The sequence below is a fragment of the Nuphar pumila genome, chromosome 13 (genome assembly GCF_984573655.1).
Source record: "Nuphar pumila chromosome 13, dmNupPumi1.hap1.1, whole genome shotgun sequence".
NCBI classification, from domain to species: domain Eukaryota; kingdom Viridiplantae; phylum Streptophyta; class Magnoliopsida; order Nymphaeales; family Nymphaeaceae; genus Nuphar; species Nuphar pumila.
This window is the reverse complement of record NC_143261.1, coordinates 91,584,446-91,656,534: the sequence shown is the minus strand read 5'-3', so window position 1 is coordinate 91,656,534 and position 72,089 is coordinate 91,584,446. Positions and strand designations below refer to the sequence as shown.

General features: G+C 37.4%; 4 protein-coding genes across 4 annotated transcripts in view; 1 reads left to right on the top strand and 3 right to left on the bottom strand.

Moving 5' to 3' along the window:
• The window catches only part of LOC149819157 (heat stress transcription factor A-1-like), a 2,854-nt gene extending 2,067 nt beyond the window's left edge, over window positions 1–787 (bottom strand). The window contains exon 1 of the mRNA XM_089985085.1: window positions 537–787. Within this exon, the coding sequence (XP_089841211.1) occupies window positions 537–761 (225 nt within the window). The 5' untranslated portion in view covers window positions 762–787. The remainder of the gene's footprint in view (window positions 1–536) is intronic.
• Window positions 788–35,966: 35,179 nt separating this feature from the next.
• Window positions 35,967–49,937, bottom strand: LOC149819155 (histone acetyltransferase MCC1-like). Its single transcript, XM_089984100.1, has 6 exons — window positions 49,659–49,937; window positions 49,329–49,484; window positions 49,227–49,288; window positions 48,913–49,141; window positions 36,297–36,377; window positions 35,967–36,056 (listed from the first exon to the last, which is right to left on the bottom strand). Exons 1-5 carry the CDS (start codon window positions 49,763–49,765, stop codon window positions 36,344–36,346), a joined length of 588 nt encoding a protein of 195 aa, XP_089840226.1. The 5' UTR covers window positions 49,766–49,937; the 3' UTR covers window positions 35,967–36,056; window positions 36,297–36,343.
• On the top strand, window positions 39,850–47,190 carry LOC149819156 (THO complex subunit 7A-like). The gene is made up of 3 exons (XM_089984099.1): window positions 39,850–40,474; window positions 44,565–45,213; window positions 46,708–47,190. Exons 2-3 carry the CDS (start codon window positions 44,620–44,622, stop codon window positions 46,840–46,842), a joined length of 729 nt encoding a protein of 242 aa, XP_089840225.1. The 5' UTR covers window positions 39,850–40,474; window positions 44,565–44,619; the 3' UTR covers window positions 46,843–47,190.
• A 16,215-nt stretch (window positions 49,938–66,152) lies between the features above and the next one.
• On the bottom strand, window positions 66,153–71,129 carry LOC149819154 (alpha,alpha-trehalose-phosphate synthase [UDP-forming] 5-like). Its single transcript, XM_089984241.1, has 4 exons — window positions 71,004–71,129; window positions 68,464–70,770; window positions 66,787–67,060; window positions 66,153–66,689 (listed from the first exon to the last, which is right to left on the bottom strand). Exons 2-4 carry the CDS (start codon window positions 70,449–70,451, stop codon window positions 66,372–66,374), a joined length of 2,580 nt encoding a protein of 859 aa, XP_089840367.1. The 5' UTR covers window positions 70,452–70,770; window positions 71,004–71,129; the 3' UTR covers window positions 66,153–66,371.
• Between the last annotated feature and the right edge of the window lie 960 nt (window positions 71,130–72,089).

The following is a 72,089-nucleotide window of genomic DNA, read 5'->3' as shown; positions in this document are numbered from 1 at the left end:
ATTTACTAAACCCTTCTTCTTCATACGGACCAAACAGCAAAAGCAGATATGAGCAAACACAAAACATTCGTATATTTCTTTCTCTGATCTCGCGAATAACGGAATAAGCCTATGGTCTCCTGATCATAAGACGAAGAAATCCACAAGATTCAGCTACGAAACCAATGAACAAAAATCAAATCAAAAGGAGAAAATCAAGAAGCCTTCACAAATTAATGCAAAATAATTAGCTCCACAGGTGGAATTCAACCGTGAAGGAATGAAACTTCCGTCGTAATGTCATGTAACAATTTCCCCATCAGATACGAAGAACCAGCAAACACAAACCCGCAATCAGCGTCAACAAAATCTTCCAACACAAATGCGAAACACCCGAAAACCGAAGGAAGCAAAAACAATTCCAAACGAACGAACGGAAATTGAAACAATTCAAGCACAAAAAACACCGACAAATCAAACCTTTCAACTCCACCCACAACCAGAAACACCGCAATAGCTGCGAAACGAAAGTGGGGTGGGGGGGGGAGGGGTCTCACGTAGGTGTTCAATTGGCGGACGAAGCTGGAGAAGTTGCTGTGCTTGAAGCACTTGGGAAGGAGGCAGCGGGCGAACTCCGGCGGGTTCCACACGACAAAGCTGTTGCCCCCCTGGCTCCACGACACCACCGAGTCCGTCGACGGGTCGTCCACCATGTCGTACGTCTTGCTCAGGAACGGTGGCGGGCAACCCAAGCCCAGGCCCGCGCTACTTCCTCCGTCCATCTCTAGGGGGTTTCAGAGAGAGAGAGTTTGGGGTTTTTCAGTTTTTGAGTTTCGGGGAAAGAAGAAGACGAAGACGACGACAACGACAAAGAACGGAGGCGGTGAGGGGAGAGATCGGGCATTTAGAGGAAGATGCAGGGACAGAAATGGGTTCGCAGAGGATTTCCAAGGGGTGCTTTTTGGGGGGATCTCAGGAGTAAAGTCGTAATTTCGTGAGGTGGATTCGGTGGATTAGAAAGGCCGGATCAGGTGCAATCGCATCGCATAAATGCAATGTGCCCTTGCGTTAATCGACTTTCATCTGCTATTGGCCCCACTTTGCCAAACAACAGATGAAATTTCAGCCGCACATTCTATTTGTGCAATGTGATTGTCCCTAATCCCAATTCGCACAGCGAAAAGTGGACCCCGCATATGTAGGGGCCCTTTTCACGTTGTTTTTCTTTTCTTTGTGAAGTACGATTTGCACCTGATCCCGTCTGACGGATGAAGTCGGCGGTACCTCCTTGGGATCCCTTAGATGCCGTTCATTCAGTTGTGGGGCCCATCTGGAGCATCGGCAATTCCTCGTGTTCTGTTTGATGCCGTTCATCGCTACGGATGAACGACAGCAACGGAAGGGTACATCAGACCTGATCCCTTTCCCGCCTGGGTGTGTTGAGCGGCCTGCCGCTCGTTTTATTACTATCTGAATGCCATTTTTGCCCTTTCCATTAGTAGAAATACCGAAGACGTCCTCTCAGCTCTCTGTGGAGCAGTGCGATTGCCACGAGTCAGGTTAACGTTGGCTATTTTTTTTTTGGCGAGGGAAATTCTCCCCGCAAATTAGAAAAATATGTAAATATGGGCTCCTGAAAAAATCTGAAAAACACTAGCAAAAAAAAAAAAAAAAAAGCACAACAATACACACGAAATAATGATTAATTGCAAAAAATACAACCATAAAATCACATATGAAGCATGTCTCTACCGGTTGCGTAAGACATCATCAAACATCAACTATCTTCCAAAAACAATAAAAAACATTAAATATCTTGTAACTAAGAACATGCCACAAGACTAGTACATTCATATTATATAAACATAAATATGATGACAATAGTTATACTCTATTTTCAATCGATTTTCACTCATTACTTGAGTGCCTTATTGTCACGGCGATGATGGCATCTTTGTTTGAGGAGTGTGGAGCTTGATTTTAACCTTGATATAAAGATTTTTTACTTTAACCCACTTTCTTAGGTGAAAAACAATGAAAAATGCACTTTTGCTTTATCAAACCACAAAATCACTCTCTTTTGCGTGCAGATTGACCCCCAAATCTCTCTAACGAGTTATAGGATATGTGGATACCTCTCTAATGTTTTCTATACAAATGAGAGAGTCGGCCCTCAAGAGGTCTTTAAAACCCAAAACTGAAAAATTACGATTCGACTCAAATATTTAAAATGAAAGATTTAAGAAAATTAAAATATTTTTTGGGTCATGAGGTTGCATACCCCAAACGAAGATTTTTGTTGACTCAGTACATATATATATTAGAATTAATTAGAAAGGCAAGGTTTGCAAATGACACAAAGCAAGTGAATACTCCTATGAAAGCTAATTGCAAATTAAAGCATACAGATGGTGAACTTCTCAGTGACTGTACAATTTATAGGAAGCTAGTTGAGAACTTGATTTACTTGACTATTTTGCGGCCAGACATTTTGTTTGCAGTTCATATGGTGAGTCAGTTCATGAGTGCCCTTAGGTTATCTCATTTAGAAGCAATTATAAGGATTATCAGATATGTTAGGGGTACCATGTATTATGGATTATTCTTTTCTGCTACATCAACATTGGAGTTAAAAGCATACTGTGATGCAGATTTTAGGAGAGTTTTTCAGGATAGGCATTCTACCTCAGGGTTGTATTTTTTTAGGAGAATCATTAAAACCATAAAAAAGCAAGAAGCATCAAATGATTGTTTTGTCCACTATTGAGGCAGAATGTCGTACAATAGCTCAAGTAACTGCAAAAATTATTTGGTTGAGGTGGTTATTGCAAGTCATGGGAGTAATCATAGACACAACAACTACTTTTCATTGTGACAATCAAAGTGCTATTCATATTGCCAAAAATCCAGAATTTCATGAGTCGACTAAGAACATTGAGATAGATTGTCATTTTACTCATCAAGCATATCTAGATGGGGTTATATCTTTGGCATACATTGGGACTTAGAACCAAATAGCTGACTGTTTCACAAAAAATTTACTATTGAAGGTTTTCCAATCATTCTTGTTCAAGCTTGGGTTGATTATGTTCTCATCACCTCAAGCTTGAGGGGGAGTGTTGAGGAAATGCCATATTACCTTTATGTGTAATACCCTCAAATGTATCTAGTTGTATATATATTAAAGATTAGAGGTATTTTTGTAATTCTGTTTGCTCTTGACCACTACTCCACATTTGTCTTGTAGTGGGCTTATTGGGGTCGATCCTCTTTTCTCTCTATTTATAGTGTTGTAACTCTTATTTTTTACTCAATTAAGTTTTCCCACTTTGAGGTTTCTTCTCGATTGCTCTCTCTTCTTTCTCTCTTTCTTTATTAAATCTAATATAATTCACTCTCTCCGAGTCCTCTGAGAAAGTCACTAGAAAGGAAAAGATAGACTCTAGACTCTTATCTTGATCATTATCATTCTTATAGTATGGCATGTGTTCTACAAATTCTACATGTCGAGAAGTCTAAACCTTCTTACCCACATGATCAAAGCATTTATAACCTTTTGCCTCTTAGGGTAACCAATGAAACAACATTTAACAGTCTTTGAGGACAACTTATCTCTTTGATGAGAAGGGATAAGAACAAATCAAGTACTACCAAGGACTCTCAACAAATCATAATCAGATCCCAGTCAAACAACCTCTTATATGGGAAAATCCTTCCAACTACCTTAGATAGAATCCTATTTATCAAGTATATTGCAGCTCCCACAACTTCTATCCAGAAATGCTTAGGCATGACACTATTAAACAAGGCCTTAATGGTCTCTAGAAGTGTCTATTCTTCCTCTTTGCCACCCCATTTTGTTATCGGGTATAAGGATATGATCTCTGATGTATCCTACTTTTCTGAAATAAAAATTCTCGTAGATTATACCTCACACACTCCCCTCCTGAATTCGAATGCAAAGTCTCCACCTTGGCTAAAAATTGAGTCTCAACATATACACAAAATGTCTTAAAAATATCAAAAAAATCACTTTTATGTTTCAAAAAATATATCCATGTATATCGAGTAAAATCATCAATAAATGTCACAAAGTACATGACCCTCCTTTTGACATCACAGGGGATAGACCCCAAACATTAGAATGAACAATCTCAAAAAGGCTAACAAACTCAACTTCTTTAAGACTAAAAGGGAGAGCATGGCCTTTGTACAACCTACAACTCTCACACCTAATATCATTAGTGACAATATATGTACAACTACTACCCAAAACTCTTGAAGACATCATATATTGTAACCTAGAGCTAGACACAAGACCAAGACGTTGGTGCTACAAGACTGATGACTCAAAAACTATTGTGCTGACACTTCGTATGTTTATTCCACCACAATTCATATTCAACTAGTCAAGTAAATATGGATGGCCTCACCTATGCCTAGTCTCAATCTTCTTCTCTGACGATTGATCCTGCACAAAACAATATTCATGAGTGAAGATTACATCACAATTGTATTGAGTAATTTGACCAACAAAAAGCAAATTCATGGAAAGAGAAGGAACCAAGGAAACTTCAAGTATACTAAGTTTTTTACAAAGATTGAAATCAAAAGTAATTGAACCAACTTTAGAGATATCCATGAGGGAACTATCTGCAATGCAAAAAGGACCACGACATGGCCTACAATTGGTTAGTATAGACTCATTAGACGTTATATGACATAAAGCTCCTAAATCTATCAACCAGCCAAAACCAATACTAGGGATCCCTACATAAGTATAACCAGAGGTACTAGAAGGCGTAGTTGAACTGGATGGGGCTGCTAGAGAGAGGAGATGTTAAACTTGTGGCATCAGCTGGTCAATCCTAGAGGCCATAGAAGCCTGCACATCATAAGTGGAGGTGGAGACAACTGCAGGTATGTTCTCATCCTTTTTTCCTATGGTCTTTTCTCAACCAGTCGTATTAGATATCAGATCACTCTCGCTTATCTTCACATTCTTCCTCCTTAATGTTGGATACAACTTTTTCATGTGCCCTATTTCCTTGCAATAGTTATATCTCACACCACTCATATCAAATTTGGGTGTCCCACCCTTTGGCCCAGCATAACTACTCAACTGCTCAGATGCATCAATAATTGACATATGCATATAAAAATAATTCACATATGCATATAATCGAATGCTTGCAACATGCATTTTCATAATTCATTTATGATCAAATCCATGCATACAATAAAATTCATAATTTTCCATGCGTATAACATAAGCATTTGTAAACATGATAATACAATGCATAATATATCCAATTAATGCTCTGTCATTCATACAAAATAAGTCTGAAAATAACTACATTGTTTGAAAAACGTAATATAACCACCGGGTCATCACTAGGCTGCAACACATGCACATGAAAGCATACTGTCCCTAGGCATTAATATGATGTTGGCAATATGTTTATCGTGCATAAACATGCAGTAGACAGCAAGTAGTGTTGCACAAAATGTGCAACACTATCTTTCCCTACAACAACCCACGTAGGCTAAAAAAGCCACACACTTTACAAGTCAGTTGGCAGCATTGAAGACATATTAAATTTCAGCATAATCATGGCAGCATAACAAAAATATTCTAATATAATGCTAACATAATTTGGAAATCATGATATCAAAGCTGGTTTGATGCCAAACCATGTGGCAGCATCAACCCACATAATGACAACCATATAACATAAACAACCTGCTCATGACTCTCATCGAAGTCGATGTAATGTATTCATGCCATAAAACAGAAGTTTTAATGAAATCAACACTAATCGGGCATAACCAGATATTTTTTTATCATGTTTCTATTGTCAACTGATTTCTTGTGTAAGAATTCTGGACAGACCTTACACAGATAAGTGAAATGGTAAATTCACATATGATTTCACAAACTCGGTTTTGAGTACCGATATACAAAAGCAGTTTGCAAACATAGTTTTTTTCAGAAAGTCATATATTTCTACACATATATAAACATTGTTTGATGACAGTTTGCAAAACATAGTTATTTTCAGAAACAATCATATATTTCTACACATATATAAACATTGTTTGATGACAGTTTGCAAACATAGTTATTTTAAAAAACCATCATATATTTATGCACATGTATAAACATTGTTTGATGACAGTTTGCAAGCATAGTTAATTTAAGAAACAATCATATATTTCTGCATATATATAAACACTTTTAATGACAGTTTATAAACATAGTTATTTTCAGAAACAGTCGTAAACTTCTGCACATATATAAATATTGTTTGATGATAGTTTGCAAACATAGTTAGTTTCAGAAACAATCATATATTTCTACACATATATAAACACTTTTAATGACAGTTTGCAAACATATTTATTTTCAGAAATCATTTTGTCAATAGTCATAGATTTCTGCACATATAAACACTATGATAGTTTGCAAACGTAGTTATTTGAAGGAACAATCATATATTTCTGCATATATATAAACACTGTTTGATGATGGTTTACAAACATAACCAATGCTGGAAACTAACTCTATATTGCTGCCCATTATGATCGAAAATCAACACCACTTTGTGGAACAACCAACCGATTTTCAGTGTTATTAAAAATGTAAAATAAATCAATTTTAAAAGCATATTCTGAAAGTGCACTAGAATCTAGGCAACGAGCACTAGAGGGGGGGGGTGAATAGTGCTTTTAAAAAATTGTCTGCAGAATATTTAATGATTTTGCAAATCTCAAAGCAAACACACAAAGAATACAAGATTTTATCCTGGTTCGGTCTAACCCGACCTACATCCAGTCTCCAAGCAAAACCCGCTTGAGATATTCACTATCAACCTTGTAAACTACAAGATCACACAGACCATAACTGGTCCCACTTTCAGTAACAACCCTACTGAAAGTAAACAACTCCTTTACACCAAGGAGTCCTTTTTTTTACAGAAAATAAGTAACAACTTACAAAACAACCTATGAGCCTTCCTTTTGAATGCAAATGAGATGCAATTGGCTTTTGAGGTTGTTGAAATACTCTTACTCACGAATTCACTATCTCTCAAAGTGATTTGAGTGAAAAACTGAAGTGAAAATATCACGTGAGTGAGAAAACAAATACTTGAATGAATAGGAGTGAAAAACAATAAGTAAATGATTCAAATCGATTGAATTCTTCTTGTTTTTGAGTGTACAATGCACTCATATTTATAGTTAAATTTTTCCATATGTTGAGGGTATGAAAGGGTATCAAAACTGTCAATTTCGAACGATCAAAATGTTTGAAAAATGAAAAGACATGCCTTTTTGAAGTTTCAGGAAAACATCAAAATTAGTCGACTGAAACATCAGTTAGTCGACTAATAGTTAGTTATTAGTAGACTGACAGTTATCGTCGGTCGACTGATCTGTTAATCGAGCCGTTTGAAAATCTGAAATTTTGAAACTTAGTCGACTTGAGAAAACTTAGTCGACTGATAATATCATCAGTAGACTGAAAAACTTTTTAGTCGACTGCTGCTAAAATCTTCTGAAAAACAAACATTCTGTTCGGTCGACTGATAAAAAGCATTAGTCGACTGCTGCTAAATTTTCAGAAAACACATGTTCTGTTCAGTCGACTGATAAACCATTAGTCGACTGCTGCTAATTTTCCAGAAAACAGACATTCTGTCCAGTCGACTGATAAAACCTTCGGTCGACTAATTTGACAAAAATAACTTTTTAGAAAATATGGCGCGAAAGGATTAGTCGACTGGTAAGTCTATTGGTCGACTAATAAACATAAAAATTTAAGAAAAGAGTTTTCTAAAAAGATTTTCATGAGGGTTCTTTTTAGAAAAGTTTTTCTAAAGACTTTTAAGGTGAAATGCAACCTAAATATGCACTCTAAGTAAGGCTCTTACAAGAATCTAAGACTTTTAATGAATTAAACATTTGCACACTAGTCTTCAAAGATTCTTCATCGAATTCTTCAATTTCTTCATAGCCTTAGCTGAAATGCAGTTGATTCCACTTGCTCATCATCAAAACCTTGTACTTGAAGTATCATGTATGACTTCATTGTCGTAACAATCTCCCCCTTTTTGATGATGACAAACTTAATCAAAGATGAAGCATTTAGATGCATAGATGGAGATTTTACTCCCCCTATCAATATGCTGCAAAACATTAAAAGTTAGCACATTTAAAGCACATATATCACATATTGATTGGTTTGCATTTCCATTCATCATTTCTTCATGCATTTAGAAATACATTCATTCAAAGCTTTCTTTTTCTCTTAATTTTGCATTTCTCATGCAAGATCTCCTGTAATGTTTGCTATCATCTTTTTCTCCCCCTTTGTCAGAATCAAAAAGAGTAAGGGCAGAAATAGCATAAGCAAAATAGAGATACAAGTTTAAAATATTACAACCCATAAAGTATGAAAGTTCAGACAACAATGCACTGTCACACAAGAGGGTTCCGGCGTGTTTTGAAGATGCGCCAGTTACTGTAGGAGGATTCCGGCGTTTCAAGATCACAACCAGAAGACTCCGGCGTCTCCTTGTTACGGTAAGAAAATCCCAACGAAAATGGGATCGAATGACACTCCGAGGGTTTTTCAGAAGAAAGAGAGGCAAAAGAGAAAGAGGGTTTTCGTTTTTAAGGTTTTCGTTTTTAATAAAAATGAAAAGATACGAAAATGAAGTGAAACGATGCTTATTTTAAAAAGAACGGGTGTTTTAAAAATCCAAGGGGTATCGGGTCCCTTCATTTAAAAATTTTAGTTGACTAAATCTTTATCGGTCGACTAAGAATGTACGACTCATTCTAAAAAATATCATCAGTCGACTAGAAATATATTGGTCGACTAATATGGTGCGATACATTCCAAAATTTAAAACACCAGTCGACTAGAATTTTATCGGTCGACTAATATAGTGCGATTTTGAGATTTTGTTCAAAAATCAGCATTTTTATAAATCCAAAAATGAGCAAATACCTAGTTCTCTTCTAATTCTCATAAAATCTTCATTTTTAAGAGGTTTAGTGAAGATATCGGCATGTTGTTCTTTAGTGGAAATAAAATTTAACGAAATATCTCCTTTTAACACATGATCTCTTAAAAAATGATGTCTAACTTCAATATGCTTAGTTCTTGAGTGCTGAATAGGATTTTTCGAAAGATTTATAGCACTAGTGTTATCACAATAAATAGTTGTTGTGGAGTAATTCAAACTAAAAACTTTTAAGGTCTGTTTCATTCAAAGTACTTGTGAACATGCTAAACTAGCCGCTATATATTCTACTTCAGTTGTTGAGAGTGATACTGAATTTTGCTTTTTACTAAACCAAGAGACTAAGGAATTTCCTAAGAAATGACAAGTTCCACTAGTACTCTTGCGATCAGATTTACTTCCTGCAAAATCTGCATCACTATATGAAACCAAATCAAAGGAAGATGATTTTGTGTAAAACAATCCGAAATCTGAAGTATCTTTCAAATAACGATTTTTTTTTTACTGCAGTTAAATGAGATTCCTTTGGATTAGCTTGAAATCTTACACACATACAAACACTAAACATAATATCAGGTCGACTAGCAGTTAAGTATAATAGAGATTCAATCATACCTCTGTAGAGTTTAGTATCTACACTTTTACCATTTTCATCTTGATCAAGAGAAGTAGTTGTACTCATAGGATTCCTTCTTGATTTCGATGAGTCCATCCCAAATCTCTTGAGAAGTTCTTTTGTATACTTAGCCTGATTGATGAAGATTCCTTCTTCAGTTTGCTTTATTTGAAGTCCAAGGAAGTAGTTTAATTCGCCCATCAAGCTCATTTCAAACTCTTCCTGCATAGCTTTAGCAAATTCTTTACAGAGAGAATCATTAGTAGAACCAAATATTATGTCATCAACATAAATTTGCACAATAAGAATATCTGAATTAAGATTTTTAATAAATAAAGTGGAGTCTACCCGACCAATGGAAAAACCAGATTATTCTAGAAAATTTCGTAGTCTTTCATACCACGCTCTTGGTGCTTGTTTGAGTCCATACAAAGCTCTTTTTAATTTGTAGACTTTTTCTGGATATTTCTCATTTTCAAAGCCTGGAGGTTGCTCTACATAAACTTCTTCATTGATGTGTCCATTTAAGAATGCACTCTTAACATCAATTTGATATAACTTGAAGTTCATGTAACTAGCAAAAGCAAGCATCATTCGAATTGACTCTAATTGAGCCACTGGTGCATAGGTTTCATCAAAATCTATGCCTTCTTCTTTATTATAGCCTTGTGCCACTAGCCTTGCTTTGTTACGAATGACTTCACCATTTTCATCCAACTTATTTCGGAAGACCCATTTTGTTTCAATTACCGGATGATCCTTTGGTCTATCAACTAGATCCCAAACATCATTCCTAGTAAATTGGTTAAGTTCTTCAGACATGGCCAAAAGCCAAAATTCATCAACACAAGCCTCATTGATATTCTTTGGTTCTAATTTAGATATGAAAGCCACATTTACAATATATTTTTCTAACTGCCTTCTAATTTGGACACCACTCTTTATTTCACCAATAACTTATTCATGTGGATGATTAGGAACTTCTTTCCAAACCGGTTGAAGAGGAATATTTTCTTGAGAAGTACTCTCTATCAAGGGTTCTTCTTGAAGTATTACTTCTTCTCCTTCGCTTAGAGGTATAACTTGCTCACAATTCTCATCAAATACAACATGTAAAGATTCTTCAATACAAGATGTTCTTTTATTGAAAATACGATATGCTTTACTTCTAGAAGAATATCCAAGAAATATTGATTCATCTGATTTTGAATCAAACTTATCAAGATTATCTTTGGTATTTAACAAGAAACATTTACTACCAAAAATTTTGAAATATGAGATCTTTGGTATACGATCATAATACATATCAAAACATGTTTTATGTAAAATTGGTCGAATAAGAACACGATTTAAGACATAACATGATGTATTAATTGCTTCAGCCCAAAAGTATTTTGGTAATTTTTTATCTTGAAGCATAGTTCTAGCACATTCTTGCAAAGTTCTATTCTTTCTTTCAACAACTCCATTTTGTGGAGTCGCTCTAGGAAAAGCAAAGTTGTGAGATATACTATGTAAATCACAATACTTTAGAAAAGATTCATTTTCAAATTCACCACCATGATCACTACGAATTTTAATAATAGATGTAGATTTTTCATTTGTAATTCTTCTACAAAGTTTAGAAAATTCTGAAAAAACATCATTTTTGCTTTTTAGAAAAATCACTCATGTAAACCGAGAATAATCATCTACTATAACAAAATCATACTTGCTACCATTCAAACTTTGAATTCTAGATGGTCCAAATAGATCTAAATGTAAAAGTTCAAGAGGACGTTTTGTTGAAACTATATCTTTTGCTTTAAAAGAACTCTTGATTTGTTTACCCCTTTGACAAACATCACATAAGTGATCCTTTTTATATGGTATTCTAGGTAGGCCTCTTACAAGATCATTCTTGGATAACTTTGAAATAATTTTAAAGTTAACATGTCCAAGTCTCTTGTGCCATAACCATTGAATTTCATTTGAAACAATAAGACATTTTTCATTAAAAGAGGGTAATTCATCTAGATATAGTTCATACACATTGTTTCTTCTTTTACCTTTAAAAATGATCTTTTTAGATTGAAAATCAGAAATTAAGCATAAATCATTTTCAAAAGAAACATGAAAACCTTTATCACATAATTGACTGATAGATATTAAATTATGCATTAAACCATCTACTAAAAGAACATTTTCTATCAAGAGAAATTTTGGATTACCAATATTACCAATACCTATCACTTTTCCCTTGTTATTGTCACCAAAGGTGACGGTTCCTCCATCCTTATTTTGGAGGGTGGAAAATAACTCCGGCCTTCCAATCATATGTTTGGAACAGTCGCTGTCCAATATCCATTTGCTCCTTATGTTGTGTACCTACAACAAAATCAGAAAACAGAGCATTTGACCCCTTTCTATTTTCGGGTCCATGAGAGTTAGTCTTAGGAACCCATATCCATTTCGATTTTGGTTTCCTTTGATAATAAATATTCTTTCTATAAAAGGATTTAGAATAAACATGTCTAGAATAATCATATCTAGATGCATTTCTATTAGAACTAGAAAGTTTAGTTCTATGAACAAAAGGTTGAGAATAATGTCTTTGATTTTTCACCACATAGTTTGGTCTATTTTGAGTATCAAAGAAGCTATATCCCAATCCGGTTTTATTAACCGAGCATCTTTGAGAACCAAGAAGTTTTTCTAGATTCTCTTGACCATTTGTGAATTTGGTTACTATAGAAAGAAGATCATTTGACTTTTCTTTAAGACTAGATATTTCTTTTTGTAAGAGATTGGTTCTAACTCCAATTTCTTTTATCTCAAGTGCTTGGCAAGAATTTTCCTTCTTGAGATCTTCTATTTCTTGAAGTAACACTTTATTTTGAGAGTCAAGAGTTAAATTTTCAGTTTTTAACTCTTTATTTTTAGAACTAAGACTCTTAAATTTAGCATATAAATCATTAAATGCTTCAAATAACTCATCATAGTCAAATTGACTTACCGAATCTTCTTGTGCTACAAAACACATGTTGGTGACTTCTTCATTTGATTCTTCATCGGAAGATTAGTCACTATCATCCCAACATGCTTGAAATGCCTTTTTCTTCTTGAATTGGTCCTTGGGCTTGAATTTGAGAAGATGACAATCTTTCTTGATATGTCCTGCCTTTTTGCAGTTAAAGCACTTTACTTCATTGGGAATGGAAGAATCTGCTTTATTTGCCTTTCTTTGAAATCTTCCCTTTTTGATGAATCTTCTGAATTGCCTTGTGATGAGGGCAATATCTTCATCTTCATCTTCTTTTGAATTTTCTGAGTCAGAAGTATCCTTAAAAGCAAGATATTTCTTCTTAGGCTCTTCTTCTTGTCTGTCTTAAAGTTGGACCTCATATGCCATTAGGTTACCAACTAAGTCCTCAAGAGTGAGAGTATTGAGATCATTTGCTTCTTCAATAGCAGTGGTTTTTCTCTCCCATTCAGGAGTTAAACACCTTAGAATCTTTCTGACTAAATCCACTTGTGAATATTCTTTTCCAAGGGATTTCAAAGTGTTAGTTATATCGGTCATTCTAGTTACCATGTCCGATATAGATTCATTTTGCTTCATTTTGAACAATTCAAATTTATGAACTAAAGAAGCAATTTTAGATTCCTTTACCTTTGACGTACCTTCGTGAGTTACTAGAAGAGTATGCCAAATTTCATTTGCTGTAGAGCATTGAGAGATGCGATTGAATTCTACCTTGTCAACGCCACAATATAATGCATTCATGGCGTTGGCATTTAGTGAAGCAATCTTCTTTTCATCATCGGTCCATCGGCTGAAATCAGTTGATGGAGTTTGGTACTTTTCTGAAACAACTCTCCAGATATCGAGATCCATGGATTGCAAAAATATTGTCATTCTTACTTTCCAGTATCCATAGTTTGTTCCGTCGAAGAGAGGAGGACGAACAGAGGAGCTTCCTTCTTTGTGCTAAGATGTTGTAGTTGCCATGCTAGATGATGGTCAAATAAAAGTAATAGCAAACCTGTGCTCTGATAGCAAATGAAAGTGCACTAGGATCTAGGCAACGAGCACTAGAGGGGGGGTGAATAGTGATTTTAAAAAATTGTCTGCGGAATATTTAATGATTTTGCAAATCTCAAAGCAAACACACAAAGAATACAAGATTTTATCTTGGTTCGGTCTAACCCGACCTACATTCAGTCCCCAAGCAAAACCCGCTTGAGATATTCACTATCAACCTTGTAAACTACAAGATCACACAGACCATAACTGGTCCCACTTTCAGTAACAACCCTACTGAAAGCAAACAACTCCTTTACACCAAGGAGTCCTTTTTACAGAAAATAAGTAACAACTTACAAAACAACCTATGAGTCTTCCTTTTGAATGCAAATGAGATACAATTGGCTTTTGAGGTTGTTGAAATACTCTTACTCACGAATTCACTATCTCTCAAAGTGATTTGAGTGAAAAACTGAAGTGAAAATATCATGTGGGTGAGAAAACAAATACTTGAATAAATAGGAGTGAAAAACAATAAGTAAATGATTCAAATCGATTGAATTCTTCTTGTTTTTGAGTGTACAATGCACTTATATTTATAGTTAAAGTTTTCCATACGTTGAGGGTATGAAAGGGTATCAAAACTGTCCATTTCGAACGATCAAAACGTTTGAAAAATGAAAAGACACGCCTTTTTGAAGTTTCAAGAAAACGACAAAATTAGTCGACTGAAACATCAGTTAGTCGACTAATAGTTAGTTATTAGTAGACTGACAGTTATCGTCGGTCGACTGATCTGTTAATCGAGCCGTTTGAAAATCTGAATTTTTGAAACTTAGTCGACTTGAGAAAAGTTAGTCGACTGATAATATCATCAGTAGACTGAAAAACCTTTTAGTCGACTGCTGCTAAAATCTTCTGAAAAACAAACATTCTGTTCGGTCGACTGATAAAAAGCATTAATCGACTGCTGCTAAATTTTCAGAAAACACATGTTCTGTTCAGTCGACTGATAAAACCATTAGTCGACTGCTGCTAATTTTCCAGAAAACAGACATTCTGTCCAGTCGACTGATAAAACCTTCGGTCGACTAATTTGACAAAAATGACTTTTTAGAAAATATGACGCGAAAGGATTAATCGACTGGTAAGTCTATTGGTCGACTAATAAACATGAAAATTTAAGAAAAGAGTTTTCTAAAAAGATTTTCATGAGTGTTCTTTTTAGAAAAGTTTTTCTAAAGACTTTTAAGGTGAAATGCAACCTAAATATGCACTTTAAGTAAGGCTCTTACAAGAATCTAAGACTTTTAATGAATTAAACATTTGCACACTAGTCTTCAAAGATTCTTCATCGAATTCTTCAATTTCTTCATAGCCTTAGCTGAAATGCAGTTGATTCCACTTGCTCATCATCAAAACCTTGTACTTGAAGTATCATGTATGGCTTCATTGTCGTAACATATTCATATTAGCAGCTATATATAGAAAAGAAAGCATGTTGGGGCCTTGCAATAGGTCTGGTTTTGGATCAGATCTGATCCAAAACCGAACTTGATGAGTCAGTCGAATGTACAGTCAGCCCCCCTCCCTCCAATATATATATATATATATATATATATATATATGAATAAAAGAGAAACTTCATGAAAGGAGGAATACATAGGGTTGAACATAGTAAAATAAGAAATTGAAAGATTTCGTTGAAATTGTTCATTTGGATTGTAATATAAATAGTACATGATGGAGGTCGAGAATAAATGATTATCAGAGGCAGGATCTAGGGTTACTGCCAATCAATAATTTGGAACGACTTCGTAAGTATATCTTCAATATAGAAAATGTCAAATTGGACCGAGTTTCAAATCAAATAGTTTGTTGTAATTGGTGGAAATTGAAAAGAGATGTAGCTCCAGTTCCTTCAAAAATGGTAAGATCTTTGGCGCAAAAAGAATGGGTTGATCTGTATCATCTTGACTTGGTTCTCCAATGGATTTACATGTTTCATTAATGGAAATTGTTTGATATAGTGAGTAATAGGTTCTGGTTGTTCGCCGTTCTAGAATTATTGTTTAGGCAGTTCATACCATCCATACATAGTGTTTTGATCTAATATTTCAATTGTTCCAAGCAGTGGGAGGATAATTTGATCTTTGACCGCGTGCCTGTTGAAGAATAAGCCAACGACTCATAGGCAGTGGCTTGGTTAAGGGAACCCACCAGAGCCATAGTGAAAGCGAGTCTTCATAGAGCAATTGGATATTGTAGCACGTGTGTCGCCCAGGGCATAAGGGGCATGATGACTTGACATCAATCTCATCCATAATAATAATAGATTATCAAGTAGACTATATTTCAAAATAATTCATTAACCACCCCTTTTTCTGTAGGCGTACTATATGTAACTATTATCGATAAATAGTAAGGCCATTGCATTTTGACAAAAGACCTACACTTGAGTTCTATAGCTTTGTGTCCGCTATCCTGATTATGATTTTCCTACCCCTAGAGGTAATAAAGGACATAATGCAGTCAGTTTGATAATGATTGAGTGACATTGCTTCTTCAGTCTAAACCAAAGAATCAGTTAGATATGATGCAAAATAAATCTTGTTCTATTGTTGATAAGAGATTTCTATATACCTATGCAACTTTCTTGATTGCTTCTACATAGAAATAACACTTGAAAATGATATAAAATTAGCAAGAGCAGTAGGTACTATAGCGAAACTGATTGCAAAAGAGGGTAAATCAGACGTTCTACATACAATAATATGTTGAACTACTTTAACAAGTCTATGCGTGATAATAAATACAGAAGTAGCAGTCAATAGGGTAAGGATCATCAAAACACCAAACCATCCAATGTAAAGACGATTTTCAGTGTCGGTTATCCAGTTGCAGAAGCGACCTCATAGGCTTGTGCTTTCGCGTCTCTCTAAAATTGTAGTTATGGTAAGATCTTGGTTTATTCAATCATCAGAAGCTCCCAAGCACACTGATTATCTATAAATAGATAATGGAAGGCTTGTTATTCAACTGTATAACATGCCTTATATGCTCGTGTCAACCAAACCAATATCAACAAACTTCTTTCTATTCTTTCTATGTGGAAAGATCTATCCGAGCGATCTGTGAATGAAGTGAGATAGAATACATATTATATAACATATGATAGATGGTTTATTGTAATTGAATTTGATAAAATTCTGTATTTACTGTATGGTAGTGGGTTGCTCGAGGCTCGAACCCGAAACTAGTTGGATGAAGTAGATAATCCCCTTGTTTTCCAATAGGAGAAAAGGATCCCTCCCCAAACCGTGCTTGCACTTTTCATTGCACACGGCTTTACGTATACATCTAAAACAAAGTTTCCTAGAAAGTAGAACTCTAAGAAACTTGAATACTCAGTTGATTCAACCACTAGTACATTAAAAGAGCATTTCATTAATTCATTAATAGATGAGATTTTTCATTTGTATATTTATGAATTGAATCTTGTCAATAACATTAGTTGTTATGATTTCCATTTACCCCACTCCCAATTATGAATGGGAGACCAGACCGTTGATACAGATAATATCCAAATACCAAATCCGTTCACTACGTAAACGAGTTCTTCGAAAGATGAAAGAAACAATTTCTTGTTCCACTATAAGGAACTCTTCCAATAGTTTTGAACCTAATCTCTTACAGATTGCACGTATCATACTTTTATATTTATGAGCTAGAGTTCTAGCACACGAAAGTCGAAGTATAAAAGTTTCTTTTCAAAGTCCTGGACAGGAAGATGAAGTTTGAGTTGACATATAGTGCGATTTGTCAGACATATTAGGTCGTAACTCCTCTAATCAGTCTGTCTAGTCTAATGCCCTGCTCCATCCGATAGATATTTCCATCAATTCCTTGTTTTGATCCGGCATCACAACTTTGCTAGAATAAATCTATAGAAAGCGGGGTTGTCCCAAGACAATTCCAAGTTTTTCTTTTTGAATCATTCTCAACAAATCCATAAGAAGTGATCCAATTTCTTTCATCGGGCCCGAAGCTTCCTTCATAACTCCCAAAACTTCTTCGCAGTGGCTTTGTTCCATGCCACATTTCAGTGCTCTTGGGGTAGTCGGTCTGGTTTTGAACATACGTGCCTATGACTTCGTTTCCTAGGAAATCTGCACAATATATCCACGTTTAACTCTTGTCATAGTTTAAAATGAAACTTTGATTAATAAAATTGTCATGAATAACTAATTGATTTTCATTTCTTTTCTTTCTGTCATTCTTTTTCCTTCATCTGGTCTAAACAAAATGGATTCTTTTGATGTATAAAATAAAAATTTCAATGGCTTTTGCTACTATTCTTGAGCCGAGCTGGATTTGAACGAGCGTAGACATATCACCAATGAATTTACAGTCCGTCTCAAGTCCGATCCCAAACCAGCACCTCGATGGGTTAAACATAGCCCTGACCGATCCCCCTCCCCCCCTACATATATATAGAGTCTTATGGCAGACCTGGTTTGGGTCACATATGATCCCAAACCATGGTTGCGATATACAGGGGCTGATCCTTAAATAAATAAATAAATAAATAAATAAAAATATATATATATATATATAAACATATTAAGCATGCTATTGTTATAAAATCAATAGTTTGAACATGAATAAACAAAAAACATGCCATGTATATATCAAAATCAAGTTTCATACCCTCGTGCATCACGACATGTGATTGAACATGCCTAGAAAAATCATATTTAATATTTTCTATCTAGAATTCCCACATAAATCTGATTTGGGATATTTTTCCCTATTCGAATTAAGAGAGGAACCTGAACCTTCGATTAGAGATGGAAGAGATCGAAAAAGATTATGTCGGTGATCGAAAAGGATCTTCCTTTTCTTCTTCTTCTTCTTCTTCTTCTTCTTCTTCTTCTTTCCTTTCTTTTTTCTCTCTTATCTTTTCTTTTCTTTCTTTCTTTCTTTTCTTTCTTTTTCCTTCTTCCTTCTCTCTCTCTAGAAAACAAAATCTAGAGAGAGGGGCGAGTTAGACCCCTTTTATAATATTTATTTATTTTTATATATTTTTTGGTCTTCTAGAGAGAGGGTGATGTCCCTTCTCGAGTTTCCCATAAACTCTATCTCTAACTTTCTCTTTCCTTTTTAACTACTTTTTATCCGTTTGGTATTTTATTTTATTTTACTATTTTACTTTAACCCCATTTGGGCTCTTCTAGAATCCCTACATATTAGGTAGAGTTCCACAAATGTAGAACTCTGCCATACTAAATTAAATTTTCAGAATTAATTAATTTTTAATATTTAATTATTTATTTATTAAATAATAAATTTTTAAAAATTTGTAGAGCGTATCTCACCCCTATGGGAGTCTTTTTAACATGGATTTTAACTCAATTTAACCTTTATATTGAATTTAAAGCTTTAATTTGGTTTGAATTGGATTTAAATATGAATCCAGATCCAAGATCCAAACCCATACCTAATATCCATATGGATCTCAAACTAGACCAAATCCTAATTAATATGGGTCTTAGACTGGGTCTAGATCCATATTAACTTGACTCAAATAGATCGAATCAAATCTGATCCGAACCAATCCAGAACCAGTCACATCGAGGTGGGTCATTTTTGAAAAATATGATTTTCGGGCAAACTGTAGCTCGCATTCAGAAAAACAAAAAATCAATGTTTTCAGAATTTTGAAACACATCTAATAACATATTATTTGAATTTTGCCTAAATTTAACCCAAATTTTGCTCAATTTTTGCTCAATTTTAAAGATAAAAAATAAAAAGTTTTATCAAATCTTAATTGGCTCATTTGGGTCTTGTCAATGGGTCATGGACCATGCCTAGACTCAGCTGACACCACCTAAAATTGAGGATTTTATCAACTTTACCAAAACATTTAGCCAAATTTTCTTAAATCTCAAAATTTAATATAGTAGAAAAACACACGATATTACATCCCTGCCCTATTAAAAGAATTTCGTCCACGAAATTAGAACGTATCGAATAAATGTGGGTAGTAGTCACGAATATCGACCTCAGGCTCCCAGGTGCACTCGTCCAATCTATGATGTTGCCAACATACATTCATGAACGAGATTGTCCTACTACGCAGTGTCCTCTCCTGACGATCCACAATCTCCACCAGCCTCTCATGCTTGATCTTCACCTGTTGGTAGGTGAGGCACCAAGACACGAACTCTACGATATCCTGCTTCATCTCATTCTACTAATAATTTCGCTGAAGATCCTTGAACATCTTGGTAGAACCAAGGTGAACATAATAGGCTTCACTCATCAGCTCCTCCCGCAGTGCCTTCGAAACTCACCATCTGTCTCCAAACATGATGGTCCCGTCCTTCTCACAGTGAAACTGCGAATAAGGCTTCTGGGCACTCACACACAACCTTTTGAACTCTGGATTGGCTGACTGTAACTCCTTAATACGATCTATGATCTCAGGTCGCACCTGCATCCCAACACAACGGATGTGTCTAAAATCATCTGCAAATGGTTGTCACCTGACAAACTCCTCCATCAAATCCTAACTGTGCCCGATCAAACTGGTTGTCGTGACTGATGTCTTCATGCTGAGTGCATCTGCCACTACATTTGCCTTACCAGGGTGGTAGGCGATGGAGAACTCATAGTCCTTCAAGAACTCCAATCACCTGCGCTGCCTCAAATTCAGATCATGCTGCATGAACATGTACTTGAAGCTCTTGTGATTAGAAAGGCCCTTAAACTGTTCCCCATACAAATAGTGATGTCATATTTTCAACGCGAAGACAATAGCTGCTAACTCCAAGTCATGCATGGGATAATTCTTCTCGTGCACCTTCAACTGCCGAGAAGCGTACACGATGACCTTACCATGCTGTATCAAGACACATCCCAGTCCGGTCCCCGAAGCATTGTTGTACACTACAAAACCGCTCGTCCCAGAAGACAAAAATAACACTAGTACTGAGGTCAACCTCCTCTTCAACTCTTGGAAGCTCACCTCGCATCGAGGTGACCAAATAAACTGCACTCTCTTCTGCAACAACTGAGTCATCGGAGCAACTATACGTGTGAAGTCCTGTATCAATCAATGGTAGTAACCCGCCAATCCTAAGAAACTCCTGATTTCTATAACTGTCTTCGACTGCTTCCAGGACAACACTACCTCTACCTTGGCTGGATCAACCTCAACGCCCTTCTCTGAGATCACGTGGCCGAAAAATATCACTCTGTCAAACTAAAACTCACATTTCGAGAACTTAACATACAACTTATGTTCTCTTAGTGTATGCAAAATGATCCACATATGCTCTTGATGCTCCTTCATGCTCTCAGAATAGATCAGAATGTCATCGATAAACATAATGACAAACGAATCCAACCATAAATTAAAGACCCGATTCATTAGATCCATAAACATTGCAGGGGCATTGGTGAGTCCAAAAGACATCACCAAGAACTCGTAGTGCCAGTATCTAGACCTGAATACAGTCTTCAGAACATCCTCTGCCCTGATCTGCAACCAATGGTACCTAGAACGAAGATCGATCTTGAATAACACATTTGCCTTCTTCAACTGGTCAAACAAGTCATCAATCCTATGCAAAGGGTATTTGTTCTTCACCGTCACCAATTCGAGAATATGAAAAAATAAATGAACCTTTAAAGAATTTGGTACTACAAAAAATTGAAGAGTAAAAGTGTTAGTGTATAGGGTGTTAAGGTCATGATAAACTCTAATATTTAAAAAATATTCAATGTTCTGAGCCCGTGATTTGTGGTATTTTATCATCTCTTGAAATATCATGATTTAATTACGGTATTGTCAAAAATATCACCAGCAATTGTGACTATTAGGTATGTAAACAGTTTGGATTAGGGTCGGATGTGATCAATAGCATATTCGATTAATTGGATGTTGGCTAAACGGATCCATATTCAGATGGTGACAAGCTCATACCAGATCCGTTTTTTACATTTAAATGGATTCAAATATCCATCAAATTTAGATATTTTTTTGGTTCAGTTGCCAAAATAAAAAGCATATCAACATCCTATTATAATTTGCTATTGTTTTGGCTTGCCAAATATAACTAAACGGAATCAAATTCGGTCAGACATGAGATAAAATCCAGTTCATTAACATCCATGGTCCTTTGTCTTTTCAAGTGAAACAACATACTTCCATACTGTAGGACCACAACCAAACGGGTTGGTTGAGTTGAGCTCGTCAATTGTCGCACACACACACACACACACAGAGAGAGAGAGAGAGAGAGAGAGAGAGAGAGAGAGAGAGAGAGAGAGAGAGAGAGAGAGAGAGAGAGAGAGAGAGAGAGAGAGAGAGAGATTAAATGGGTTGAAAATAACGAATTCGTTCTTTTATTGGATATCAGTAATAGATAGAAGTCAAGGGCGAAGCCAAAATTCTAAACTAGGGTGGTCACAAATACAAAACAAAGTATAAAAAAAAACAATTACTCACAATATGTTTCAAAAAACCAAATCAAAATCACAAAACATCATAAATGATTCATTTATGCAAGTTGATAAAAAAAACCTAATATTCTAACCCAAAACAAATTAGACAATATTCATGGATTTATGTCTAATGGTAATTAAACAAAACACAAAAAACCTTAAACCAATAAACTAAACATTTATATTATTCTAAAAAAATAAATCGAAACCCTAATTACTAACAACATAAATTTTGAATTTATGCTAAGTGATAAAAAAACACCAATATTCTAACCAAAATCACTGCTTGCAGTATTCATATATTCATGCCTAATGATAATTGAAAAAAAGCATGGAAAAACCCTTAAATCATAAATAAATATTTATGTCATTTAAAAAAATCAAACCAAAATCTATTACAAACATTACAAATTATATGTTTATGATTAATTAATAAAAAAACGTTAATATTCTAACCAAAATCTATTATTAAATATTATAAATTATATATTTAAGATTAATTAATAAAAAACTCTTAATATTCTAACCAAAATTAAACCACATAATATTCATGGATTCATGCCTAATGGTAATTAAACACACACACACACACACACACACACACACACCTTAAACTCATGAACTAAACATTCATGTCATTCTAAAAAAAATAAATAAAAACCTTAAATCCTAACAAGCATCACATTCTAGATATGCTAATTGAAAAAAAATAAAACCCTTAAATAAATATTTATGTTATTTGAAAAACCAAAATAAAAGACATAAATCCTAAGAAAAATCAAAGATTTAGGGGGTTGATAACCAAAATCAAGTATTTATTAATGGAATTACAGTCAATGATAATTTAAAAGAAAATAGCAAATAAAAACCCTAAAACCTCCATTATATATTCATGTTATTTAAAAAAATCCAAATCAATACCTAAAAACATAAAAGAAATAACATATTTATGTTAAATAAAAAAGAACAAATAAAACCCTTGATATTGTAACAAAAAATCAAACATTCATGCCTAATGCTAATTAAAAAAACAAAGAACACACACACATAACCCTAAAACCCTAACTAAACATTCATGCTATTTCAAAAAATAACTAAATAAAAAATATAAACCCTAACAATCTATTATGCTAATTAAAAAAAAGTAAAACCCCCTAAAATCAAAACTCTTAAAATCAAGACCTATCAAACATTTTGAAAAAAAAATGAAAAGGAGGAGTCCCAACCCGAAGCAGGTTATATGTTCTCCCCCCGAAGAGGGCAGTTAGCTACATCTTGTGTTCGGGGGGTCCCAATAAGCACCACGTATTTAATCATGTGTGTCTCGTATCCCCATGTTTGTCAGCATTAATTAGCATTGGAGTTTGATGCAATTGCAAAGACTTAAGTACCCTCTCCTCCATTGGTGCCAAAAAAAATGACGATTCTAGAAAAGGAGTAGTTGTAAAGATTTAAGTGCCTCAAAGATGATTATTTAAGACTTAGTCTCTCCACTGCAGAAACATCAACCCTCTGACTCTCTCTCCCTTCTCTTTCTGCTTGTGTGCACATCCAGCAGAAGATTCTACATTGCCCCATCAAACACCGACTGACCTGCACATTGACTGTTGTGGAGCCTGATTCAGAGTTTTTACTGGAGCTTGATTCAGAGTTTTTACCCTTACAGGAGGAGGGTTTGGAGTCTCCTCCCAGCGTGGGTAGCATCATTCAACTTGAAGAGTTGTGGAGCCTGATTTAGAGTTTTTACCCTTACAGAAGGGGGGTCTGAGGGCTCCTCCCAGTGTGGGTAGCATCATTTAACTTAATGAGTTGTGGAGCTTGATTCAGAGTTTTTGCCCTTACAGAAAGAGGGTTTGGGGGCTCCTCCCAGCGTGGATAGCATCATTCAACTTGATGAGTTGTGGAGCCTGATTCAGAGTTTTTGCCCTTACAAGAGGGGGGTTTGGGGGCTCCTCCCAGCGTGGATAGCATCGTTCAACTTGATGAGTTATGGAGCCTGATTCATAGTTTTTGCCCTTACAGGAGGGGGTTTGGGGGATCCTCCCAGCGTGGGTAGCATCATTCAACTTGATGAATTGTGGAGCCTGATTTAGAGTTTTTGCCCTTATAGGAGGGGGGTTTGGGGGCTCCTCCCAGCGTGGATAGCATCGTTCAACTTGATGAGTTGTGGAACCTGATTCATAGTTTTTGCCCTTACAGGAGGGGGTTTGGGGGATCCTCCCAGCGTGGGTAGCATCATTCAACTTGATGAATTATGGAGCCTGATTTAGAGTTTTTTTCTTTACAAGAGGGGGGTCCGGGGGCTCTCCCCCGGCGCGGGTCCCTTGTTATTTGAGTTGCATAACACAGAATAATAGGGGTCTAGTTTTTAGTTAAAATGGAGAATGAAATTACCATAGAAATCGCTAAAATTTGACAGGAATAAACTAAACTCAATAACAAAGATACCACTTTTTACGGATTTGCAATATGATCTGCGGTTAGAGATATATGACCCTGACAAGTTGGTCCTAATTCGTGTAGCGATTTGCTTACTGAATAACACTACAAATCACTATAGTGATTTGCGGAAGACACTATAAATTGCTATAGTGAGATCCAACAACATTATAAATCGCTGTGGGGCTCGATGAAGACCCCAAAATACTATAAATCGCTATAGTGATTTGTGAAAGACACTACAAATCGCTGTTGGAAGACCAAATAACACGATAAATCACTGTGAGGCTCGTTGAAGACCCAAAAACACTACAAATCGCTGTAGAAAGGCCCGATAATACTACAGATCACTGTTAAAAGACCGGACAATACTATAAATTGCTGGAGGGCTTGTTGGAGACCCAAAAATACTACAAATCGGTATAGTGATTTGCGAAAAACACTACAAATCGCTATAGGAAGGCCCAATAATACTACAAATCGTTGTTGGAAGACCAGACAATAGTATAAATCATTGTGGGGCTTGTTGGAGACCCGACAACACTAAAAATCGTTGTAGCAGAGTCATTAAAAATGCTTTATTGCTCTTTTCGATAGTTAAAAGAGGGAAAGAAAATAAAAAAATTATACAAGGCCCCAAAAAAATTTGGTCCGGGGGGCGCTGCACCCCGAGCCCCCCCCAGAGGCAGCCCCCTGTGGACCCCCATTCGATGACCGCGCAGCAGGACCCGCGCCGGGGGAGAGCCCCCGGTCCCCCCTCCTGTAAGGGCAAAAACTCTAAATCAGGCTCCACAACTCATCAAATTGAATGATGCTACCCACACTGGGAGGAGCCCCCAACCCCCCTCCTGTAAGGGCAAAAACTATGAATCAGGCTCTATAACTCATCAAGTTGAACGATGCTACAGTCAGTGTGCAGGTCAGTCGGTGTTTGATGGAGCAATGTAGGATCGTCTGTTGGATGTGCACAGAAGTAGAAAGAGAAGGGAGAGAGAGGGTTGATGTTCATGGCCTTCTCCAGGGGAAACTCTTTGCCTCCCTTGATTTCTTCTCTAGAGAGAGAGAGGGGGGGTTTTACAGTGTTTTATGTAGAAGGAAGAAGAAGAAGATGACGATGAAAAGTTCAAACATACATTTTTGATGGCTCAAGTTCATTTCGCCGGATGACCATCGGATAGTCGGCTCACCATCGGATAGTCGGCTCACCATCGTTTCGCCGGATCACCATCGGATCATCGGCTAAGGTTCGTTTCGCTGTGTAGACTTTGAAGAGTCAACATCATTCTCGACTTTCTGGATGAAGGACATGTTTGTCATTTTTTTGAACCGTTTGTTTTTCTTTTTTGATTGAAGGACATTTTTGTCATTTTCTCAAACCGTCGTTTTATGGCAATAATAGCAAGAAAGGGTACTTAAGTCTTTGCAACCGCACCAGACTCCAATGCTGAGTGATGTCAACATACACGGGAATACAAGCCCCATGTGCTTATATACGTGGTGCTTTTTGGGACCCCCGAACACAGACGTGGGATTTAGTGAATCATTGGGGGCGAACATACACCACCCTCTCGTCCCAGCCACTAGGGCCAAGGGTGTGCACCAGAGAGGCCGCCGAATGGCGAATGGCCGGTCCGAATCCGATAAAGTTTTGATGAAGAAAGAGGGAGAAGACCTTAGGGTAGGGGCATGCGCACTAGCTAGTGCCACCGGGGGCCCAGAGTGCAGAGCGTCAGAGAGAGAGAGAGAGAGAGAGAGAGAGAGAGAGAGAGAGAGAGAGAGAGAGAGAGAGAGAGAGAGAGAGAGAGAGAGCAATTGGGGCCCTGGAATCAGGGGTAGAGAGGTAGAGGCATGGGTCGGGTCCGAGTGTGCCCACCCTGAACCGACCTCTCAGAGGGTGAGGGTGGGCACTCACTGCTAGGGGTGAACCATTTTACTAGCGGGCTAGGTTTTGGCCTGGTTCATAATAGGCTCAGGTTTGAAGTGCAGCCCATGGTCAGGCCCATTGGCCCAATGTTGAGCTGGTAAGTCTAGCCGTCTCCCAAAACCATTTGTAGGTTATTTCACAAATTAATTCTTAGAATACCAAAAAATGAAAAACATAAAATTCAGAATTTCACATGTAAAAATCTTCAAAGTATCCAAATGAAAATAACCTGACCCGTTATATATAACTTTGAAGATGATTATATGTGAAATTCTGAATTTTATGTGTTTTTATTTAATTTATTTTTTAATATTCTAAGAATCAATTTATGAACTTTGTTTAAAAATAACCTATAAATGGGTTTCGGTCAGGCTGGACTGATTGGCCCCATTGGGCCATTAATGGACCGGGCCATGGGCTGCACTTTAAACCCAAGCCCATTAATAACCGGGCCAAAGCTCGGCCTACTACTAAATGGGTCGGGCCACACTTAAAACCCGACGGACCAAGCTTTAAACGGGCTTGGGCCGGGCCGGGCCGGGCCCACCCCCTACTCACTGCCCAACTTGTCGGGAAAGGGAAGGCACTTCCCACCCTGACCTGAACCTTGGAAAATTTTGGTTAGGTTGTGCCCATCCTAGCCCGAACGTGGCTCTGCGCCCCCGGTTCAAGTACAAACAGGTCTGGGTAAACTTCAATACATACCTATTAGATAACTAATAGGTCTGATATAAAAACAAGTTGGATTTCGAGTCTCAAAATTTTCATGTTCAAGAATCGATCAGTTTCTTAAATAGACTTGGATTTGTAATCCATTTTGAACATGGTCAGATCGGGTCAGGTTATTTGGGTTGACTCAGGTGACTCCCAAGATGTTTGTTTCGGACTCAATAGACTGTGGGGGGGACACAAACTGGATTTGCACGTAATAATAGTAAGTGGTGCAAACCTGCCTTGCAAGGTGGGACGTGGTATCAGCCAGGCAAACAAATGAGAGACACCTTCGACGGATTACCGTTTATTCATGTAATGAATTGCAAGGTCGGATAGTTTACCTCACCCACAAAATTTTCAGAGCTTATCGACAAGCACAAAAAGTGAACAGAAGGGAAAATGGTGGTGTTTGGGTTGTCATTCATCTCATGGACGGACGCCATCCAAGGCACCTCTGATCATCAGAGTTGCCTCCTCCGACCTAACCCGATCTCAACAAATGCAGGCCTGGCTGGTAGTGTGCGGTGGCTGTGGGCCGTTAGTCACATGCATAATGACAAATATCGCGAGATTTTCATATCGCGAGAAATTTCATGAAAGTTTAAAACGGTAATTTCTCTTGAAATTTTCAAAATATCGCAAGATTTATGAAAAAACATAAATAACGCAATTTAAACATGATATTTGCTTTTTAAAGTGATTATTTAATTATCGTGAAAAAACCACATATTTTTATTTTAAAATAATTTTTATTACTATTTTCTTCTAAAATTTATTTTTAATATTTTTAATTATTTTTTTATTTCCGAGATTTTGATGAAAACAATGCAAGATTTATGAAAAATTTTCAATTTCCTGCGAGTTTTTGAAAAACAAGATTTTGCCGAAAAAAAGTTGATCACTATGGTCACATGTAGTGGTAGCAATAGCATGACGTGCAATGAACAACCGTGCATACTGTATGTATTTGAAGGACTCTTTGCAAAATGGAAAGTGATCAGCACCAGCTGGCCCGGCCGAGCTTGGTCAATGGCTCAGCCTGTCAATTATTAGGATGGGCTATGGTCTGATTTGGGTTGGCGGTTTCTGAATGCCTAGCTCACGGCCTGCCCGTTAAGCCCATGGGCTTGGGCTGAGTCACCACGTGAGACAATATATATATATATATATATATATATATATATATATATATATTTGAAATATAAAAAGTAGAATATGAGAACTAGAAATATGGGCATTTCCAACACTCTTTTTGCAAATCCAATAATGTAGATTTGCTTGGCATGGTGAATTTGCTAGGAACCAACCATGGATAGTGTATTTTCAATGAAAAAATGTGATTTTTGAATGTTTGAATATTTATGAAGATTATGAGCCATTGATTTTAAAGCATTAAAAAATATCATTTGTGCATCAAAATCAGGTGATTTAAGAGCGGGTTCTTATAAAACCAAGCATGTAGATCACATCCATATGGTTAGATTCAAGAAAAAAAATTCCATGAAAACCATGGTTCACACATTAGTTCTCATATTCTAGTAACTATCTATCTCTCTAAATATATATATATATATATTAACTAGAACATGAAAACTGAAATACAAGTATGGGCATTTTCAACACTGTTTTTTTGCAAATCCAACCAACTGGATGTACTTGGCATGGTGAATTTGCTAGGAACCAACCATTGGATAATGTATTATTGATGAAAAAATCTGATTTTTGAATGCTTGAATATTGATGAAGATTATGAGCCATTGATTTTAAAACCATAAAAAAATCATGTTTATGCATCAAAATGGGATGATTCAAGAGTGGGTTCTTATAAATCCAAGCATGTATATCACATCGGTACCGCTGGATTCAAGAGAAAAGGATGAAAAATCTATGAAAATAGCAGTTCACAATTAGTTCTCATATTCCAGTGACTCTCTCTCTCTCTCTCTCTCTCTCTCTCTCTCTCTCTATATATATATATATATATATATATATATATATATATATATATATATATATATATATATATATATATATATATATATATATATCCATGTCGGCTCATTACTAAACGGACCAGCCTAAGGACAGCCAGACCCATTGCCCACCCATAGTCAGCATCATTGGCTGGCTGGCTAGTTTGTTGCAGTGCACAGCAGATTGGACGAAGCATTGTTTTCACTCAACATGAATTGTGCATTGCTCTCTCTGGCAGGAGCAGTTAGGGCACGTCACCTTGTATTGGGACGTTGCAAGTTCGAACCCCAAATGGTATGGTTGTATAACTGGTAGGGGTCTGCCTAACCCCAGCTATATCGGTTTAAAAAAAAATGTGCATTCAATGGTACAACGACATCTGGTCTACAAAGGATAGGTGAAAGAAGATGAGAAATGAAAGTTCAATGATCAAATATTTTCAAAATTTCTTGGCTCTCAAAGGGTAATTCAAGTTCCTCCTAGAAGCGGCTGGACAACATCCAGGACTCCTTGAGCACTAAGGTTGCAAATGGGTCGAATCAACGTAGGACCTTTTGCAATTTTTAGCTGTACCAAATCCGATCTGGATCTGGACTTTCCATGTATTTAGGTAGGTGTTCCGGATTCAATCCGTTTGCATTCCTATTGAGCACAGTATGCATGAAACTCCTCTCAAATGCAGCACATAGGGGGCATTTGAATGGTCGGACGCAGTGTACCGTAGATCCTTGCTGGGTCACAAATTAATGCAAATCCATTTGAATGGTATGGCTGTTTTGGTGTGCAATGCGATTGAACCTGATCCGAAATTGTCTTTCATCCCACGACCCAAACGCCCCATAGGGCTGCACGTGAAGGGGGGAGGAGGGCCTGTGGTTGGACAAAAATCAGGCGTAATGCAATTGGACAAGGCACACAAAATGTGTGCATGTTTTGTGAGCACAATAACACTTGTAACGTGTTGTGCAACAAAGGGCAGCTGTGGGCGCTTTTTTCATTCAATTACATTGCACCATATCCTTGTTTGTGTTAGGCTTGCTGAGCCTATTTCACGTGTTCCAACAAACTCTTTTACCAGCTGGGCCACGAGCAGCTCGATTCACTTTTTGAGTGGCAAGGGGAAATCTTACGGTAAATCCAAATCTTTATTGTCAAAATGTTTGAAAAAAAATGAAATTAAGTGACAAACTTTAAATTTTTAGAAAACTATCAAATGTCGTTTATAATAGAGTTGGTCAGGTGAAGGAAAAGGTCATTGAGATAGTGTTCAAGATTACAATTGCATACATTAACCAAAGTTAGAACTCTGTATAGCTTGATATAAGTTGATTGAATCGTCTTCCTTTAAGCCAGTGTCACCCTCATGTTCTTGGAGAAAAACAATATAATTATCTGAAATTGTCATTCTCTCTAGTAGATTTTCTTAATGATACTTGTTTTTGGGTTTTTTGAGGTATTTCTTAAGGTTGTTCTTCAGAAGTAAACTCTTGATTTTTGGATAGAGAGATCTTGAATATTGCCTTGTTCCAGATTTGTTAAAATAATATCAGAAATTGAAATTTGACCATTGTTAACAACAATTGTAGGAAGAGAAGCAAATTCTTCTTCAAAACAATGTATCTTACCTTATCACCTCCTCCAAACTCAACATTCTCAAAGAACCAAGCATTTTTCGTATAAAAAAAAGACTTATTTATAGGGTCATAAAATTTATAACTCCTAGATCTTTTAGAATATTCAACAAAATAGTAACTAACTATTCTTCAGTCTAGTTTTCTTTCATGTGGCCTATATAGCCTTGCCTCAGCTGAACATCCCCAAATACGAAAATACTTCATACTAGGCCTCTTGTCTGTCCACAATTCATATAGGGTTTTGGTTACTGCTCTAGTTGATACTATGTTCAGTATATAAGTTGCAGTCTTTAGAGCCTCTCCCTAGAGGGATTCTTGTAAAGTTGAATGACAAATCATACTCCTTACCATGTCCTTTAAAGTATTGTTTCATTTCTGAACAATACCATTTATACTAGAACTGCCTGGCATGGTGTACTGTGGAATGATACCGTATTTCTTTAAGAATTTAGCAAATGGCCCTGGACGTTGTTCACTTGATCCATAATATTTACCATAGTATTCACCACCACGGTCAGATTTGACGACACTAATCTTTTCATCAAGTTGAGTTTCAACTTTAACCTTAAATGATTTGAACACATTCAGTGTCAGATTTTTCATGAATCAAATATAGGTAGTCATAACGTGAATAGTCATCTATGAACATAATAAAATATTGTTGACCATTCCAGAAAGCTATAAGGAATGACCCACAAATATCCGTATGAATGAGTTCTAAGACATCTGTACTTTTGTTGGTACCTAACTTTCTTATTTTTGTTTGTTTCCCTTTTATGCACTCAATACAAACCTGAAAGTCAGTGAAATCAAGAGAATCAAGAATTTCACTTGCCACAATTTGTTTTATTCTTTGTTTAGAAATGTGACCCAAGCACTTGTTCAACAATGCAGCAGAATTCTCATGGGCTAATTTATGTTTTGTATTACGTGAATTTTCATCTAAGGTTTCATTATACGAGGCAACAATATCGAGCAAATATAGGTTATCAACCATAAATAATGAACTAGTTCCAATAAGATTTGAATCGACAAAAAACTTAAACTGATTATTTCCAAATGAACAAGAATAATCGAATTTGTCCAACATGAAAATAAAAACCAAATTTCGTTTAAATGATAGTACAACATATGTTTCTTTCAAATCTAAAAATAACCAGTCTTTAACAATAACCTAAAAGTCCATATTGCCTTAACGTGAATTGGTTTGCCATCGCTCACATAGATAAATCTTTTAGCATCAATTGACGTTAGACAACTTAGAAAATTCTGCATAGACACATTTATGTGATCAGTGGTAGCACCAGAATCCATCCACCAAGTGTGCTTGGGTACATAAGTTAAATTAACCTCAGAACAAACCAAAGTGAAGAGAGTACATTTCTTTTCATGCCAAGCATGATATTTGGTACACTCCCTCTTCATATGACCTTTGCTCTTGTAAAAGAAATAACTAAACTTTGCATCATGATGTTTCTTTTGTTTCTTCTGCAATAGAGGGTTTACTGTAGCTTCTTTACCCTTTTTTCTTTTCTTATATTTATCAATAGAGGTAGTTGCCAAGTAAGCGCTTTCAGTCTTTTCTTGCTTTAACCTTTCCTCGTCTTTCACATAATGGAAATGAGCTCATTTAGAGTTCATTTATCCTTTTGGTCCTTTTGGTAACAAGAGTTCTGTTAGATATTGAGCTTCTCAATGATAACATACTTATCATTCTAATTCCAAATATATTTTCTCAATACATCTTTCTCTTTATCCTGTTTCATTTCCAATTCTAAAATGGCTGCAACTATGAGTTGTTTCTCAATACATTTTTATGCAATCTGTAAACTGCTGAGAATATGGAACTTGGAATCTATGAACACATTGATGCTAAACATCAGAATTCTGGGATTTTATTTCGTTATCTTTTTATGGGTTCTAGTGCTCTCACAATCTCTTTGTCATTTTCTTGAAGGTGAATTTGCAGAGATTTATTATAGAAGATTAACTTCACACTTTTCCATCAGAGTTAAAACTACGTTCAGACACTAGACGGTCATAATGGTTTCTCTTGGATGTGAAGTATAAACTTGATTTGTCTTGCACTATATAAATCATGTAAATCTTTTATGCCATTCAACATGATTATGTAACACAATCGGTCATAGTTCTTGGGATGTTGTTGGGTCATGTAAACTTTTCATATTCTGATTCAAATCTAAGAAGATCCATCATGTATCCAATCCGTATGCAGCCCTACTCTGTAACAGGTCGACACAGCCCAGCTCTAACCGTGTCTAGGCTCAGCTATCAAATGAACGCTGGGCCAGCACAGTCAACAGCCCATCGGCCCATCTAAGTAATGGGTCGAGCAGCTGTTGTCAACACCTATTAGCGAGTTAAGATATTAGTTGGGCATGTGTAACTGGTCAAATCTTAATAATGGTCAAGTTAGTCTAAGTCACCTTTTTTTTTACTCCTTAAAACCCTTAAATAAGCTAAAAGTTTTGACCCTTTTTTACTCCAAATAACTGTACTTGTTTGGAAGGCAACACCAATTCCTTGCATTGCCAAAACAATCTGAAAACCAAAGCTACCTCCCAAACAACTCAAGGAGTTGGTAGCTCGATAACTTTTCAAAATCATGTTTTGGCAATGCATGGAAACGGCTTCTCCGATCCCAATGCAAGGCTCCCAAACACAGCCTTAAGGATTTTCTGTTTCATGTGCAAATGCTGACAAAGAGCAGGCAAATCACAAAGACCATCATAACCAGAAATTAAATGTGTACCTGAATACTCGCTAAAATAGATGGGACATGTATGCAGAATTTTCTGAAAAACTTCATGATGCTTATTGTCATTGTAACTCACAAGTCCTGATACTATCTCCACCTGAACAAATGTATGGACCTATCTATCTCTCACTCCCTAAGTAGTAAAGAGAGGAACTTTGTGTAGGATTATTTTTCGGATCACACAGTTTCACAATCATCATCATGATATAAAACATGATATAAATCATAATATGCAGCAGAATACAAATCACAATTTTCAACAAATCGAAATAGAAATAAAGAGCGGACATGTCGGGTTCCGCATAACACCAAAATCCAGACACAAGCAAAAAGACAAACAAATGCAATGAACATAATAGAAACAATAAAGACATGTTTAGATTATGTAAAAGGCTAAGGCGTACGAAAGTACTCCCCTTAAAGAAGATTCGTCCCCACATATTCTGCAAATAGGGTCCGACGTCCTTCCCCCAGAATAGAATAGCCTCGACGATCAGACCGGTGCACTCCGACGGATCGTCCTTCAAAGACCTCTACGAACCGAAATTGCAGAAAAGCCCTCTTTCGGGATAACTCAAGAGAGAGAGAGCAATCGGGAAAGAACAAACCGCAGAGCTCTTCTTCAGAAATCAGTGTGTCTCAGATCTATCGTAACCCCAACCCTAACCATGCTTTTATAACCTATGAACGGTTACAAAGCGTGGAAGGAACCCGTTACAGAATCCGAAGAGACGTGACCAGTTAACGAAAATCGAAGAGTCGAGATCCGTTAAAGGAATCCGAAGAGCCATAACGAGCACAGATTATAAGGAGTCGTGACCCGTTATCATTTCTCATAACCCGTTAAAGAATCCAAATATCTACAGAAACTTTGAGCAAAAAGATACTTTGGTCTTGATTGGATATGGCCCTAAAGGGCCAATTACCCGAACCCGAACCCAGTCCGTCTCGACTCGGGTCGACACGGCACGACGGGCACGCGCGTGCACATGTGTGTGGTAGTCATCCCAACCTCTTGTTCTCAAGAACAAGTGTAAGAGTTTACATGTGGGTTATAAAGCTCACAACAAACTCAAACACAATCAATATGGGACTATTCCACATCATCAAAACCAAACTTTCTCTAAAACAACCCACGTTTCTTCTTTTGAATTCTCTCTCCCCTCCCTTCTTACGCCTAACACTTTGTAGCCATTGAGGAACTTTGTAGCCATTCAACCCACTGATATATTACCTCCTGTGCTCATTGCTCAGTACATATAGTATCTAACATGTGACAAAGTTTGCTTATACTTGTAGTATCCAGCCACTGAACGTAGATACTGAAATAGGGAGGATGATGACTTGGATACGAAAAAGGCAACAAGCATGCCAACATGATTGTGATGGGTTGTAGAGCCTGATTCAGAGAGGGGGGTCCGTGGGCTCCCCCCAGCACGGGTTTGGGGGGGCCGCCTCTGGCGGGGGGTTGTAGGGGGCAGCGCCCCCCGGATTTTTTTTTGAGCTTATGTTTGAGACCCGGTTTCTTATGGATCCGACCTGACTTGTTTAGGTTTAGGATTGTCGCCCTTGCCTTGTATAAATTCTTTTTTTTCTCTCTCTTTTGTAACAGTCAAAGAAAAGCAATAAAGTTTTCCTCTAGGTGGTCGTGGTTTTTTCATCTCTCTCGGATTTGATGGAAGGTTTTTTCACGTAAATCTGTGTGTTCTTACTGTGTTTAGTTTGATCGTTCTTGTTTATTGTTTTCTTCGATTGTTTCTTGCTTGCGGTTTTCCTAACAGATTGGAGGAAGATGCTGAACATTAAAAGAATAAACAAACTCATTTGATCCATCCTTTCCGATAACATGTCTACTAGTATTTCCTCCATGCTGGAAATCAGTGGATGAGTCAAGCTTCACAGAGATGGTGAAATCATCAGGAACTTCACAGTGCATATGGACAGGGGCGTAGCTAGGGGGGGGCAGGACTGGGCTGTAGCCCAGTCCTGCCTCCCCAAACAGTTAATTTTTTTTTTTAAAAGCCCAGTCCTAGCCCTGCCCTGATTCCATATGAAATAGATTTTTATCCATTTTTTAGCCCAGCCCAGTCCTAGCCCAGCCCTAGCCCAGCCCTTACTGCAGCAAATAGTTTGATTTGTCCATATGAAATAGATTTTTATTAATAATTGTAGCCATTTTTTATTTTATCTCAAAAAAAAATTTCCCCGACTATCACACAAATAATTTTTTTTTTCTACACCCCTGTTTGCCCCCCCCCCTCACATGAATCCTAGCTACGCCCCTGCATATGGATATGTGAAACAACATTCACAATTGGAAAACTTTTTTCTTCTTGCTCATATATGCAATTTTACAGCTTATAAGAAAACCTGAAGTGATCGTAGTCCTCCTTTTCTTTCAGAACGATTAACAGTGTCCCCATAAATAGCCTTCAGAACCAGTAGCTGCGAAGAAGTACAATGGAGGTTAGGAAAAACTAACCAAAATCCAAATTATGAATCTAATGCAAGATTTACAGCAGTCACTATTTGATGGCTTCACTATAACATTCACAATCACTACTTTAAAGATGAAGAAGTGAAAGTTGCCACTGAACAAACAAGGCATGACAGATTAAGAAAATAAAATCGTTTGCATTAATAAGGACATAGGTGGAATGGGATCATGTCAGAGATTGGACTAACCTGAATCCATATGGTCAGGTTTCCTGAGCACCTTCAGATTCTGTTGTCTAATCAGTCAGTTCTGGTATGACTTTCTCAAACCTGAATATGCAACGAATTCTGAGTTCATTAAATTAGGTATATTATGTGCAGAATTCCAAGTTAGATAAGAGGCCATATCTGGTCAGGTTGGATGCCATTTTAGACCTCCAAGCCCTGTCCACTTTCCATTCCAAACCTAATCAGACCATTGTCACGAAGTGGCACAGAATCCGAGACATGAAGAAAATAAAATAATAATAATTTCACTAAAATAAATGAAAGCCAAATGCATTATCACAATGCATTTGGCTACAACAAACAATACATAGCCAAGAATAAGAAACATAAATATATAAAATAAATTTTTTTATTAATAAAAATATTCACATTATTTACAAGGAATCCTCACTACAAAGACTCATGCACACAGACCTATTTACACCCATCACTCTATTAACTATAGAATGAAAAGAAAGAGCAATATATGGAGGAGAACATCTAACGACCAGTTTGATAAAGCAAACCCCAACAGCGAGCTGGTCAGTCAAAGAATGACCAAAAAAGCAGAATATAAAATGTACAAAAATAACATATTTAGTCATATCAATAATGACCAAACAGAAAATAAAAAACTTAATCTAACCTAAAGTATACTTGATCTAAATCTCAAAAGGTACGCATAGAATATACCTAAACTAAAGGTTAAAAACACAAAGGTGTACCTTTGGTATACCTTGAATATAAGGATAAACAAATTAAAAAGAAATACCTATAAGTATACCTTAGTATACTTAGTATGTACAATCTATACAATGCATATATCTTAACAACCATATCTAATAAGGTCAGCTCCAATCATACCTAGATCTGAACTAAACCAGGTATAGTTTCACACCTACATTGTCAGTCTTTGCTTCTGAGAAAGCATAAGCAACAATCTTACGATACATTGGATCATAACTACACACCACAAACAAATTCTGTTAAATTAAGACACTATGAAATCAATACCAATCAGCTAAACTGGATTTAGAAAACCTCTTTATTTAATAAATATGGCTCACAAATATTTTAAGCTACACTTTTCTTTCCTCCTGCACAATTTTTCAACCGCTACTGAAGATTTAATGGCTGTAAGAGCAAGATGAATGATAGATTTGCTATGCGGCACCAACAACTGCAGATCTTAAATTTTATTCTATATTTTATTGGGGGGGGGGGAATATTGTAAATATTTATACTGATTCTTATGTATTATGATTACATGTGGACACCACATGGGTTACCGTAATTATTGTAAATAATGACCACATTTATTTAGTAACCTTAGCTGGTTTAAGCATATAAATGTACGTCTGTCTCCCCTCCGGAAGAGGCCATTAGAGGCCAAGTGTTCGCTCTTGGATGTGGCTATTCATCTCTCTGTTCTTCAATACCAGAAACTATTAGAATACTATTTTACAATAAAATCAGCAGATGCAACCTCGAGCAAAGCATCTGGTTGCACATAAAAAGACTATCTAGGGTATTAGAGGATGAACTCTCCTCTTTGTTGGAGGTGACTTGGTTTAGAGGACTTCCTTTTTTTGAAGGAGAAGAAAATAGATTTGTATTAGAATCAGAATTAGAAAGGGTGATGAGGCGTCACCATACGGTAGAATCTACTGCCCAATATAAAAACTAAAGGTACCCAGGCCAGAAATAACCAAGTCCGGCGGTTTGATTATGGGACAACAGACATTCCACTCTATGTCTATGAAGTAATGGTTGTGAATTATCCTGAAAAGTGCTGTTGTTCCTCTCCAACCAAATAAGCCACCACACAGCCATGATCCACCACTTCCAGATCATTCTCCACTACCTGGACCTTCAAAACTGTAACAGGTTCAAGAGAATGTCCCTAATACATGGATTGAACCTGACATTAACTCTCAAACTAGGCTAAGATAACACAAATAGATTCTGAAGGTACTTGCTAAACCAAAAGAGGTGAGCAATCGTGTAATTCCTGCGATTTTTCGTAGTTTTTTTTGTAATTTTTTCGTGAATATTTCTATAAATGATAATTGGATGATGATAATAAGTGTTATAAAATAGATAAATTAGATCTTAGAAAAAACTCTCAAAACGACTAGATGTCTTGCCGACCCTAGTGGAAATCACTTTTAAAATTTATTTTAGTGAAAATAACATTTTTAGAAAAGGAATTTAGATAATTGAGATAAATTAGTGTTTAAAAGAATTTTGTATGCATTTGAAATAATTTGGATTATATGTAGAGTCATTTCATTTAAATCTAAAATATATATAGTTTGAAAATTTTGATATCCAAAATATATATTAAACAACACAAATTTATAAAATAAAGAAAATATGGAATGAAAATTTTGATTTAACTACAATCTATAAAATAGTAAAGGTCAATAGGTGGGCCATCCCCTATGGGGCCCATTCTATGGGGCACCTCAAGGTTAAATTGAGAAGTCAAATATAAAACTTGAAATTGAACTTTTTTTAAAAGTTATTTGAAACCAAATTTTGATAACCAAAGTCAAAAGTTAAAAAAAAAACAAAAACAAAGGGGAGACTCTCCCAAGGAAGAGCCATCCCATCCTAGAAGGATCTAGAATGTGTTGGGGAGTTAAGAAAAGAAAAAGAATAAGGAAAGAAAGGAGGAATGAAAGAAAAAAAAGGAAAAAATGACAAAGTTAAACTTGCTTGCTACAAAATTTCAAAATGGAAAAGGAAAATCCCATAAAGGGGTGTCGTCCAACTTATGAGGGGCTATATTAAAAGTTCTATACACTATAGGACATCATATAAACTAATAACCTAAGCTTACTAGATAGAAAATATATATATATATATATATATATATATATATATATATATATATATATATATATATATATATATATATATATATATATATATATATATATATATATACAAGGCAACTAAAAAAAATGGATTAGGAGACTTAGAAAAAAAAAACAGAAGAAAGGTAAGTAAGGGGTGTAAAACATGTAAGTTTTTAAGAGAAAATAAATAAAAGAATTGCTTTTACTTCGAGTTAAAAATATGCTTTTATCTTTTATTGCCAATTTTGTGGGTTTTATATGCCTATTTCAATATTTCTGACAAAGAAGGATAAAATTGTTATTTTAATAATTTTTTAGATAAAATATTGTTAAAATATTCAATTGTCATTAAAATTGATCGTTTTAAAGATCACAAACCCATTTAAGCATTTTTGAGGTGTTTTGAAAGTAACGGGACATATTTTTATGGTTCTCGAAATGATTTCGTAAAAAGAGCATTTTAGTCATAAAATTTATTTCGGAAATATTTTAATGGATTAAAGTATTATCTTTAAAACCAAAAATTTTGTCTAAAATAAGATTATTAGCCACCAAATAATTTAATCCTAGTGATTAGTTAGTTTTATTTTAACCATTTCATTATAAAAAAAATTTAGTTTTAATTTACAATTGTTTTTTTTTCTTTTCTTGCGTTTTTGCTTTTATTTTTCTTTTCTTTTTTGTTCCTCGGGTTGGGCCGACCCGGACCTGAATCGGGTTCGATTCGGACCCGACATTTCACCCCCGTAAAACCTAACACAACTCATTGATTTTTTTTTTCATTCCATTTTACTTCACGCAGTCGCCAAACCCCATCCTCCTCCTCTTTCCTTTCCCGTTCGAAAACCGGTCGGAGCCGGGCACTATCGCCCACCCCCACCTCACCGAAGAATCCTCTTCTTCCTCCTTCCCTTCTTATTTTCCCCTCTTCCTTTCTTTCTCCTGTGTTTCCCCTTTCGTCCGAGCGCCCACGGAAGACGACGACACCACACAGTCGCCACGCCATTCCAGCGACCCCTCTCTTTTAAAACCCTCCACTGCCGACGATGGAAGCTGGGTGAGCCACCACCGCGAAGTGTTCATTCGAGCGCCTGCCGGAGACCAGCGAGGCCGTCACCGCCGTGACCTCCTCCTCTTCCTATTCCCCCTGATCTTCCCTGTTCAGGCGCCGATCAGAGGCCAACCAACCCCTGCTGCAACTCGACGCTGCTGCCATATCGCCGGGAGCCCCAACCACTGCCGGACGTCCATTTCTTCCCCACCCTCTGGACGATCCACCAACGCCATTCACCGGAGGTTTGTTACCTCATTTTTTCTACCTTAAAAGAGATAGCGAGCTCTATTTGGTTTTATTAATTTGATTTGGGCAAAAACCGAGCCACCGTAGGTGGCCGGACCTCTGTCTTTGCCGAAAAAACACCCCCAGCCGGGGGGAGGTTTCATTGCTTCATAAAATTTCATTTAGATGGTTTTTTTTTCTGTTTCTTAGCTGCATGACCCTAATTAGGGTTTCGCAAATCACGAATGTGTGTTTGCTTAGTAACCCGAGCCCACCCGATGGTGATCAATTCTTTTTCCTTATGCTGATAATGGGATGAATTATATATATGCGTTAGATTTGATTTTCTATTTGCTGATTTTCTTTTTTTTATGCTAGCTGATTCTTACTGTTTTCATGGCCTCATCTGCGCACTCGATTCTTGACATTGGGAATCGTGCAGGGCTGCTGTTACGTGACAGCAGGTATCCCCTGTGTGCGTGCTAGTATTTCATGTATATTCCATGTTTTGATTTCGTTTCGCAAGAAGACATAAATCTTTTTTTTCTCTCTACATAAAGTACCTCGATGTTTGTGTCATCACTAGGGTGATGCACTGGAAAGCATGCAGCCCCTCGAGTTGGACCACACGGTTTTCCAATCTGGGTTGATTTTTGCCAATCGGGCGATATGCATTTTAATTTTTGGTCACTCACATACAAGAGCGGATTTAGATAAGTGTGTCATTATGTATGAAGATGTAGCACTCTCTCGTTGTGAGAGGGACAATTATATCATGTTATGTGGCAATTGCATTGGACCTTCAGGATCCTAAGTTTTATTTTATTTTTCGTCGCATCGAAAAGGTAGGATTCCTAAACTAAATTTGCATAATGTAATTTCTATTGTCTGATAGTAATTCAAAATATCTTATTGTTCATCTAGCATGAGTTATTGCGTAGTTAAATCCATGCTTAAAAGTTAATTGGTACTTACATTGAATTAGTAGCGCAGACACATTGCTAGAAAATGTTTAGCATTATATTCGTATGTCAATGTGGATGTGAGATTGCGGGTGTACAGCTGAGCAAAATTTTGCGATGTTTAATGCCAAGCATCACTTGCGGCTAGAAATGTCATGCAAAAAAACAAAAAATAAAAAACAAAAAACAAAAAAGAAATTGCAAATGTGAAAGCATGCAAATCGGGTAAATACTCGTGGTAAGTAAGTGGTGCAAGCACATCATAAGTTATTTAGTTTATTAAATGCAATATTTTTCTGCTTACACGCTCACTTAGTTGTGAATATCTAGGACTATTGACATTTGTAGTTAGGAGATCATACTGAGCATGATTTAAATGTATGTGAATGAAAGTGATCTTATTTTTGTAGTTGGGAGACCATGATGGTCATAATTTTAGTTAACAAAACATTGAAGTGTGTTTGTTGCAGGTACATGTTTAAATGAATGGTTGAATGAATCGATGTGTTTGACTTGACTGTATCAAATGCTTGCATGAAGTTATTTTTGAATTGAGTATGCTATGCATGTAAAAATTATATCATGAAAGTATGCTTAAAATGAATGCATATTGTTGTATATTCTACTCATGTGTGCAATTATGATGTGATGTGTTTTGCGCATGAAAATATTGAATTGCGTATGCATGCATAATAGCACATGTGAGAGCATATTGCATTAAGCATGTTAAGATCAATTCATGCATGAAAGCATATTAGAAAGGAATCATGCATGTGATCTTATATATTTTAAATTATGACATGATAAGATTATGCATGAAAGTGGATACAATTTTGTTATGAACATGCATGAGAATATGTAAGTTTAAGTTATACAAGTGTCATAGACTTTTGATAATATGCATGAGAGCATGTAAGTTTAAGTTATTCAAGTGACATAGACTTTTGAATTCATGCAAGATGGCATGAGAGGGTTTCTTGTGATATTATAATGCTTGGTTTTGACCTATGATTTAATAATAAAGATAACTCCAAGACCATGAATCCAATTGAAGCGTCGGTGAAGCCGGGCTCTCTGAGATGATTGGGTCCATCCTGATTTCTTGTCTTCTCGGGAGAGGGACAGGTGATACAAGCCTCGTGAGACATGTGTTTTCGAGGGTTGAAAGCGCCTCTTGTCCCCATCCCATGGAGGTTAGGGGACATGTCTACCAGTGAATCCTAAGTGGTAATACCACAACTCTGCAGAGTAAGGGATGCATGTCCGAGAGAAGAATCGGCAGGAGTCCGGTGTCTTGATGGGAGGATGAACCGATGGCACTGGAAGAAGAGGTGGCGGCATCGCCGTGGGCTTCTTGGAGGGACCCATTGTCAGAAATAAGGGTTTGACCCTCCAATTCTTTGAGAGGGGAAGGGAGCTCTGGTGCCTCGCCTTCCACCCCTTCTTCATCGGCCATCGGAAAACTCCCAAATCCTCTCTCTCTGGAATCCGAGTGCTCTCTTCTTTCGGTTCAATGATGACGATGAGGTTCTTTTCAGGCAATCTCTCCCTTTGACCAGTCCTGGACTTGAACTGGAAAACCCAATTTGGTTCGGATTTGGACGTCGAATAGGAAACCCAATTCAGTTCGGCAGTCTGAATTCAGACGTTATCCAGTACAGCTGGGCTGGACTAGGGATGGCAATGGACCGGGGGCGGGGGATAAGGTCTCCACCGCCGTCCCGTCTCAAAATTCGAACCTCCACTCCCGCACGGGGATGGATTTTAACCTCCACCCCCACCTCCATCCCCGTTTCATGTCCTCCATCCCCGGTCCAAACGGGGATGAGGCGGGGCGGGGCCTCGTTTCCCCTCGGTCTATTGTCGCCTTTTAGAAGGATTGGGGATGGGGCGGGGCGGGGCAAGGCAGGGATCGTGACAGGGATGGGGTGGGGTGGGGCGAGGCGGGGATCATGACGGGGATGGAGCAGGGCGGGGGAAAGCGTAAGTCTATCCCCACCTCCATCCCCGCACGGGGATGAATTTTAACCTTCATCCCCGGTCCAAACGGGGTGAGGCAGGGCGGAGCCCCGCTTTCCCCTGGTCCACTGCCATCCCTAGGCTGGACCACACACAACTTCCGCTTTTAGCACATTGGATCTAACCATAGATGTGAACCTAGACCCGAATCGAACCCAGAACAAATTTCCAAATCAGGTAGGTTCCATAAAGGCTATGGGGCAATACAGTAATTCTCAACCACTATAAAAGATCAAGCCCTTTGCGTTCGAGGGTTTTAGGCTTTTGAGAGACGCTGAAGTGAAGGAAAGCGAGCGAGCAAAGAGATGATTCTTTCTTCCTCTTGAACATGATTTTAGGGTTTCTTTCATGATTTATTGACCCAGTTTTGGGGTCGATTAAAGGGAAATTAGGGGCTTTGTTGATTTTGGTGAGTGCTATAACCGGAAAATCCATGTTCTTTGAATGATTTAATCTCTTACGATGATAACTCTCTTCTTTGAAACACTTTGTGATGCCTTTGATCTTAGAGTCTCGAACGTGAATTTTAGTGTGCTTTTTCGTGATTTCTTGACTAAATTTTTGGGATCGATGGAACGAAGATTAGGGTTTTGTTGTGTCTTCTTAGGGTTTGCGTGAGTTCTGGAACTCGAAAATCCATGGTCTTTGAGTGATTTTGGTGGCACGAACTGAATGTGAGTTGTAGGGATAGCGTCCTTCCTGCGTCGCATTGTGGAATGAGGATTCTGTGTCTCTTCTGGTTGGGTAAGGAGCGCAGCTGGTTTGCTATGTCACATGGATACGGCTGAGGATACGGGGATACAGCCATTTTTGTGAAGTATACTGGTACATAAAGGGACACGATATGGGGGGCCAAAATGGAGTATCCATGTGACATAGCTGGTTTTGCACTTGTCTGTGCCAACCAGCTTGCCCCATTAGCGATCAATTTACAGTGCCCGTGATTATTGTACTCTCTTTCTCTTTCAGCATCGTATCAACCATTTTCTATTAATTCAAGGCTCTGCTTTAATATAAAGATACAATGCATTCGTTCTTATTACATACCAAGACAACACTCATGTATTTTATAGAAAATTCCTAATTTTAATGCTTAGCTGATTCATCCTGACACTTTTCTTCCCAGTTGCCCGCTTTACTTCACCGCATAGTAGAGTGAGGACTGCTCCTCATCTGATGAGATGTTAGTGAAAGGGAGAAAAGGTACTGCCAGGGGGGAAGAAATTGGTGCACATTATGCAATCAGTCCCCTTGAGGATGACGTTGTTATAAGACACAGGCTTCTCACTCGGACCACAACAACAAGGGGCGAACCTCCTATAAAGAAGCTCCAGAAGAAGTTTGTGGCTTTTGCTCTTGAGATTGACAAAGATTCGGATAACTACAGCGAGTGTGAGCGGCTTTACAAAGCTTTTTTACAAGAGATGGCCACTTTTGAGCTGCCCCTCCTTAAGAGCAAGGCAGTCATTAGTGCAAATCTTCATGAAAAGGAGAATTTCAATGAGCTGCAAGAAGAGATAAACCGCCAAATCTTGCTCGCTCAGGCTGATATAGAGGATCTGAAGAAACAGCTCGAAGAGAGCAGGATCGAGAGGCAACATAAGGAGGAGTGTGAGACGATTAGAAGGTTGATTGCAATGCAACCACCAAGGTCCGATACTCAAAAGTATATATCAGATCTTGAGAAGGAGATAGCAATATTGGAGGCAGAGAACACTGCTGGTTCGAGGATGTTGGACCTACGCAGAAAGCAGTTTGCTCTATTACTACATGTGGTGAGTTCCTCTGCTCTTTTCTTATTAATGTCTACTCTTGTTTGAGGGAAAAGTAACAATGGCATTAGTAATTTTATGTGGCTTCACCATCCAGACTTCTTATATTTATATAAAAAAACCTTTGTTTGGGGGGACCTTTTCAATGGAGTTTTCTCATCATTCCGCTCCAGTTAGCCTTCCATATAGCTGTCAATTGTGTGAAATTGATGGATGCCATTGTATGTTCTGAGTGATAACATTCACCCTTCACGTCCTTGGAAGTTTTGCAAATGACAGAGCATTGTCGTTAGAACATCAAGGTCGAGCATCTGTTTTTACCCTTTTTAATGCTGAATGTGCATGACATTGCCATGGAAAATTTACTTTTAAGTGGGGGAGACATGAACATAAAGCTTCTCATCATAGTTATCAAATACTTGTGCATCTAATGGTTTAAAAGCAAAACTTGTCTTTTTGATATGTGAATTGGTTTTCCTATGACATGAGTATGAAATCATACAACTATGAGATGTCAAAATGTTTTGTGCTAATGTCTAAAGGTCCATGTAAATATCATGTGAATATCCTTAGTTTGATTTTAATCTTCCAAAAATTTGCAAGATATTTGTGCGAATGTTTGTAGGTCCACACAAATATCATACAAAACTCCTTTGATTGATTAGCTGCACAAGATATTTACGTGAAGGTCGACAGACTCACATAAATATCATGTGAATCTCTTTATTTTGATTTTAACCATAATTGGAGGTTCACAACATATTTGTACGAACTTAAAGAAGTTCACTCTAATATATTATCAATCTTCTCGATGATTTTAACCATAGTTGGAGGTTCGTAATATATTTGTCCGAACATAAGGAGGTGCTAACAAATATATTATATTTTTTTCTGATTATTTTAACTATATTTGGAGGTTCGCAACACATTTGTGTGAATGTAAGGAAGTCCGTGCAAATATATTGTGAATCTCTTCAGTGATTATAACCATATTTGGAGGTTATCGTTTTGGTGATTTTAAACATATTCGGAGGTGTGTGAATGTCAAGAGGTCCGCACGAAAATGTTGTGAATCTCAGTAATTTTAACTATATTAAGAGGTTTGCAACATATTTGTGTGAACGTGAGAAGGTCCGCATAAATATATTGTGAAGCTCCTGAGTGATTTTAACCATATTTGGAGGTTCACAACATGTGTGTGTGAACATCACGAGGTCCACACAAATAGGTTATGAATCTTCTTGATAAATTTAATTATATTCGTAGGTTTGCAACATATTTGTGCAATAGTCAAATATGTTGTGAAGGTTAAAATGGTTCTAAAAAGTCAGGATCAATGATTTTGGACCTGCAAAGGATTTTTAGCATATTTGTAGTTTTTTGCAAGAACGCTCCATTTTTATAGGACAGTACGGTCAATTTTTTGTAAAAAAAAAAATTAACAGCATGATCTAGTGCAAAATTTTGATTGGTCAATTTTCTTTCGCATTTCTCCAGGTGGATGAGTTGCAGAACACAATTGATGAGGACCAACGAAGTTTGGCAGAGGAGCTAAGAAATGCTGTGGAAGAACAGAAGAGCTATACGGAAGAAACAAATGGAGCAGCCCCGGAGGCCATGGCTGTTGACTAGCATCTCATGTACTTCAACATGTTCCTCTTCCTCAAGGAGAGCCTTTTTCTCCTCCCAAAGGAGAGTCTTCACCACATCATAATCAAAAGATTCTGGCTAGTACAATTGAAGGATGCTTTGTCACTTCCCTACTCTTATCAACTCTGCTGTTTTCCATTATAGTGCCTACGATGTTTGTATACACTGTACTGTTAAAATGCTCGTGATGTTTTCAATTTTAGGATTTTGTGTTTGATCATAGATTGATTAAGACTGTTTATCCCAAAGAAAAAAAAGAGATTGATTGAGTTCTCTAAAGATTTGTGTTTGTAGTCTTGAAACATGCAGTAGATCAGCCTTCTTTTCTGTTCACGTTTCACTTATACCTATGCAATTACTGTCATTGAATTGTATGGCCTCTCATCACCTATCATAAAGTATTCTCTCAACATTGTATGCGCCAGATCAAATCTCTCTAGGGCACGAGTGTGTTAGCTTTCAGAGGTGAGTCATGTAAGGCAGGGTGGTCATGCGGCCTCACCTGGGGTTTTCCTCACTTCATTTGAGGGCTCTTCGTCTCAAAAAAAATAAAATTAAAAAATTGCATCCAATATCGTGGTCTTAACATGTGTAAGATTGTCCTCCCAGTCAACAAATAAAGTATACAATAGATGCACGCATGCACTTATAAAGGTTTGTACAGTACTCTAGTAGAAACAACCTGTTCACGTTTTGTTGATTTCTGTTTTTGTGTGGAGCAAGCCCTATTTGGTTTGTTTAGTCAGACATGTCTGTCATTCAATTACATTGTATAAGCATTCTTAAGAACTTCAAAATTCAACAGTATGCAATGTGCTAAAATTTTCCGAATGCAAAAATCATGTTTTTACATCAAAACCACTTTATCCAAATTATTTATGCAGAACTTATCTGTAGGGTCAAATTGATCAAATAAAGCTTGCACCTATAACTTTCAGCTAGACACCAACACCAACGGGGGCTCCACTTGTATGGTAGGAGCAGCTAGTGCACGTCACTTTGTGTTTGGAGGTTGCAGGTTCAAAACCCAATGGTATAGTTGTATAACTGGTAGGGGCCTGCCTAACCCCAGCTTGCCTATTAAAAAAAAAACTCAGCTAAAAAGTATGGTACTCTAAGAGTTTAGATTTCGAAGGATTATCATCTACCAGTATGTTTTGCTCCTGAATAGACTTAAGTTGGATGCTTTGGATTGTTTGATACTAATGTAATACAGAGTCAAGGATTGTTTACAATGAAGAGATGTTGCCTATATAACATTTATTGTCAGCTCCTTGAACAAATACATATACAAACATTGCATTCAAGATAGGGGATATGCAAAATGCACCAGAGAGAGAGAGAGAGAGAGAGAGAGAGAGAGAGAGAGAGAGAGAGAGAGAGAGAGAGATTAGTTTGTCAACTAAATGGTATATAAAATTCGATGTATTTTGTCTGAGGATTTGGCTCAGGGGTTTTCCTTGGAGGACAGAAAATATACTTGAGAGCATAGGAAAATAGAAAAGAAAAAACTATGAAAAGCTAGGATCACTTTAGAAAAAGAGAGGATGCCGAAAAAAGGAAGATCTTTGACAAATCTCAGAGAAATTTGTGACTGTAAGGGGGCATTTGATTGGCTGGATAAGCTTGTCCAGGACCTCTGAGTTGCACCCCATGGGGTGTAACACACATCCCACCAATGAAGCTTTGTTTCGTGTTTCAAACACAGGATAACGGCCACAGGGAAGCTTTGTCCCTGTGACTGCCTGCATAGGTGCCCTCTTCCACAGGCAAAGCAGGAAGTTCCCCGGGGTTAGGGGGCACCCACAGAGTTTTATGCTGCCTGAACAGCCGCTGTAGATACAACAGGCTAAGACCAGCATGGTCAGCTCTCCGATCCGGTTTCTCCATATAATAAATCAGGAAAAAAAAGCAAGCCATAGCATACCCAAATCATTCATGCATATAATGCATGTATTAGCACACATGGATAAATATCTTATAACCCATGTGCATGAGTGTGTGCATTTGCGCCTATGTGCATGCACACATGGTGTATGTGATTATACTTACAGAGTAAAGCTAGGAGATCGTCCACCATTTACATAATATGCATATAAATATGCATCAAAATGCTGACCTTTGATGTAATAAAAATCTGGCAATCTCCGCAAACATTGGAAAGCCATCTTCATGTAGAGGAGAATGGCAGGTTCATTGTAAGTAATCACATGCAAATAAACTGCCCTACATGAAGGAATGCTTGAAGCATACTTGATAACCTCCCGAACAAGTGAAGAAGCTGAGACATACAAAAGATCAGTTCTACTGCAAGGAAAACCAAAACATCAACAAGGCAGTTGCACCAAAGTAAGAAGAGGACTGACCTGTTACAAGATTTCTATACTGTTCCGTTATCTGCAGAGCATGGTGAAACTTCCTTGTAAATCTGCCAGCAGCAGTGTCCAATATAAACACAATATACTGACTTAGATGATACCTCATTTTGTGTTGCTATGGCAACACGATCTGTGACGAATCCAATTAGTTCATCAACTTTTCCATCAGGGCGACTGCTGTCTACAGCAGCCCAAGACACGATATCATGACCATTGACCATGTTTAAAAAGAATTGCGACTCATATCTACAAAGAAATTGTCAAATGTACACTAAATCAAACTATTGCTTTGAAACAGCTGAGACAAGCTGAAGAAAAGAACAAAGGTACAAGCTAAGCAGTGATCGATACAGGTCCTCATATAGCAGTGATCAATACAAGTCCTCACATACAACAAAAACCATAAATGAGATATTTCACCTGATAGGAAATAAAGATGTGTGCATCTCCTCGAGTACTTCTAGATCAGATGGCCTCATAGGCCTATAAGCAATATTTTGACCATGTTCAGACTTATGGATAACCATTGAAGGTGTCAACTAAAATGACCTCACTCTAAGAATCTCCTGTTTGGGGGACATTTATTGAGGATATGTTGCCCATCTAACCCATGTCTGCCACCAGTCTTGCGGAGCTCTTCCTGTAATAATTGAGACCCTTCCCATAGAATATTTCAGATTGCACAATAAATCAAAAACTGCATAATTTAAAAATCAGATAGATGTCACTTCAGTCGAATGTACCATAGCCACAACATACAAGCTGAGATCAGCATGCTGCAATACTTGAGATGATAGAATAGTGAAGCAGGAAAGAAAAAGAAAAAAAGAATAGTGAAGTAGCATTATCCCATGCCTACTTGTAGTTGTACATTATAGACAGTCAGGAAATCATGAAAAACGAGGTGCCCAAGTAACACAATTCACACTTCAAATTGCTTCAGAACTTTAGCCAAAATATCTTCTAACCGCAATGAAAGACATGAATGAGGCATAAACTTACAAATACAAATCATCATTCAAGTTTGGATCTAATAATCTTTTTAATTTATCTGCCAGTACATACTGGCTCAGGAATCTAAAACTTACATTCATTCCTTAGGTTATTTTTTCTTAAAAATTAACCAAGTCAACCCCCCCCCCCCAACTTGTTTGGTAGGAGCAGTGAGTGCACGTCACCTTGTATTTGGGACATAGCAGGTGTAATGAAATATGCAGAAATACAAAACAAAGGCCTCTAAGGGCTTACATGATCATAAGTACACAAGTCCAACTAAAGGACAATCCAAGAGCACTAAGGCACTACACAAGCACTAAGTGCATACAAGACATGAAATTAAAAGAACACAAGAATATAAAAATATATATTTTATTGAGCATGAATGCTTAAGCGAAGCATTAGGAAATGAAATGAATAAAATCCCCTATTAATACACATACAAGAGAGAGGGAGACCTCAATACAGCTGTTGGATTGTTCTAATAGCTCTATAGACTATTTCACTCTATGTTGACTAGTAAAAAAAGAACCCAAACCAAATAATCCCTATAAAACCAGAAAAGGACAAAAAAAAGTAAAAGTACTAATGTACTCCTAACGAGCACAAACTATTACAAAGACTGAAATGACACAAAATACCCCTAATAGGTATTTACCTATTACATCATTATAAATAAAATATATATACACATATATATAAATATATATGTATATATGTACAATATGAACCAATATATATATATATATATATATATATATAACTTAACACTCCCCCTCAAACTTACGGTGTAATATACTGAAAGTTTGAAAATACAAAAAGAATCAACAGGAATGATCAGAATCTTCAAGTGTCTTCATTGGAAATCTCCATCTTTATGTTGCATCAGAGAATTTTGAAAATACAAGTCTTCAAATGTCTTTATTGGTGATCGTCCCCAAATGCCTTCATCGGCTATCTTCATCTTCATGATACGATACCTCAAAGACTGTGTCAAAGGGATTCGGCCAGACAGGTGCCGCACCCGCGTCGACACGATGCGACGCAGGTGCGGTCAACACACCCAGGGTTATTTTGGTCCATTTTTTGTTTTTTTTTTAATTTGTTTTGCCCTATGAAATGGGCTATTGAATTTTAAAAAAAAATCTTGGAGGTGTGGGTGTAATGAAATATGCGGAAAAGTAAAGAGTGCTCTAAGCACTTACAACATCCACTAATGAACAAACAACAAGGGCTAATACCCAAACCCAAAGGAGACAACACAACATAAAAATATAAATGCCTCTTATTGAAAGAGAGAGAACTCTCAAGAGTGAAGAATACAAGAGGGGTTCACCCCTATTTATACACAAAAGAAGGAGGGGAGGAGTGGCCATATGGCCTTAAAAGAAGAGCCACCTAGGGGCTCCCATGGAGTCGTTGGGAGCCCCCAACGGTCACAAATGTGACCGTTGGGGGCCCCATCGACTCCATGGTGGGGCCCCTATTAGGTGGACAAAAAACCAAAAAAATAAAAGATAAAAAAATAAAAAGAAAAAATACAAAAAGAAAGAAAAGGAACAAGTACCCCTATCGGGTACTTGTGAAATGACTAAAATACCCCTATCGGGTATTTTAGATTATACAAATATATATGTATATAAATATATACATATATATGAATTACATATATTTTAACACCCTCCCTCAAGCTTTACGGGGATATGACCGAAAGCTTGTTAAGAAGAAACAAAAACCGAGGAGCTGCAAGAGCCTTAGTGAAGAAGTCCGCCAACTGGTACTCTGATGTGACGTAAGGTAGTGCTATGGTTCCTCTTAGGTATTCATCACGAACGTAATGGCAGTCCATCTCAATATGCTTAGTACGCTCATGGAAGGTGTGATTGCTTGCAATATAGATTGCGCTTTTGTTGTCGCAACACAGCTTCGAAGGAGTAGAGATGACAATGCCCATATCACTGAGGAGGCTTCTTAACCACACAAGTTCCATGGTTGTAGTGGCCATAGCACGATATTCGGCTTCCGTTGAGGACAAGGATACTTTGTGTTGCTTCTTGCATCTCCAAGAAATCATAGAGTCACCTAAGAAAACACAAAATCCAGTAGTTGAGACTCGGTCATTGGGATTTCCTCCCCAATCTGCATCAGTATAAGCAATTAAATCAAGGGATGAGGCAGAGGAAAGAAAAACTCCCTTAGTTATGGTATTTTTGATATATCTTACGATCCTTAAGACTGCACTCATGTGCACAGTTGTAGGTGCATGTTGAAATTGACTGACAGAGTGAACGGCATGAGCAATGTCTGGCCGTGTGATGGATAAGTAGGTTAGAGACCCAACAAGTTGCCGGTAGGGAGTAGGATCCTCGAGAGGTGTTCCATCTTCCAACCTTAATTTTGCATTGATGACTTCTGGGGTTTCTGTCTTCTTATCGTCGGAAATACCAGATTTAGAACAGATGTCAGCAGCAAGTTTCATCTGAGAGAGAATGTATCCTCGAGGAGAGTACGCCACTTCAATTCCTAAAAAATATCTTAAGAATCCAAGGTCAGACATATCAAAATTTTCTTTCAAAACCTTTTTAATATCATTAATGCCTTTCTCATCACTTCCTGTGATGATCATATCATCAACATAAAGTAGTAAAATAACTACTGAAGACCCTGCACTTTTCACAAACAAAGCAGTGTCAGTATAACATGAACGAAAATTCAAACTTGTCATTACATTACTAAATCTATCATGCCAAGCCTTTGGGGCTTGTTTTAAACCATATAATGCCTTTTTAAGTTTAAGGATTTTATTTTTACCAATACATACTCCTGGTGGGGGATCCATGTAAACTTCTTCATTTAATTCGCCATTTAGAAAAACATTCTTAACATCGAGTTGATAGATAGGCCATTTTTTCACTGACGCAATAGAAGAGTCCTAACACTAGTCATTCTAGCAACAGGTGCGAAGGTTTCTTCATAATCTATACCATATTCCTGAGCATATCCTTTAGCTACTAACCGTGCTTTATAACGTTCTAATGAACCATCACTCTTGGTTTTAATTTTGAAGACCCATCTACATCCTATTGATTTCTTTCCAATGGGTAATGAAGTTATTTCCCAAGTTTTTGCTTTTTCAAGGGCACTAAGCTCTAAGTTCATGGCTTCAACTCATTGGGGAATATTTTTGGCCTCATTATAGTGTGAAGGTTCATGAAATGAATGCAACGCAATTAGACATGCTCTATATCTAGGAGTTAAGGACTCATAGGAAACAAACCTATTAGGAGGATTGGAGATCCGACTGGATCTCCTTAAAGATGTTTCTTCAATGTTGGATCCTTGAGAGTATTTTTCTAAGGCACTTATTTGAGTTTGTTGACCACGCCTAACATATGTTTGGATTGGTCTATTATTCTCATCTATAGCATTATCAAGAGGAATTTCCTCTAGGTCATTCAAAGACTCATTAGAGATTTCCTCTTCTTGAGGAGTCTCATCTTCTTGAGATAGAAGATCAAATAAAAAAGTATATTCACTTTCGTCAATATCTTTAGTTTTCACAAAACCATTCTCATTTTCCAAAAATGTTACATCTTTGGATACATAGAGTTTGTTATTTTTCAAGTCAAAACATCTAAAACGCTTTTGATTTTCTCCATAACCCAAGAAAACGCTTTCAATAGCTTTAGGAGATAATTTGTCCCGTTTATGAGTAAGGACAAAACATTTGCATCCAAAGACTCTTAATCTATTGAAGTCTGGTGTTCTTTCAAATAGTTTTTCGTATGGAGATGTATTCTGTAAGGATGAAGATATCATTCTATTTATTAAGTAAGTTGAGGTTAAGGCCGCTTCGGCCCAAAAATTCTTTGGAATTTCTTTGGAAATAAGGAGTGTCCTAGTGGTTTCCATGATATGTCTATGCTTTCTTTCGGCTAAGCCGTTTTGTTGGGGAGTCCTAGGACACGATCTTTGATGACAAATTCCATTTACTTCTAAATAGTTTTGAAATTCATTTGATAAATATTCTCCACCCGAATCGGATCTAAGAGTAGAGATATTACTTGAAAATTGATTTTTAACTATCATATGAAATTTTTTGAAGAACTCAAAGACTTCGGATTTTAAATTGAGAAAGTAAATCCATACATACCTAGTGTAGTCATCGATGAAAGTGACATAATAGGAGTACCCTCCTTTAGACATGACGGGGGAAGGACCCCAAACATCCGAATGGACTAACTCAAAAGGTCTTTTGGACACAAAAGTTCGGTTTGGAAAAGGAGTAGATTTCATTTTGCCAAAAATACAATTCTTGCAAACAAAATGTTTCTCATTACAAAATTTCTTTCCAAATGGAAAGGAGTACATTTTTGAGAAACTTGGATGTCTAAGTCTTTGATGCCAAATATCAATATTTTTATCTTGGACATGATTACAAAAAGAGTTAATGGGGAGTTTCAAGTTGCTCATGTAATAGAGATCTCCCCTTCTATGGCCTTGCCCAATCAGCTTCCCGGACCGGAGATCCTGTATAGAGCAATCCTTAGTTGAGAAGGAGATTTTACATCCATGATCGCATATTTGAGCAACAGAGAGGAGATTTAAATTAAGTTGAGGTACAACTCTCACGTTTGGCACAAAGAAGTCTTTTGAAAAGTTTAAAGTTCCAAAACTTTTTACTTGTAAAGATGTACCATCGGCAGTTGAAACATAGGAGTTTTTATAATTATTACATAAATCGGAAAGCTCATTTTCAAGGGGGGTCATATGAAAGGAAGCTCCAGAGTCAAGGATCCAAGACGACATACCTGGAGGAGAGGAAGAAGCTACGACGGCACCCGAAGTTGATGGAATCTTGAGTAGAGTTTGTAGTGCCTCCGATAGTTGAGCAAGAGAAAAAGAGTCCGTTCCTTTGATTGCTTCCTCTTTCTTTTGAGTGGCTTCTTCAACAGAAGCAACTTTATTTTTTGGTGCTTCATTCAACTTAGGGCAATTAGGTCTTATATGACCCGGTTCTTGACAATGATGGCAAATGGCTTTTCTATAGTTGCCATTATAGTTATTTTGCCTTCCAAAATGAGGAGGTTTGTAGGTTTTCATATGGTTGCCGGGTTTAGATACGGCCAAGACATCATTTCCTCCTTTAATCATGCCAAGACGGGTTTCTTCTTGGCATATTTCGGCAATGACATCTTCCAAAGGAAGAGGCTTTAATCTATGTAGGAGGGAGGATCTAACTTGTTCATACTCGGGCCTAAGCCCATGTAAAAATTGGAAAAAGTGTTCTTTTTCCATTTGTTCTCTCCTTAATTCCACATCTATACTAGAAACCCATTTTGGTTCTAGCAAGGATAACTCATCCCATAGAGGGCCAAGAGTGCTAAAGTAGTCTCTAACACTCATTTCACCTTGTTTGATAGTCCGGATTTTTTCTTGAAGAAAGAATTGACGAGCAAGGTCTTTTTGGGTAAACATACCTTTCATGAAGAACCATGCTTCATTTGCCATCCGAAATTTGGCAATGTTGGCGCAAATCTTAAGCTCCACATTATTCATGAACCAAGCAAGAATCTTGGCATGCTTACTTTCCCAATCTTCTATTTTAGATTGGTGATCTTCAATGGCCTTCATGCGGGCATCTCCTTCAAGAGCTTTTTCTTGATCGCCTTCCATCTTAGTTAGTTGGAGTTGTGGTTCCGGAATGGTGCCCATAACGTATCCCCAAAGCTTTTTCCCTTTGAGGTTGTTTTCCATGGCGGCGGCCCACATCATGTAGTTGGATCCATTGAGCTTGAATGAGAGATCAATCTTTTGTTCTCCTTCCATAATAATCACACTTAAAAGGATAAAAGAAGAGAGAACCAACAAAAAAACAAATATAGCTACACAACTAGCTATATTAAGAAGAAGAGCATACACAAGGCTCTGATACCATGTAATGAAATATGCGGAAAAGTAAAGAGTGCTCTAAGCACTTACAACATCCACTAATGAACAAACAACAAGGGCTAATACCCAAACCCAAAGGAGACAACACAACATAAAAATATAAATGCCTCTTATTGAAAGAGAGAGAACTCTCAAGAGTGAAGAATACAAGAGGGGTTCACCCCTATTTATACACAAAAGAAGGAGGGGAGGAGTGGCCATATGGCCTTAAAAGAAGAGCCACCTAGGGGCTCCCATGGAGTCGTTGGGAGCCCCCAACGGTCACAAATGTGACCGTTGGGGGCCCCATCGACTCCATGGTGGGGCCCCTATTAGGTGGACAAAAAACCAAAAAAATAAAAGATAAAAAATAAAAAAGAAAAAATACAAAAAGAAAGAAAAGGAACAAGTACCCCTATCGGGTACTTGTGAAATGACTAAAATACCCCTATCGGGTATTTTAGATTATACAAATATGTATGTATATAAATATATACATATATATGAATTACATATATTTTAACAGTGGGGTGCTGCTGCCCCCCTATAACCCCCCACCAGCGGCGGCCCCGCGCCGAGGGGAACCCCCAGACCCCCCCCTTCTCTCTCTCTCTCTCTCTCTCTCTCTCTCTCTATATATATATATATATATATATATATATATATATATATATATATATATATATATATATATATATATATATATAAATTTTTTTTTTGCCGCACCCCTGCACCCAAGGTTTTTGAAAGTGCCGCACACCCGCACCCATGTGACATAGCTCAAAGATATTCCTTTCTCAATTCATCACATCTTTAAGAATCTGCAGAGAGAACAAAACAAATGTTTCAACTATACAAAGGAAAATATCTTAACCCAATAGTTATAAAGTTAAAAAAAAAAAATTTTGAATAAGAGAAACATTAGATAATCATTAAGAAAGATGAGAGGAGCATACCTCAAGGATAATTTTTTATCAAATCAAATCATAAACCCAAAATCAACATATTTTTTTTCAAGAAAAACATAAATATTGCTTATAAGAGAATTTGATCACTAAAAGATATATAAATTAAAAAGAAAAGATAAAAAATTATGCATAAATAATATCCCAAGGATTTTTAGAAAAGAATTTCAAATGAAATAACAAATCATCACCGATAACATGCATATGAAATATAACAATTCAAAAGAGCCCTCAAGAAAAGAGGAGATAATTAAATTCTTGCATACAACAATGTGAACAAGATAATTAATATGAAATGCATATATATCCAACATGCAATTAAAGCATATTTAATGCACATAATAATGAAAGATAGCAATCTCACAAATCACAATACATTAGGATTCATTTACACAACCTAGAATGGGCTTAAGCACAAGCACAAAGGACCAAACATCAATCTTAATATATATATATATATATATATATATATATTAATGAAATGCACATAAGATGCATAAAATTTTATCAATCAACATTCCATACAAGAAAATATTCATGGATCAAGGTGCCCATTTCACCTTTTTTGAAAAGACAGGAAAAGAACCCCTTTTGCATCATGAGCATCAAAAATATTTCTTCCACATGCATTTATTTCACACAAACAGTTCAATAAGTATCAGGTGTACTGAAAATTCTTCAATGTTCAAGTGTGATTACTTCAAAACACATTTCATCTTTGCCGTCAAGGAAATCACTTTCATGAGCTGAGATCAAGGGATTACAATATTCTCTCTTTGATTATTTTGGTCATTAGTCATCATAACATACAACATTCCACACAAGTTTAAGCACCATGGAGGAAACACTAAAAAGGTGATGATCTTTTCCTCAAGACCCTAAGACCACTGTGTGAATCAGCATCCTCTGCCAATATCATTCAACACTACCACATTAGCACTCTGCTAGGATCACTTCCACACTAGTATGCCATATAATGTTGGAGGAATGATGGTAAATCTGGCTAAAAGAAAAAAAAAATCAGCCAAATTTTTACTGTCCAAGGAAAAACCTCTGCATGCTGCTCAACCAGAACAAACCAATTGACTTTTTAATTCATTAAACATGGAAGACCATGATGATAGTTCAATCTGATAAAATGACCTTGCACCACATGAAGGTTAGCCCTAACAATCTAATGCAAGTTAATGAGTTAGTATATGTGGGCATTATTAATGAATGTAGGCAAAATGCAAATATGGCTTTCAGGAGAGAGAGAGAGAGAGAGAGAGAGAGAGAGAGAGAGAGAGAGAGAGAGAGAGAGAGAGAGAGAGAGAGGATGTTAATCCTCTAAGGAGGCCCAAGTATAAGATGTTTGTGAGTTGTGACCACAAGAAAAGTTTCCTTCTCAAAAAGCTAAATGCCTATCAAGAAGACATCCCAAGATTTATCAACTCAGCATACCAAAGAAAGAGCTTCAAATCCTTCATGCCTTGAACTCTAAACCAGAGTTACCGGAAGCGCCTATACCATAGGGGAAGCATGCTTCCCCGATACGCGTTTCGGAAGCGGGAAACGTCGCGCTTCCGAAACTCACGGGGAAGAACCCTTTTTTTGGGAAGCGTGTTTCCCTTTTATGGGAAACACAATTCCCCAAAAAAAGGGCACTTCCCCCTCGCTTTCCTCTTCATTTTTTTTAATTTTTTACTCGCTTTTTTTATTTTTTTTCTTCTTTTTTCGCTTCCCCCTCGCTTCCTAGGTTGCTTCCAGTTCGCTTCCGAGACGGTTTGTGATTCACTTCTAAGTCGTCCTACGCTTCCTGCTTTCTAAAATTTTGAAAGTGCCTCGCTTCCCGCTCCTGCATCGCTTCTCGCTTCCTCGACTGGCAACCATGCTCTAAACCCAGATGCAATGCAATATCTCAGATGTGTTTTCCAATTTCTCTCCATTTCATGAAGGTGCTCATTTTACTACAAACAATAGGTGTCCAAGTTCAAAAAAATGAGTTTAAACAAATGTATAATAGATCTATCACCCACAAACTTAAATCTGACAAGAGATTTCCGATTATCGGTTTGTAGATATAACATTCTTGCCCTCTCTTCCAAGCAGGGTCCACAATTAAGATGCAAAGATGGTGAAAGCCATATGTAATTCAAAATGCCCAGCATACCTATGTTGACACTAGTACTTCTGAGTATTGGCACTAAGTGTTTTTTTCCATGACTAAATGTGTTAGGGAACAACCCTTCAACCTACCGATGGATCGAAGAAAAAAGCACGAAAAAAGAAAAAGGAGAAAACAACCACACACGAAAACAAAGATTTTACGTTGTTCGGCGAAAATTGTCGACATCCACGACCACACTGAGCCTTCTTCTTTTATTGATTGTGATATACAATACAGAGGAGGATGCCTCCTTAAATAGGAGTCTACAAATTTTACAAAGAGTCTACTAGTGTTGTTGGATATAACAAGGAGTTTAGGGTAAAATTACAAAACTACCCTAAAAAAAATTTGCAAAAAATGTGGATTTATATCAAGGTGTAAGAAACAGGCTCCACACTACTCCAACATATATGCACCTTCAAACCCTTCTTTCCAAAAATAACTGTGTTATACCAGTAGTCTCATGTTGTATCATGTACCAGCAACCCTACTTTTGTGATATATGTCACATCTAACACAAGAAAGTTTTTATTATCTGAATAGAGATCCAAAAACACTATTCCTTTCATCTGCCTTTACCACTTCTTGAGAAGAGAACTAAGGAAATTTTATGTAAACAATGTTGTAACATATAAGAATTGTTTAGCTTCATTTTGAAAGAAAAGGCAACATCAATAAGGCTAACACATTGACATCTAATTGAAAAACTAAAATGCATCGAAGTCCAATTATTTATCAAGGAAGAATGCAAAATTTAACAGGCTCTGGTTTAAAACCGTGTGACAATCAAGTTCTCAAAAAAAATTATATTGTAAACTAAGATGTGGATTGGTCAATTTTAATTCCCTACTTCGTTTTCCACTAAACCAGATGTTGAATCAGGGGAAGAAGAAAAATAAGTAGTGGGATTATCTATCCAACATAGAATCCTCTTGGATGAATTCTCCATATACTTCCTCACTCCGAGGGTGCACATGCAAGAAAGTGGCTTTCTCGTTGCTACCTGCATTGAAACTACATCTGGATTGACTGTTGGTAGATCCAGTCCAGTTAGTGAGTGACCCAAGGATCACATATCTTCCCATCATCTAAAAATAATATTCCCAAGACGTTTGAAATCTTTCAAGCCATATGTATAGATAGCTTGGCACAAATGAATATCACACCAAATATCATGACGTTTCATGCCAAGATAATATGAAGTCACTGGGAAAAAGAATAAGCATTTAAAGAATATTTCCTTAACACTGATTAATATGCCAGATCCAAAGTTTTTTGGTCAATTGTTGTCTGAACTGCATTTGGAAACCTAAATACATTGGATGCACATATACTGCTAAAACCATCCAAAGTTATGTCATGTAAAACAGCCACGAAAAACTAATGACAAGACCATGTTGAACATGCATAAATCTGCTCTAAAAATTCATGGAATGCTTTTTAATGCAATTGGAAATCCCCCGGACACCAAGGTATGAAGCTATCCTAGAAAATGGTTTTCAAGAAAAGACCATGCCCAATTTGCTGAATCTGTTTCTGTTGCTAAACCATCATCACCTCAGTACAACACGCAATGCTGTGCTAAATACGTTGTCCTCACCACCCAATCTTTATCCGTAATTCTTTGAACCAATAGTGACTCAATCGGTGATCATCCATTTTCCCTCTCAATCATTCATAAATTGTTACTACAACGCGTACATGGCGACCCCTTTATTTTTCCAAAGTAATATAAAAAATTGCCAAACCTTATGCACCACACTGGTGCCTCAACATACATCAGATTCCAAACATTACGGTCATTGCTCCTACTCAGACAGCCTTTAATGAAAATCCACTCAACATGACCTTAATAATTCTCGAGGATGGTGCATTTCCTATAAAATGGCAGCAATGTAGGCACACAACATGATTGCATAGCATCGCTAAATGATCATTATGAAGAAGAAGACACCAGCTTCAGATAAAACTTCAATATGCAAATATCCAATCAAAGTGCTAACAAACAAAGGGTTCAACAACAGTCCCCAATTCAATCCATGCATTTCCCCACAGAAGACTTCATCGTCGTCAAAAATTTCTGCACACTGAAAACGTAAAATCTGAACACCTAAGATGATCTTTCGAGAAAAAAAAAGAGCACACAGATCTACAAGATCCCAATACCATAACAATAATTTAACACAAAAATTCCTCCCTCTTTAACGAAATTTTCGCTGAAATACCCAAGCAATTGAGAAAACTATGAATCGCCCGAACAACCAGAAACCCTAATCCAACAAAAACCGAAGACAAATTCAACTCGAAAGATTCCTCTTGACCAAATCGATGGCAATCAAGAACAATTGAAAACGAAACATAAATCATTATTATGTAACACCGATTTCGCACGATTAGCCAAAAAAAGAAAAAGGAATCGTAGCGCGAATCAGAGTTTAACAGTGGAAATGAGGGGAGAACTCCAAATTTTCGTATACAGAAGAAGAAAAAGATTTTCCAAAATTAAAGGAAAAAACAGGGAAAATAAAACCGACCGTACCTTGATTCAAGGCGTCCAAATTAAAGAGAAGAGGAAAAACAAAATTAAAGGAGAGTTAAAAAGGGAGAAAGAAACCGTATAACCAGAAAATAAATATAAAAAGAGGGGGAAATGCAGAGGAGAAATATGGCGGGAAATAAGGGTAGTTCCGGTATTTAAGTTTTTTGTGTGGTTGGAATTCGAGAGTGTAGTGATGCGGTGACTTTACTGTTACTCAAAGATCACGGCTTCCGGTGACACAATGCCACTTTTATAAAATGAGGGTCATTTTTGGAATTACATTGAAATATGAGGCCTTTTGCAATGAATCTTCTGTAGCATGAACATACACCATTAGTAACGTGCAGGACTTGTTTTTGAAATAGTTACGCGGGTTAATAAATGTTACCAGAGGAGTAGAAGCCTACCCCGTCATTCAATGAGAAGAAGACGATTTTGAGCATTGACGTTGGTGGGAGAGGATGGGACTTAATGATGATGGTTCATCCGGATCCGGATCCTGGGTAGGACCCTGTGAGATGCATGACCGGGATCCAAACTATTTGCGAGCATCATGTTTGGTATCCCACATCTTTAAAACAACAAAACATTGTGATGTTTTCACGAAAAAAGCTAATCATAAATTCATAATATATTGAAAATAGCATGACTTTATCGTTAAAATAAAAATATCGTAAAGAAAACCAGACGTTTGGATTTTTGGTAATTTCTCCAAAAAAAAAAAATGGTTTGTTTCTGGGTAACTTCTGGCATCAAACATCCGGCATAGTCCAAAAAGGGTAATATTTGCTGAGGAACCCTCTAGTGAAAGGTTTATTTTATTTATTTTTTGTTTTTTTTAAATCTACATTTTTTTTTAAAGGCAAGCTGGGTTAAGCACAGGTCTCCACCCCCGCCCCGTCTCAAAATCTGGACCTCCATCCCTGCACTGGTTTGGATTTTAACCTTCATCCGCGTTTCATGTCCTCCATCCCCAATCCAAACGGGGTGAGGCGGGGTAGGGCGGGGTGCATTTTTCCTCGGTCCATTGACATCCTTTAGAAGGATCGGGACGAAGTGGGAGAAAATGTAAGTCTATTTTCACACGGGTTTTGATTTTAACCTTCATTCCCGCCTTCATCTCCCTTTCATGTCCATCCCCGGTCCAAATGGCACCGCGGGGCCCTGTTTCCCCGGGTCCACTGCCATCCCTAGTTCAGGTGAAATTGAATCATGTTTTATTGACATGTAAGTCAGATTTTTTGAAGGTAGAAAAATAATGGCTTACAATGTATTAATTTTTCAACTCTAAAAAAATGCAATTGTATGTCAAAAAAAATATGTGCAAAGAATTATTTTGACCATGCTAAACACTTCCATAGGTAACATTTGGTCAAACAACTTATTTTTATAATAGGGGACTCGTGAGGGTAATAAATATTATCCTGTCCAAAAATGCACTTATTTTTTGAAAATTTTAAAATGCTCTTGAACTTTTTGGTTAACTCAAGAATGTACAAATTTGGAATTAAAATTATAGTGAAGTCTCAATTATGTTCAAAAATTTGATGAACATGTCAAATCAAAATCCAACTAATTCATAGATTTTTGCACGCCTAAGTTAGTATAAAAGATAATTAGCCTAAGGGCTTGTTTGATGGTTTATCCAAGATTAAACAGAAAGAACAAAACATACAAAACACGTACTATACCATCTAGAGTATTCATTTGGAGCTTCCTCCAACCAAGCAGATGAGGTAATCATCTCAAACCTCACTCACGTGTGCTTGCAAATCCTTGAGTTCATTGCAGCCAACATCTGATGAGAAATTGGGCAGGAAATCTGATGGCTACCATGAAGCCTCGCTGGGCTTTAACAACGGTAAGATGGTATGCTCTACCCATGACTCTAGAGACCTACCAATAGGAATGCACACCGAACCAAGCTGGCTCGGGCTCGGTTCGGTTAAAGCTCAGCTCAAGCTCGTCCACTTCATAAATGAGCTGAGTTTGAATGGGTGTATGAAACTCAGACGAGCTATTGAGCCGAGCTTGAACGACCTGTCGAGCCCGATAAGGATTGGTTTGTTACAAGCCCCATATATATAATATCTTTGCAAACAAATTCAAAACTGCATTGTTACTGTAATGGGTAATGGGTAGGGTGCTAGTTTTAAAATCCTGCCTTTTGTGTTTTTTTCGCTGATAATTTAATTTTTTTTAGTAATAATAATCAAAATATATGATTTGGTTTAATGGTAGGTCTCTTGATTAATGTTAAGGAGGTTGGGAGTTCAAATACTTCTGCAAAATTTTCTTTAAATAAATCTTGTTTAAGCTCGGCTCGGCTAAAGCTCAGAACGGAGACTAGTTCGAACAACGCCTTACAAGCTTGGCTCAATATTTATGCTTGTGAATTATTAATCCAACAACAGCAAGGGCTGTCTCTTGATGCATTGTCTGTTGATCTCTAGACAGATTTTTCTGTTGATGGGCCATGGGCTGAACAAGCCAGACCTTTTTCAGTGTGTTGGGACTAAGCCTAGCTTGATCCTTGGGCAGCCCTCATGGATGCCCATCCTTAGATGAATCTGTAAGAATCAATAAAATTAAATATTTGACTTCCCAATCCACAAGTAGCAAGGAGTCGCACCCATAAGGGCTCTACTCATTTGGTGGGAAGGACTTTTAAGAATTAAAGGGACACCACAAGTTTGAAACCCACGGATGTGTATACCACGAGACCAAAACTGGGTGTAATCCTTGGTAGTAAAAAGGGTTAAATTTTTTACACCAATGAGCTTGGGAGTGAATGAGGTGGTTTTTCCAAGTTAATAAAAGACCAAAAGATTTATAATATCTAACTGCATAGAACAAAAATCAACAAGCTTTAGGCTCTGTTTGGGGGCTTTGCATTGCCATAAAAATACCATTTCCATAGGTTGTCAAAAATGTGGTGTTGAGGATGGAGTTGCCAACAAAACATCTTGTTGGAATGGTGTTGAAATGTGATATTGAGGCTGCCAACTTCATTCCCAGAGTAGTGTTTTGACAACACCATCGCTCCCAAACAGCAGAGAGCATGAGAACAGAACAAGGAAACTGCAACACACCTTCAATTCAAGTCTCCCAAACATAGCCTACAACAACCTGAAGGGAGACAGTGAACTCTAGGAATACATAAAGCTGCCACCAAGGGGCATATGATCCACCATTATTGAGGAGTGACCGTATACCCAGAACAAAAGCGAACTAAGTTTTAATCAAGTTGCTAAAAATCCAGATTCCAATCCAAAAAGGGAAACATAAATTCTATGAATCGATAAGGCTGCCAAAAAGGGGCATACGATCCACCATTATCTGGGAGTTACCGAATCTCATTATATTTGTTAATTCACTTTATTCACAAAGTCATCTAAAGAGACAGGTTATATATTAAAGACACCTTACAATATTAAATCTCACATTACAATTTGATCACCTTTTTTCTTTTTAAACCAGTAGCTGGATACACGAGATAAGGTTAAGAAATGCTTATGATCCAAGTCAAGCACCCAGAGAAAAATGATAAAGTTATTAAAGCATCCTGCGTTTATTGGATCTGACCCTAATAAACTCTTCTTCTAAAGCAAGTTCCTTTATTTGGATTAATCAAAATTGGAGCGCCTGTGTGTGAACAATAACAAGTTCATAAAAAATCTATACCCCTAACAAATTAAAGAAATCACAAAGACTAATAAATGTGTTGTTTACTCTTTATAAAATAATTAAAATGTTAATGGTTGTGACAATTAATGCATGAAATCCACTAGAACATTTTGAAATCTGTTAAAGATGTAAATTTGTAGTCAACTTATTGGCCTTCACAAAATGTTAAAAAATAAATGACATTTATTGGCTGCACACAACAAATATACAATGTCCTTTGATGTGTTTTTTATAAAATTATTAAAGCATCTAATGGTGTGCCTCACAATCCAACTCATTTTGTCCCTGACAATCAAGTGAATAGAAGTAATGGATGAAAGATTGAACACAAATAAAACTGAAAGGTTGATTATAAAGGGCTAGACAGTTAAATCATGATTGCAGAAAAACAGGTCTTTTCCTAAATATGAAGCCTCCCACACAAGCAGGAGAAAATATTCTCTATGAGATCAAATTAAACATATTCCAGTACTAGAGCGCCTTGCCCCCCCCCACCCCCTCCCTTTCTCTCTCTCTCTCTAGTACACGTCCATGCATGCACACACACTACATGAAAGCATTTACTTGATGCAGAAAAAGTTAAGTAATAACCTTTTGGGGAGTTCAAAATTTTTAGCAGCAGCTATTAATCATATGGGGACTCTCAATTGCACAAACAAATGAAATAATATTAACACCACATAGTGCATTTCTCTAATTACAACACTTTGTCCAGATAAAACAGAATTGGCTTACAATCTTAGAACATGCAACTTCACATTTTCTAAACCAAGTGTTCACCTGCAGACTATTATCCGAAGCTCCAAACCAGTAACAAGCTATTGCAACATTAAGAATGACACTGGATGATTGAGAAGGTTTCTTTATCAAAGGCTTTCATAGGGAAGTTGTGAACTGGAATTCCTTGCTGCTAGCGCTGATGCAGTAGCAAGACCCCGTAACATTCTGACAATCTCTGAAGTGTCCTCCAGGTAATACTTGGCTTTGTTTGGCTTTTGGCCAACTGTGAAAGCAAAAACCTCTGCTATGGGTGATAAAGAAGGACCAGCCATGGCACTTGTGATCGCCTCAAACATATCCTCATCAGATCTATCATCCCCAATGCAGAGAACAAAATCTGCCAACATGCCTTTCTGCTTCATTAACACGAGTAGGCGCTCTGCAACTAAACCTTTAGTGACACCCTGCATAGCAGAATGAGCATGAATAAAAAACATAGTCCGAAAACCATGTTGGTTCACCATATCAGTTTTCTGAAAATAGAGCTGAAGGCAGAAGTACCTGTGGCTTAACTTCTACAATATACTGACCGCTCTTCACGGACACGGGTTCATTGGCAAGAACACTCTCAAGATGATCAAGAAGTTCCTTGGCCTGGCAAGCTCCAAAATCTGGGTCAGCATATTGATAATGCCAGACAAGTGCACTTTCTTTGGTCTCAATGGAGGAACCATCAGTTGTTTCAGTGTACAACTTCATCACAGGTTCTGCAACCTGCTTCCAATCAAAGTCGGCAACAGGGACACAAGTTTCCCATTCTGCGTCATGCTTTAACCTGAAATGGATGTTCACCTCAAATAAAACTATATGGCATTATGCACAAGAAAGCACATGACAAATAAAAAAATCACAGATTTGAGAGGTATGCACGGGGTATGAAAGTTACAGATAGACCGAATTATCAAAAATACAAATTAAATGCCTGTTTTGGAACATGGGTCTCTCAAGCTGGTTCAGTTACCACACAAGCTCAAGTAGGTCTAAGCACCACTAAGCTGGGCGACTCACTTAAGTGCCAGGCGAATTGAACTAGTCAAGTACAATGATCTAGCTTCCCAGTCAGGTTATCATCAAATCTTCGCCTTTGATTTGTCTCAAACAAATGCCAAATAAGAATTGGGTGGCTGAGGTGAGGTATCAAGATGGAACAGACCTTTACACCTGTCCTATTTGATGCTAAAGCACTTCATAGCATGATAAACAGGTCCTATTATGCATGAACACGAATGTGAACATTTTGGAACTCCAACATCGATTCATGAATCCTAAAAAAATTAACAAGCCATATTCATGGAGATTATGGATATGACTTCCAACTCCCCATTTAAAAGTATAGTCATGTATATCGGTCTCAATGGCATCTTAGCAAGGCAAAATGTTCGGGTATTATAGGTTAGTTTGATAAAACAAAGGAAGATCTTGACATTCAGAAAAATTGGAAAAATGAAAAATAACAAAAAGAAAGGAAAGAGCAGGTTTTGCAATAATATTTTTGCTAAACATGAAGAAAAGATGTAAAAGTTTTTAGAATATAAAAAAAGATAAATGAAGAAGAAAAAACATGTTTAAGTTGTAGAAAATAAATAAAAAAGTAAAAAACGTTAAATATCATAATAATATCACAATATTACCTCGATAATACCATGATTTTTTCTTTTCAAACTTCTGATGTTATAAAATATCATGACAATTTACCAATTTTATCTTTTTATCATATCATGATAATATCGAGATATTATCAAAGTATTGGTGATATATGGAGACAATGTTTTAAAATTGAGCCCAAAACCATGAAATTAAAAGGCCTTTTTCTTGAGAAAATTCTCATAACCTACTTATATTCATATGGGTGGTGACCGTTCATTGCAGGCTTCATTCTGCAACTGCAGCCAGTAATTACAATAAACCTGCTCATCAACCCAAGTATTATTTTTCATTATTTTCTGTAAAAGAGCTGTCATAGTTGTGCACACAAAGAGTATGTTCTATGCAATTTCTTTTTAGTAAAGCAGGAACCTATAGCTTAATATTAGCAAAATAAATTGAGCGAGTTCAGTTTTTGTGGTGAAAAAGAAGGCAAGAAAAGAAACAACAGAATCACTATAAATTGCAGTGAAACATAAGCAATTGGTGTTTTGGATCTGCGACAATCCCCAGTCAGGTTTCTGATAAATTTACCTTAGAAAATAGCCATGCTCTGCAGCGATCCCCAAATTCTCGCAGGGAGAAAACCATTCACTAAGAGTCTTCTTTCCACTTCCACTGACAAGAAAGACAACATTTTTTGGATCTCTACACAAACTGTTCAACAGACCAATAGCCTCAGAATTTGGTGTTTTGTTAATGGATGCCCTTGACATCATGGCACCATCATAATCCAATAGGATAGCCCTGTTCTTGGTTCTCTTGTAGGCTGAAACTATGTGATCAACTGAGAGCTTCCTGAAATTGGGGTCAAGTGCAAGGACCCTGAATCCTAAACCAAAACCAATACCCCAGCACCTCCTCCTTATGTGATCCCTGCATGTCCTTTCTAGGTCTTGCAGGAAGCTATTTGCCCAATATCCCACATCATGGGTGCTCACATACCTATAATGCTTCTCGTGTCGGAATTGCTTTTCCGACTCCGCCATCATAATTGCAGAATTCATGGCTTCAGCCACAGCATCGATGTTCCAAGGATTTACCCGAATCGCTCCACTAAGAGACGGCGAACAGCCGATGAATTCTGAAACAACCAGCATGCTCTTTTTTGGCACTGCTGGGTTTATTTCCAGTTTCCTGTCCAATCTATCATTCCCTTGCCTGCACACAATGTACTCGTATGGGATAAGATTCATCCCATCCCTAACTGCAGTAACAAGACAGCACTCAGAAATCACATAATATGCAATCCTCTCATAGAACGCAAGTGGGGTGTCTATTAACACCACAGGCTTATAGCCAGGCCTTCCAAATTTCTCATTGATCCGTCTCATCGTTGAGTACGTCTCGGCCTGCACTTTCTGCACATTCTTCCCTCGCCCTCTTGCAGGGTTTGCGATTTGCACTAGGACCACCTTCCCACTCAACTCTGGATGCTGAAACAGCAGCTGCTCCATAGCCAGCAGTTTCAAACTGATCCCCTTGAATATGTCCATATCATCCACTCCAAGCAACACGATCTTGTCTTTGAATTGCTCCCTGAGCTCACCAACTCTAGTGTCAGTCTCTGGAAGATATAGAACAGACTGAAGCTGGCCCATATGAATTCCAACTGGGAGAATCTTAATGCCAACAGTGCGTCCATAATACTCAAGCCCAATATAACCCCTCTTTGATCGATAGCTCAGACCAAGCATCCGGCTGCAACAAGAAAGGAAGTGTCTGGCATAATCAAAGGTGTGAAATCCGATCAGATCTGAGTTCAGGAGAGCGCGGAGGAGCTCGTCTCGGACAGGAAGAGTCCTATAGATCTCTGAAGAAGGAAACGGGCTGTGAAGGAAAAATCCAAGCTTCACTCTGTTGAACCTCTTCCTGAGGAAAGTTGGCAATATCATCAAATGGTAATCATGTACCCACACAAAATCATCATCAGGATTGATCACCTCCATTACTTTATCAGCAAATATCTTGTTCACAGAAACATAAGCCTGCCAAAGTGATCGATCGAACCGGCCGCCTAAATCCGGGGACAAGGGCAACATGTAATGAAACAGAGGCCAGAGATGCTGCTTGCAGAAACCATGGTAGAACCTACTGAACAAATCACGCGGGAGGAATGCGGGAACACATCTGAAAACCTCAAGCAGAGTCTGAGCCACATCTTCCTGCTCACAAGGATCGATCTCCTCCCTCAAACATCCTACGTAGATCACTTCAACATCCTCACCTAGCCCATCCTTTAGCTGAAGAAGCAGTGAATCCTCATCCCAACTGAAGTCCCACCCGCCGCCTTCGCTCTGCCGATGAGCTCGAAGGGGAAGCTGATTGCCCACAATGATTATCCGTTCCTGCGAATCAGAGGAGGGGCCATCCGAATTCACACTGCTGCTTTTCTCATCGTCTAAGTCCGATATAATGCCAGCAACCGTCATCACTCTGGGAAGCCTCTTTCCGACCCAACCGAACGTCGAAGAAGCCCCGGAAGTGAGGTCCAGGAGATTTGAGTATGACCTTGAAGCCATTCTGCTAAATCTGAACTACCAAATACACAAAGATCACTAGAATTGACTCTAGCACATCTATAAGCGTAAGTTCAGCAAACTCCAATATGAATGCTTCAAACGAAACTGGGTATCTTCCCACCAGATACAAATTCTCAAGTGATAAGCCACACACTCAAATACTCAAGTTAGAGGAAAAAATGCATTAGAATCTGATGAATTCCAAACGCATAAATCACAAGATGCTACAGTGGGCAAAATCTGTAGGACTCCAAAAGAGTACTCAGACAGCACCAATCTTTCACATCCAACCATCAGCTTCTCTGCTAAAAACAAATCCCTGTGACAAAAAACACATAACCAAGCAAAAACATAAGAGAAACAAACGAACCGAAAGAATTCACTTATCATCAATGTCAACCCATAATTCACTTACGATCAAGACCACACATGAATTCTTCAACTAAGCTACAACCACCCAATTACTGAAAAGAGAATCTGTAGCAGGAAAAAGTAGATAGAGAAGAACCCACAGGACTAACATGAAAGAAAACAAAAGATATCAAAGCATACCTCAAAGGGAGAGAGAGGTGGCAAAAATGCAACCTTTTCCCAGCCACAGCAATGATTCTCTTGGTTTTTTTCTCCCCCGCCTCTCTCTCTCTCTCCCTCTCTCCTTTTGTGGCTGGTAAATGTGACGTAGAGGGGTAAGATGAAAAACTGCAGATTCTAATAATGGTGAAGAAATCTGGTGCGTGTCTTGTCATGGGCAGGAGGGCGAGGGTCCACTGAAGTCCGGAGTGCAAATCAAGTCAGAGGGAGCTCTGACGGTAATTCATCAGTGCTGCCTCTGATACCGTTCATCTATAGGTTGAACGGCTTTCAAAACACAGAGTTTTAGGATAATTTTCAGCCGTCCATCTTGTATGCTCAAGATGGTCATCATCTGAAGCATCAATGGCTCTGAAAAAACTTGTGAGACCCACATCTGTGATATTTGGGAGACCGTTCATCCTATGGATGAAGACCGACAGTGCTGCCTCTGATACGCACTTCGCCCATAATTAATTGGATGTTTTATGACAAATTGGCTTTCACTCGCCAATAATAATGCACAGCTGTTTGGAAATTGGAATATGTCCATGAGACCTAGTATCCAGGCTTTTGACTTTATACTTAGAATGACCTCAACGAGTTTACTTTTGTTTCCAAGGCTACGTAATACATGGCCACGTTCTTGCACTCCAAATCCCTTGTTTGGAATCTGACAGTGTTCATGAAATCTGAAACCCCCAGGTTGAAGTTCATGAACTTGGCCATGTCAAGCACAACATAAATACCCATGGTAGAGAGAGAGAGAGGTGGTTTTGGTCTGGCTTTCTGCAACATTTTTATTATTTTCCAAAAAAAAAAGAAAAGACAATGGACTTGGAAAAGGCTAGGTTTGACTTTCCAGTTACGTAGAGATTGATTCTGAACCATATTCTGAAAACACTGCCTTGTCATGCATCAAGCATCTTTTTTATTTAACTTGTCACTAAGAGATCACCTGATATTGATACCTTTTTTTTTTTAAGAAACCAATGCTTCTTATGCAACAGAGAACGGATGAACATGGTTTTCCCTCCACACTCTCCTTTAGCTGAACTAGGATTCATG

Coding starts and splice junctions, on each gene's coding strand:
- LOC149819156 (XM_089984099.1), top strand. CDS start 44,620: ATGTTAGTGAAAGGGAGAAAAGGTACTGCCAGGGGGGAAGAAATTGGT. Junction 45,214..46,707: donor TTGCTCTATTACTACATGTG/GTGAGTTCCTCT, acceptor GCATTTCTCCAG/GTGGATGAGTTGCAGAACAC.
- LOC149819155 (XM_089984100.1), bottom strand. CDS start 49,765: ATGGTTATCCATAAGTCTGAACATGGTCAAAATATTGCTTATAGGCCT. Junction 49,485..49,658: donor ACATCTTTATTTCCTATCAG/GTGAAATATCTC, acceptor ATTTCTTTGTAG/ATATGAGTCGCAATTCTTTT. Junction 49,142..49,226: donor GTATAGAAATCTTGTAACAG/GTCAGTCCTCTT, acceptor TGTATGTCTCAG/CTTCTTCACTTGTTCGGGAG.
- LOC149819154 (XM_089984241.1), bottom strand. CDS start 70,451: ATGGCTTCAAGGTCATACTCAAATCTCCTGGACCTCACTTCCGGGGCT. Junction 67,061..68,463: donor GAGCATGGCTATTTTCTAAG/GTAAATTTATCA, acceptor CATCCATTTCAG/GTTAAAGCATGACGCAGAAT. Junction 66,690..66,786: donor TTGTAGAAGTTAAGCCACAG/GTACTTCTGCCT, acceptor TCTGCTATGCAG/GGTGTCACTAAAGGTTTAGT.